The sequence below is a fragment of the Dromaius novaehollandiae genome, unplaced genomic scaffold (assembly GCF_036370855.1).
Source record: "Dromaius novaehollandiae isolate bDroNov1 unplaced genomic scaffold, bDroNov1.hap1 HAP1_SCAFFOLD_56, whole genome shotgun sequence".
In the NCBI taxonomy this organism is placed as follows: domain Eukaryota; kingdom Metazoa; phylum Chordata; class Aves; order Casuariiformes; family Dromaiidae; genus Dromaius; species Dromaius novaehollandiae.
In genome coordinates, this window is record NW_026991304.1 from 39,704 (window position 1) to 109,754 (window position 70,051).

Genomic DNA, 70,051 nt, shown 5'->3' on the forward strand with positions numbered 1-70,051 from the left:
ATTGAGCTGAAACTGTCTAGAGGCAGCTGCTTAGCACAACTTCTGTAAAACTTGCTTAGCATGAGTAGCTAAATTTGCTGAAGCCTTAGGCCGCACTCCCTAGTTCAGTGAGAAAGGGCCCCAGAGCTGGTGCAGGCTGGAATGATAAGGGAGTTACAAGCAGTTAGCATTCCTATGCTTCACACTCCGGGAGGGAGGATGTCAAGGCTTTGAAGTGAGGCCTGCTTGGGCGCCAGGACCCTGGGAAACAAAGCCTCCTCTCACTGCTGAAACAGTGTTAATTAGGGGGGTCTGGACTATCTCGGGGTCTGGATTATATCCTCTTCATCAGGACCTTGGGAGATAACACCTACTGTCACTGCTGGGGCAGCGCTAATTGTTGGAACAACACCTCTTTGTCAGGGCCTTGAGAGACAAGGGCGGGACCCGAGGAATGAAGACACATGCATCAGCAGAAACCACAAGATTAAAGATAAACAGCCTACCTAGGGACAGCGATGAGACCCAATAAGGAGCAGGAGACCCCAGACCTAAATATTACTATTGGTCCAAACTACCACATGAGGGGTGGAGAGCTTAGATTGGAAAGTATAATTGCCCAGGGATTTCTTTGTTCGGGGTCCCTCTTCAGAGACACCCAGCTCGAGCTGTAATTACTGCATGCGTGTCATTAAATTTTAATTATTTAATTTGCTTTGATTTGGCTCTGAACTTTTCTGTGGGAACCTAGGGTCAGGCCCTGTTATGGCGGCCTGCAAGCCTAATTTCCATAACAACATCTGTGTTGACAGTTGCGTTAAAATGACTCTGACTCTCATAAAAAATCAGTCCTCCAACTGAGATCCATGTTTCTTGTCCTTTGAAGCTGCATCACAAATTTCTATGTCCACTGGGCCACTATCTTCTGCCTCTACAACCTTTGATCCTATGATATACGTGTCTTGAACTATTTATGATGATCCTGGGTATTTGAGAAAGACTAAGAGAGTATTGAGATGTGACATGGAGCTTCAAGGTGATTCCCAACCTCCCCAAAAGATAGACAGAGGAAAGAGACACACAGGAGCTGAGCTATACTACCTTCCTGTTCACAAGGAAAGGCCTCCTGAACACCAGCACTCCCAAGTAGATGACGAAAGCCCATGTTGAGCTCCAATGTGCACATCTCTGTTGGCATCTATACTGATATGGCTGTGATTCTCACAGATAAACAATCTGAGCTCAGTGTCTCTTGTCCTTAGAAGCTACAGTATCCACGGGCCCATGCTCCCCTCCCCTTCCAGCCCAGTGAAGAGGGCAAGGAGATTGCTTCTCATGACATGCAATCCAACAGGGTTGAGAGGAATCAGCCCCCGATATGGCTTACATTTGTGAGCACATCTGGCACCTCCCAGAGACAAGAGATGGACCTGAATCAGTAGGACATACAGTATCTCCAGTCCCGATCCTAACATGCCAGGCCCCTGTTCCTCAGGGAGAGGTTTGGGACCTTCTCCCTTCAAGAGATAAAGCCTGGCACCTGAGGGCAAATCTCCATGGCTAGTAGGAAATGCCTGTGGCTCGGCCTCTCCCTCCCCACTAACCATCACGGAAGTGTTGGAGGGACCAGCTCAGGCATTAAGGGCTCTATAAACCTGAGAGCCAGTGAACATACAGTTGCTTGCAGGGAGGTGAAGGGAATCTGACTCATGGGAAAGGGAATCTGACTCATGGAAACTCTCCTGGCTTTGTGTCATGATTTTGGAGGAGCCTGGCAATTGCCCAGCCTCAGTTGCCTTTTCAGAAGAGCGTAACCCTGAGTTGAAATGGCACAGGGTTACGGGTAAAGGCAGGCCTTGGCAGAGGAGTTTGTACAAAGTTTCCAGCAGTTCAGAAGTTTCAGTCTTCTTTAAGAACCAGTTATGCTGGGGAGAACAAAGCTGCAACATGTACCTTCAGACTTGTTTGTGCTCTACACTCCAGGATGCTCTGGAAAGGAGAGGGCATTTGGGCAAGGATTGCAACTCACCACAAGAGTGCTGGAAATGAACAGCAAGGCAGAGCAATGCTTGAGCCCTGGGTTGTGGTTTACAGAGAGACCAGGGAGGGGAAAGATGTGGTGGGGAAGAAGCAGAAGGTGAGATACTAACCTTCATCTTCATTCCCAGGCACCATCAGCATAGAGGTCACCTGCAGGATTACAGTACATCCACATAAATCCATGGCACTGCAGAGCAGAGATCCGGGGAATTGGATCTGGTGGTGTTCAGCTACAGCTGGACTGCTGGTGTGTTCGCCTTCACGGTGCCCAACAGTGCTGAGCAGGGAGCCCGGCCAGCACAGCTGGCTGTGCTGAGGTCCAGCCGCTGGGCTGGGATGTGCAGGGAGGCAGGCTCAGAGCCCTCAGGAACCATCACTAAAGAGGGAAAGATGTGAAACAAATGATACCCATTGTGCATTTCCCTTCCTCCCTGCACAAAGTCTCTTTCATGTTTCCTAGTCAACTCAAGGTTACTTTTTTCTCTCTTTAATACTTTCCCTTCCTCACGCTGTTTCTTTCTTTCTGTACAGTTTGACACACAACATGGGTTCAAATATCCTCTGTGCATAGTCCCTTTTTCGTCTGAGCTAGTTACTATTCATATGCTCTTTACCAAAGGAATAACTTGGTATGTTCAACAGGTGAATTATCTCCTCTTAAAGCAAAGGTTTCAGAAAGTTGAGACCACTCACCTAGTGCCATACTCAACTTTCTCCTGGTTGGAGAAAGGAAATCTGTCTTGACATGTTCCAAATTATGATGCTTGTCTTCCTGACACATCTTTCCCTTGCCAAACAGCAAAAAATATCTTTCTTCAACTGCTAGTCTGGATAATTGTGAAAATCCATGGGCACAGGAAAGCAGAATATGTAAAAGTGAGCAAACAAACATGATCTTTTTCTTCCAAAGTGAGTAAGAGGCAGCTCCATGAGGCAAGTCACCCCTGTGGTCAGAAGCAGTTCACTTGTGACAAGCAGGTTTGCCCTCTGGAAGAACCTGTTTCTCTCCTTATACTACGGGGGGTGCAGGGTGAGGGGCAAAAATGGACTGTAAACAAAGGAAAAGTATATATATATTTTGTGGGGTTCTGTTTCTTTTTTCAGCAGTAAAGTCCACCACAACTCTTCTTTAATTTAACACAGAAATGCATGTCATTGCTCACAGGATCCCTTCCTGGCAAGTGGGAAAAGAAAGACCGACAACTCTGTATGGAGAAAAGGGAACAGGACAATGGGACCTCACCAAAGGAGTTTCTCTTGCTGGGACTGAAGAATGTCCCTGAACTCCAGACAGTGCTCTTCCTCCCCTTGCTCATCCCATCCCTTCACAAAGCCATCCACCAAGCCATCCACCCCTCCACAAATCCATCCATCCACTAACCCATACATCCATCTCTGCATCCATCCACACATCCTTCCACTCATCCACCCACCCACCCATCCATTAATCCATCAATCCACCAATGAGTCCATTCATCCATGCATCCACATACCCACCTCTTCCTTTCCTCCAGAATTTGCCCCACACAATTCTCATTCCCACCCAACTGTCCCCTCTCAATCTTCAATGTGTCCCTCCCAAATCATCTGTCCCATCATGCCTCTTTCCCCCTCTCTCCACCCTGGTGGGCCTCCTCTTTCTCCTCCTTTGCCTCTCCTTATTCTCTCCATCTCTGGAATCCCCCAGTCTCCCCATCTGTTCTCAGTGCCCTCCAGACTTCACAGTTGCCCACCCAGACCTCCCAAGCAACCACCCAGACTCTCCCAGTGGCCTCCAGTCCCTCCCAGTCATTCCTCCAGCCCTTCCAGGTCCTGCTCCAAACCCTCCCAGTTACACACACACCTTTCAGTGTTCCCCACCGCCCCCTCACTTCTCCCTCACACCCTTTCAGTATTTGTGGTCCCTCCCAGTCCTCTCCATCCCACTCCACAATCCCTTATCCTGGCATGTCAGAGACCCACATCTTCTCTCCCAGGGTCCCCTCTAATTGACAGGGTGCCCCCTGCACTCTCTCTCCCTGGTGGCAGCTGTAACCGCTGAGCGTTACTCCACCGCCCTGCACAGCTCCAGCAGGAAATCATTGTGCAAGAGGAAAGAGGCAGCAATACTCTATCAAGGTGGAGACTCAGGGCTGGAGGGAATGCCCACTGAGGGGCAGGGTTGAAGGACACTGTTCTCAGCCAACGTGGCCATCCAGTGTATCCTGTGTAGTCTAACCCTTAGGCCACACTGCCCTGTCCCAACACAGTGGCTGTGTCCATGGAGGAAATGGGCTTTTCCAGACACCTGTGGGAGTGAGTAATAACACACATGGCCTTGTCTCATGGACATCCTCCGACCCCTGAAACCCATTGTGTGTCACTCAAAGTGTCTGTTCATCATCACTCCCTCCCATAGGGGCCTGGGAAAGCCTTTTCGCTCCAGGGTCAGAGTCATTGTGTTCAGCCAGGGCAGTGTGACCTAGCAGTTACATCACACAGGATAATTCACTTCAGGGCCACTGTGCCTGGGGATGTCAGGGTCTTTTATCCCTGACCTTGCTGAGCACTCCCTCCAGCCCTGGGACCCCTCCCTCATGAAGTATTGCCACCTCCTTCCTCTTGTACAATGATTTCCTGTTGGGGCCATGCAGGGGGGAAGTGAAAGCCAGTGGTTACAGTCATAGCCAGAGACAGAGGGGCTGGGGGGTGCCCTGTCCAGGAAAGCAAACCCTGGAAGAGGAGACAGGAGTCCCCAGCGTGCCAGGGTGAGGAAATTTTGGGTTGGGGTGGAGGTGACTGGGAAAGGACCACAAATACTGAGAGGGTGTGCGGTGGAGCTGGGAAAGTGTGAAGGACACTGGCAGGCAGGGAGGAGAACTAAAGTGTCTGGAGGGGGAACTGAAAGAGATAGAGGAGGTCCTGGGAGGGGCTGGAAAGCACTGGGGGGAGGGGTCCTAGTGGTCACCTGGGAGATATGGGTGGGTAACTGGGAGGTATGAAGACCCTGGGAGTGGGTGGGGGGACTAGGGTATCCTAGGGCACTGGAAGATAATAGGCTGGGCAAAGAAATGAAGAGAATGAGAAGAGAGGAGTGGAGGAGGAAGAGTCCCCACAGGCTGTAGAGTGAGGGAAGGAGGGATGATGGAATAGATGAATACAGATAGGCTGTGGTGAAAGGTGAGAGGGGGATGTTTGAGTGGGAACAAGAAATGGGGGAAGGAGACTGCGGTGAGGAGGCAGTGTATGTATGGAGAGGAGAGCAAATGGTGTAGAAGAGGCAAGTGTATGTATGGGTGGGTAGATGGATGGATGGTTGGGTAGATGGATGGGTGGAAGGATTTATGTTTCAGTGGAAGGATGGGCAGTTGGATGGGTAAATGAGTGGTTACATGGATGAGTGGGTGGATCAGTTATGTGGGTGGGTGGGTAGATGGATGGATAGGTGGATGGTTGGGTGTTTAAGTTTGTCCAGAGAGAGTCTGTGTAACCCCTCTTTCCCCACCCCCAGCTCCATCTGCCTGCTCTGATGACCCTCCCTCGCTTCTCCAATACAACGGCTGCCCCTCTCCCTGGTGCCACCGCGGGGCTGGTGCTGCTGTCACTGGCCTTTGTTGTGGGCCTCCCAGGCAATGCCTTCGTCCTGTGGAGCTCCACAGTGCTGACACACCGGCGTAGCATTCCAGCATTGCTAGTGACCCATCTCGCGCTGGCCGATGTGGCTACCCTGCTTACTGCCCCTGTCTACCTCCGCTTCCTCAGCACCGGGCGCTGGGAGCTGGGCCATGCAGCCTGCCAGGGCTGCCACTATATCTGTGCCGTTGCCATGTATGCCAGCGTCTTCCTAATCGTCCTCATGAGCCTCCACCGCTGCCTGGCTGTCTCCCGGCCCACGCTGGCCCTGGCAGGCCACTCCACTCGGGCAGCCCATGGCGCTGTGGCTGCCGCATGGGCTATGGCCTTCCTTCTCGCTGTGCCCACCATTACTTTCCGGCAGGTGTCCGGTGAGGCACCGAGGGAGCGGTGTCAGCGGGCACACAACAGCACAGGCTGGCTGGTCTTCCACAACCTCCTGGAGACAGTGGCAGGGTGGGCACTGCCCATGGCCACCATCGCTGCTGGCTATGGTGTTCTGCTGTGGCGGCTCCGGCACACCAGATTTCGGAGGAAGGGCCGTACCCAGCGTCTGGTGGTGCTGGTGGTGGTTGCCTTTGCTGCTGCCTGGGGACCATACCATGCCATCAACCTGCTGGAGGTGGCTGGCGAGCTCCGTGGCACACAGAGCTTGCGTGGAGCTGCTGCAGCTGCCCGGCCCCCTCTCACAGCCCTAGCCTTCTTCAGCAGCGCAGTAAACCCCCTCCTCTATGCCTGCGCTGGACGGGGGCTGCTTCGCACTGCCGGTGCCACCTTCATGGCCCGGCTCTTCGAGGGAACGGCTTCAGAGATTGGCAGTAGACGCACAGGCACAGAGAGGGCCACCCAACGCATGGGTGAGCTGCGGACAGAGGCAGAGGGAGAGGTCGGCAAGGAGGACGACACAGCACCAAGCAGCAACGCAGAGTGACTGGGGAAGGCACAGAGCATGTGTGGATGGGCATACGCAGTGAAATGGCTTGGAATAGATGTGTGTGGACATGGCTGCCACCCACCAACTCAAACATCCACCCACACTTCCATCTACTGATTCATCCAACCACCCATCTATCTGTCCATCCATGCATCCATCCAACTATCCACCCATCCACACACCCATCCAGTCATGTCCCTCCTTACCCCTTTGCCATGTACCTGGTGACACCGGGAGGAATGGGTGCCCCCCATCCTCTCACTGCTCTGCTGGGACTCAGTTGTGCCAATAGCACCTGGTGCTACACAGACAGAGCCACCTGAGGCAGGGTGGGAGGGGCAGAGGGCATGGGGACTCTGCTCCATTAAAGGACACCCTGGGGCTCCAAGGGGCTGCTGGTGTCTGTGGGATGGGTGTAATGGATGAATGGGTGCCTAGAGGGTATTTGTATGGATGGATGAATTTTCATGTATGCATGTATGTAGGTATGGGTGGATAGATAGGTGGATGGATGAATGTGTGGGTGAGTGGATGGATGGATGGGTGTACGGGAGAAGATCTGTCCCTTGCCATGCCTGGCTGAAGTGGTTTGCTGAAAGCCCAATGGCAGATTGAAGTGGTGGGCAGACGAAATGCTATTTGAAGCTGCACACATAAGTTTTCAGGTGTTTGAGGGTGGCCATGATACAAAGCCACATGTATGTGCATCATCCCCTCTCACAGGTACCTGACAGAGCCTATTTTCTTGGGGAAATACAGTAAGCAGGGATGTAAGCGGTCATCATGTTGGGCTATGGCAGCATAGCCTGAGGTTAGATGCTAAAAGGTTATCTTCAGGGCCACTGTGGCTTGGGACACCAGGGTTCTTCATCCCTTCCTGCCACCGAGCACTCTCTCTAGCTCTGAGTCCTCTCTCTGCTGAAGTTTTCCACCTCCTTCCCCTTGTTTCCTGCTGAGGCCATGTAGGGGCAGGGGGCGGGGGTGAGAATGTGACATTGAGTGGTTATGGCCACAGCTGGACAGAGGAAGGGGGTACCAATGGGGAGATGTGAATCCCCCACATGCCAGGATGAGGGACCATGGGTTGGAGTGGAGGTGACTGGAAGGGACTACAAATCCTGGCAAGGTGTGGAGGAGGGGGAACTGGGAGGGAATGGGCACACTGGGATGGGGTGGGATAACTGAGAGAATTTGGAGGGGGAATTGGGAGGGATAGAGGAGGCACTGGAAGGGACAGAGGACAGTGAGAGGGTCTGAGTGGGCAGCTGGGAAGTTTGGGGGACCCTGGGAGCAGATGGGGAGACTGGAGGATCCTTGGTCACTGGGAGGCAACACGTTCAGAAAAAAGATGGAGGAAAGGAGGGAGAGAGACAGAGGAGGAAGAAGAAGTGGTTGTCAAGGGTGAAGAGATGGGAAAGGAGAGATGATGGGCCAGATGAGTACAGGGAGACCCTGTCAAAGTGTGAGAGGGGAAAATGGGTAGGAACAAGACATGGGGCAAGGAGGCTGTGGGGAGAAGGTTTCAGGACAAGTGCTGGAGTAGAGGAAGGAATGGCTGTATCGGGGTGTGTGTGTGGACGAATGAATGGTTGGATGGTTGGATGGATGGATAGCTGTGTAGGTGGCTGGCTGGATGGCTGGCCGGCTGGATGCAAGCAGGGATGAGTGCACTGGGTCAGTGGATGGATGTATGCATGCATGCATTACCTCATGGATGGATGAGTGGTTGTATGAGTGGATGAATGGTTGGATGGAGGGATGGATGGGTGGGTAGGTGAGTGGGTGCATTTGTGGCTGGATGAGTAGGTGGGTGGAGGGATAGATGGGTGGACAGATGGATTGGTGGGTGGATGGGTGGGTTGTTGGGTGGAATGGTTCAAAAAATGGATGCAGATAGATGGATGGAAGGGTGGATGAATGGAAGTTTGTGTGGACAGGTGGAGGGGTGTATGGCTAGATGGCTGTGTCAGTGGGTGCATAGATGCCTGGGTGGATGTGAGGGTGGATTTTTTGTGTGGGTGGCTGGGTTGGTGGATGGATGAGTGAGTATGTGGACAGGTGAGTGGCTGGCAGGATGGATAGGTGCATAGATGGATGAGTGGATGGATGAGTGTGTGGGTGGATGGTTGAATGGGTAAATGCATGTGTGGATAAGGGGACTGCTGAATTAATATGTGGGTGAGTTGGTGGACGGATGTTTGGGTGCGTGAATGGGTGGATGGATGGATGAGTGGGTGGGTGGATGGGTAGAAGAGTGGATGGATGGCCAGATGGATGTATGGGTGATGCATGAATTGACAGATGGATGTGTCGATGTTGGCTGGTTGGATAGTTGGATGGATGGGCGAGTGGGTGGGTGGATACATGCATGTGTGGGTGGATGAATGGTTGAACGGATTCATGGGTGGATGGATGGAAAGGTAGGTGGGTGAATGGGTATGTGGGTGGGAGAGTGGAAGGGTGGATAGATGGGTGGGTGAATATACAAGTGGGTAGATGAATTGGTAGGTGGTTGGATTGCTAGATGGGTGGGTTGGTGGGAGGATGGTTGAAAGGATTGGTGGGGATGGATGGATGGAGATTTGGGTGAATGTGTAGATAGATGTTTGGGTGGATGAATGGGTAAGTTAATGAGTCGGTGGATGTATGGGTCGATGGATGGATGAATGGATAGGTGGTCAATGGGTGGATGGGTGGATTGTTTTGTGGATGGATGGATAGGTGGATATATGATGTGTGGGTGGCTGGATGAATGGGTGGCTGGGTGGTTGTGTGGTTTGGTGGGTGAGTGGGTTGGGAGAATAGAAGGGGATGGATGAGGGCCTTGATGAACGCTGGTGAGTTGATGGATGTTTGGGTGGACAGGTATCTGGATGGATGGGTGGCTGCATGGATGGATGGGTGGCTGGATGGGTGTTTCAATGGATAGAAGGGTGGGTAGATGGATGGGTGGGTGGATTTGTATATGAATGGATGGATGGATTGATAAATGGATGAGTTGGTGGTGGATCAATGGATGGGCCCATGGATGGGTGAACAGATGGAAATGTACCTGGAAGGGTGGATCAATGGGTGGTTGCATGAACTGTTATGCAGGTGGATGGGTATGATAGCTAAGGAGGTGAAAGAGTCTGTGGGTGGATGAGCGGATGGATGGATGGATGTGTGTACAAAAATCACATCCTCAAAATACACTCTCCCTGTGGCTACTCCTTCTGCCAGCCCAGGGGAAACCATTCTGAAACTTCATAGGGCAGGAAGCTCCTGTCCTTTGAGTCAACTAAACCATGAAAAATCTCCTTCCACTGCCAAAGATCTTGTATGGAGTCATGGAAAACTCAACCCGCTTGAAACAGAAAGGAAAAAGTAATCACTGGGACAATCAAGAAGCTTTATCAGTCATCCCACAGTAGGTTGTAAAGGCCATTTGGGGCCTTTAGAGGATCCAGGCACCCAGGAAAGGTCCCTAAAGCCTGATGGAGGGCTGGGCCTTGACAGAACACAATACCTTATGTCATGAGAAGGCACACCCATGTCTTTTAACTTCTTTAAGTTGATTTCTCCCAAGGACACACTGGATAGTCAAGGGGGCTAGCGGGTGATTTCTACAGCCTTAGGGTATTCACCTTCCTCTTGTCAGATGTTTCACCCTCTAGACTCCATTTACTTTTAATTATTTTCATTTAATGGGACTGGCACTTTTGGTAAAGATGGCTTGAACTAGCCATCTGCTTAGAAATACCTTTGGGCACTGAAGATGCTCCAGTGTATAGTGTTATGATGATATTTAGGAGGGTTCTCATAGATGACAGGAATGCCTCAGGAGACCCCTTCTTGCAGATGATCAAAACTAGGCAGGATTTTTTTTTTTTCCCCTCAAAGTTAATATGGGATGACTATGTTCAGACAACCAAATACCTCACTGGGACTTTTGGTACCTTTGGCACTATTTTATGTATTTTGCAGTACCACTTTCTTCACAGGAATGTTTTTAGGTTGATCCACACTTCATTATTTCTCAGGCTACAGACGACAGGACTGAACATGGCCAGGGCGGGGGGTCACAATCGTGCAAAACAGAGTAAGGTTTTTTTCAGTGTCTGCACAATCCCTTGATGGGTGTTTTAAGTACACAACTGTGCCTGAGCTGTAGGGGAGAGCCATCAATGCAAGGTGTGAGGAGTAAGTGGAAAAGGCTTTGCATCTGTCCAGAACTGAAGGCATTTTTTGAATTTCCCTGATAACTATCAAGAAAAAGGGAAGGATGATGGACACCAAGATCATGGTGTACAGCATCACTTGGTCCCATAAGATGTCTGCACAGGCTTATTCCTACAGACAAGAAGCCTCACAGAAGTGATGTACATCATGGGATGCACAGAAGGGCAGAGTGAACATCTGAAGATCTACTCTACTTCTACTCTTACAATAGCCATCCAGGATCCCACTACCTGGCTGACACAGAGCTGCACCACTCATGGTGAGGGAATAATGCAGGGGGTGATAAATGGCTATGTAGCAGTCATAGCCCATGGCAGCCAGGAAAAAACAGGAAATACAGCTGATTAGCACAGCCAAGGAAGGAGATCCTGCCATCCCCCTTCAGGAAATCCACCAGCATTTTTGAGAGAGCAACTAATGTGTAGCAGATCTCTAGGAAAGACAAGATTCTCACTTGCCTAAGCTCTATATGTATGTATAGGAGGCTAACACTGGTTGCTTGTTGAGGAAAGGTTTACAAGCAGAAGACAGAAGAGAACCCTTGAGCCTGAATGACTAGGTTTTGACATATGGTAAGAAAGGTTTATTTTTCCTTTTCAGAGGAGATTTAATTGAAGACAATGTGTGGAGATAGATGAGAAAAAGGAAGAAAATGAAGAAAGAGTAACCAGCTTGAGATCAGTCTTGCTTACATTCCCTCTTCAGGTCTCATAAGATCTGTGTATAAAGTTAGAACATTAAGCAGAAGTAGGGTGAGAACAGAGAAAATGGGGCAGGGTGAGGCCAGGCAAGACTTGTTTCTTAGACATTAGTCAGAAAGACTCATCCCAGCTCTCCTCAGAAGTGGACTCATCCACTGCAGCTGTATCACAGAATCACAGAATCACAGAATGGTTGAGGTTGGAAGGGACCTCTGGAGATCATCTAGGCCAACCCCCCTGCTCAAACAGGGTCACCTAGAGCATGTTGAACAGCATCGTGTCCAGGTGGGTTTTGAATATCTCTAGAGAAGGAGACACCACTACCTCTCTGAGCAACTTGTTCCAGTGCTCCGTCACCCTCACAGGAAAGAAGTTTTTCCTCATATTCGGATGGAACTTCCTGTGTTTCAGTTTGTGCCCGCTGCCTCTTGTCCTGTCGCTGGGCACCACTGAGAAGAGTCTGGCCCCATCCTCTTGACACTTCCCCTTAAGATATTTGTATACATTGATAAGACCCCCTCTCAGCCTTCTCTTCTCCAGGCTAAACAGGCCCAGCTCTCTCAGCCTTTCCTCACAGGAGAGATGCTCCAGTGCCCTAATCATCTTCGTAGCCCTCCACTGGACTCCCTCCAGCAGTACCATGTTTCCCTTGTGATGGGGAGCCCAGAACTGGCCACAGTACTCCAGATGTGGCCTCACCAGGACTGGGTAGAGGGGGAGGATCATCTCTCTCAACCTGCTGGCAGCACTCTTCCTAATGCACCCCAGGATATCAGGGCAAGGAGAGACTGCAAGACTACCTTAGATCTGTGATATTTATTTTACATGGTTGAGCTCTATTTGTAAATAGAATACACTTCCATCTGCAAACGAATCCAAGGACCTTGAGGAATCCACAAGACATTTTAACAAGGCTGAAAACTAGCTATTTATTCAGAATCCCCATGCTTTCAGGGTCCTTTTTATTCAAGGAATCAAAATACTGTCTCAAACAGTTTTCAAGGCATCCAAGGAGGAAGATAATTAAAGATGAGCCATGCACCATGTATTTACCTACTTACTACAAAGAACATTATTGAAAATAAAAATTCCCTTGCTTAGTCTATCTGCCTCTCTGAAGGCTGCTGTCCTTCAGAGGGTTACAATAAAAACAAAACAAAAAAAACATAGAACTCCCAAAAAACAAACAAAGAAAATACCTGCCAATCCATTAGGTTACATCTTTGCAGTACTTTTCCAAAACTCATCTTGAATTGATGGAATGACTTCCCTTAAGAACATTTAAAGTTACATTCATGTGTTACTTAAGCTTAAGCAGTTTCTTTTATTCTGATGTTTTTCTTCATCATTTGAGATTTTGACCACCTTTCAGAACATTTCCAGCCCCTTCTGCTTTTGCAAAAGTTTTTGTACTTGAAGGCACTGCAGCTTTATATTTTTTTTCTTTCTTTTCTGCCTTGTAACTATGCTAGGGCTAGGGCTATACCTAGGGCTACTAGCAGCTAGTAGTTAGGGCTACTGTCTGCTTCTCAAGTGTTTTTGGATTAGCTTTTTCAGCAGGACAACCTGTGTTTGTTCACAGCTTGGAATTCTTCCACTTTAATATTCAGTTTCTCCCTCTCTTTTTGTTACTTCTTTAGCACTTCCTTCTCTTTCTGCATTCCCTTCTTGAGAACAGCCCATCTCATCTGCATCAGCTATAGCTTGCACTTCAAAGATTCAGCATTCTGTTGCTGGAGGTTTTAGTAGCCAGCTGAATAAAGGAGACTTCTACTTCCCAATCATATCTTGCATTCACTAATTTTAAAATTTAAAAATGATGAAAGTTTAATAGAATTTAAAATGGCAAATTGACTGCCATTTCTTTTCCCTTTGCCACTCCCTTTTTGCTGTTTTTACTAATTCTTTCAATTTTGCAACCTCTTGCTCAGATTTGGAGATGATTTTATCCCCAAAATGCTCCCACGACCAGCTGACACCCAGGCTCACAATCACCACCAAAAGTCCTAGGGGAATTTCAGTGGGGTGGCTGCAAGAAGAGACCCGCACCACTCAAGGACATATAATCTACACTTTATTCAGGATGGGGATAGCAGGTGGACATGTCAGGATGTGCCAGGATGTGTCCTGGCCCCTAAGCACCATGGCGTCCCGATCCAATATCAGGAAGGTTTCGTTACGATCCCAAGGACGAGATTAAGACGCTAAAACCGGTCAAATATTGTACAACCTTTTAACTTTATTTTCCACGAAGTGGGGAGAAAAGGTGTGGGGGGGAGGTGAAGGGAAGAGGGGAACAAGGGTAAGGGGAAAAGATAGAGAAAGTTGGAAAAGGAGAGAAGAAGCTAGCTACCACCACTCCGAGGCCGATGATGTTCCGCTGACTCCATTCGAATTACAGCTCAAGCTGGGTGCCTCCGACGAGGGACCCCAAACAAAGAAATCCCTGGGCAGTTATAGCTTTTTCAAATTAAGTTTCCCACCCCTCGCGTGATAGTTCAGACCAATAGTAATATTTAGGTCTGGGGTCTCCTGCTCCTTATTGGGTCTCATCACTGTCAGTAGGTAGGCCGTTTACTGTTTCTGCTGACAGGTATGTCTCCAGTCTTGGGTCCAGCCATTATCTCTCAAGGTCCTGACAAAGAGGTGGCAATTCCAGCAATTAACACTGTTTCAGCAGTGCACAGGAATGCAAACTGCTGGCAACTCCCTTATCATTCCAGCCTGCACCAGCTCTGGGGCCCTTTCTCACTGAACTAGGGAGTGCGGCCTAAGGCTTCAGCAAATTTAGCTACTACTCATGCTAAGCAAGTTTTATAAAAGTTGTGCTAAGTGGCAATAATTTACAGTCCAGGTCCCAAAGTCTCTGCCCAATCGTGATCTGGTTCAGCGCAGGCTCGGTGTGTCCTGGGTGGTCGCAGGGAGACCATTTCAGGGGTCGCAGCAGCTTAGTCCTGTTTCCGCTGGGGACAGACGGCTTGTTTGGGGTTATGGTTTGCTTGCACCTTATGTACCAAGAAATGTTTAAGGCAAAAGTTCACTCATCTGTCCGCCACACCTCTGCACACTGCAGTGGGCTGCCAGCTCATGACTGCTATTGGTATGTCGCCTGTGCATGCACGGTTTTCTCACCTGTCTCAGTTCCACTGACACTGCCATGAGCTCAGCCTGTAATTTAACTCATGCCCCATTCCTGCCCTGTGGCCCTCTGGGGAGGATCTCCCCTACTGCAAGAGCACCAGGTTGCTGACGTGTGCATCTCAAATATTCATGCCAGAACGCCACTGCAGGCAATATGGTCTGGCAGGCCCTCCTCCCACAGGAACCCTCTGATCTAGCTGGGTGTTTTCACTGATAAAAGGGGAATTGGAAGTGGAAGGATTTGGCAATCTTTACTCAGCTGAGACAGGGGTTGTGACAGCTGGGTGCTCCCCCCTGCATAGGTACATTAATCTAACTCAGCAGTGGGATTATTACAGATTGCTGGTCAAGCATCTGAGTTCAGCTGTAACCACTTGGGACTTTCTTCTGTTAACTACTGGCTCTTGCGGGATCCTGCTCCACTGCTGTCTATGTAAACACAGATTCATTTCCCCTTTTCCCATGGGTATCTTTTGTACTCTGTGCCTCACTGTTCATCCTGATTGATCTTCCTGGCTCTCCAGCAGCCATGTGCAGGTTATAAATGGCTTCTGTAATGGTGTCTGTAGGGGGAAGGAAGGGACCCCTGAGGAGTCACATTGAGCTCACACTCCCTGGTGACATGTTCTTTCTCTCCGTAGGAGAACCTGCGAAAGTGTCTCCCAGCTCACTGTTGCAGGGAAACACAACTCAATTCATATAGTTTAAGCCAAATCAACAAAAAGTGATATTTTGATTTATTAGTGACATATAAATTACTGACAATCAGTGAACTACATATTCAGGAGTAATATCAACAACAGAAGAAATAAACCACAGTGCTAGACACTTACAGGATGTCAATACACACCTAAAAATGTCTAAACTCCCTTCTATATCTAATCCGCAAAAGCTCTCATCACTCCTGCACAGAGTTACATGCACATGCTCACACTCCTTAATTCCTTTCATCACGAATAATTAAGGTCATGAAGGCATTATGACAGTGCCTCATAGGAGGAAGCTGCATTAATTCCAGAGCAGCTGGGTCATCTGTGGTGGAAGAAATATAACTTTATGCAGCAATGAAATTCAAAAGGATGCCTGAGCTGGTTACAGAGGGGACCAGAGATGTAAATTCATATGTTAAAAATGTTTCACTATTTGGGTTTTGATCATATTAGGGGGAAAAACAATCTAATGTTAAAATCTTCTCCATCACACTGCACTTCATCCATAAGGTATTTTATGTCATCTGATCCTAAAGATGTTAAGATTTATTGTAGCTGAGTGAAAATGCTTCAATTGATTCCAGCTTAAGGATTTGGTCCCTTTCGAGCAGTATTTCCGCTATGAGTTTGACATCAGGAAAATGAAAGGTGGTCTTGATGCCTGGGTTCTCTGGGAGATCAGGGACACTGTTTCAGATGGTAAAAAGACACAGGGTGAAATTCACCAGAGAGGGTGAAATTAGTTGTGCTAGTGGATAGACTGGTAAAGACTTAGATGGATGGGTTTGTGGATGAATGGATGAATGGGACGATGGATGGATGGGTGGCTGGATACGTTGTTGCGTGTATTGGTTGGTGGATGCATGCATGAGCTGATGGATGGATGGATGGGTGGGTTGGTTGGTTGGTTGATGGGTGGGTTGCTGGGTAGATGAATGGGCTGATGGATGAATAGATGGATTGGTGGATGGATAGAACAGCTGTCTGATGGATTGGTGGATGCATGGATAGGTTTGTGAATGAATGGATGGATGTGCTGATGGATGGACTGGCTGGCTGATGAGTGTGTGAGTGGTTGGATGGATGGGTTTATGGATGAACAGATGAGTTGGCGGATGGGTGGAAGGGTGGTCAGATTGGTGGCAGTAGGGATGAACTGGTGGATGGATGGGTCAGTGGGTGGATACATGATTAGATGGGTTAGTAGATAGATGAACAATCCCCCCCCACACATGGAAGGTTATAGGGGTATCTCAATAGAGGAATAAACAAGATGGTAGCTGGAAAATTGGTCAGTCAAGGGGATGGACAGATAGTGCAAGGAGCTCTACAGTGTTTGGGAAGTGGATGGCATGTATGCTGTCACCCCTATCCCCTCCACTAAACCCGAAGCTATCAATACATGGAAATGCCTGTTTCCCCTAGGAATTATTCACCAGGTAGGGATGGTGACACCCACCAGGGCACTGTGCTCTAATGTTTAGAGTGACCGCGCTTAATTCCAGGGCAGCAGGGGCAAAGCTTTCACAGTTCCCTCCTCCTTAAGCCCCCAGATGCTGCCTCTCACCCAGTTCCTCTTCTGACTGTGGTTTTGCTGACTCTTACATAAGTGTTTCCTGTTCAGTTGTGTAGAGGGGAAGTCACACCCAGTGGTTATAACAATTGCCAAAGGGACTGGTGCAGAGAGACACCCTGCAGAGGAGAGGGAACCTGGTCCTTGCAAAGACCCCAGGAGAGAAGACGTGAGTCCTAGGTGTGCAGGGGACAAGGGACCTGAGGCTGGGAGAAGGAAGAGTCCTTGTGGGGAGGGGGACGACTGGGGCATGATGGAAGGATGTGCAGGGGGAACTGGGAGGGTTGCGAGGACACTGCGAAGGGTTGCAGAAATGACTGAAAAAAAGTAGGGAGTATGGGAAGGGCCCCATGCTCTGAGCTTCCCCCAAGGCTGCCTTGACCCCGCATTCAGCGAGCTTGCCAAGAGTGCCCCAACAACCTATGGGGTTTAAGGAAAGCCCAGGGGGAGCTCCTACATCCTCCTTCCTAATTAGTTGCAATTAGCACTGGGCAATTAAGGGAGAGCCCGCGGGTGGGGGTCAGGAGAGGTCTGGGTTTACTTGGGTGTGTGGAGTGGATCAGGGTGTCTGGACACCTAGTTCCCCTGGAGGTGGGCGGTAGTGGGGTGGGGGGCAGTGGGGTGTACTGGGACACCTGGTTACCTTGGTTCCCTGGAGGGCAAGGGTGTGTGTGAGATGGAGCAGGGGAATCCTGCATGCCTGGGTCACCTAGGGGCAGTGGGGTATGTGGGAGTGTAGCAGGGGGAGCTTGGACATATATTGCCCTGGGGAGTGGTCAAGTGTGTCGTGCAGAAGGGTCACCATTATACCTCGGTCCTCTGGGAAGCAGTGAGGTGCCCCCAGAGGCCCTCAGAATCTGGGAGCCCCTTACAACTCTGTTGCCAGGTTGCCATGGCCATGAGGTCTCTGTGGTTGATGCTGACCTTAGCCCTTGCCCTGCTGGTGTCTGAGGGTGCTCAGGAGACACGCTACCAGAAGTTCTTGCGGCAGCATGTGGACTACCCCACGACATCAGGGCTTCCAGGGGCCCGTTATTGCAATGTCCTGCTGATGCGACGTGCTGTTAACATCCCTGGGAGACCCTGCAAGCTAGTCAACACTTTTGTGCATGCACCAGCTCAACAACTGCTGGCCGTCTGTGCCCGCCAGCCTGATGGGTTCCATGCCACCGTGGGGACCCTGCCTGTCACAGCCTGCCGCCTAGTGGGGAGGAATGTACATCCACCTTGCACCTACCGTGTTGCTCAGCTCAACCACCGGGTCCAGGTGGCCTGTCAGAATGGGCTCCCTGTGCATCTGCATCGCACCTTCTAGCCAGGCATGGATAGGGATGGCGGGAACCCCTTGGATGGCCCTTAGCCCCACAGGTGCCTCTTACGCCCTGTGGCTGCCACAACTGCCCCATGCTAACCTAACCCTGTGGGCCATCCTTGATCTCCCTGGGCTTGTCAGTGAAGGTCACCCCCCCCACCCGAGTTCCTCAATGCTCCTGGGCTCACCCTTAACCCCTTGACAACCCCCAAAACCTTTGGGCAGTCCCTACCCCCCTTAGGCTGACACTAATCACCCTAGCTCACCCCTAGCACCTGCAGGCTAGCCCTAACCCCTTAGCAGCCCTAAGCCTCCAGTGACAATTGCATTCAGATATGCCAACCCTCCCTTTGCAGCTTTTACTTTGTTCAAGGGAAAAACAGTGCTTCATAGATAACATTAGCAGATAACATCACACTTAAAGATCAATTAAAATTACCCCAAAATATGCATGCACAAAGCTTAAAAGACAATTAGCACATGAACCAGTTGTGCCTGATCACTGCGTGCTCCAGTCAGCCTGATTAGTGTAATTATAGTCACTGCATGGGAGGCCCCATCATGTCCATTGCTAGGTGTCCTTGGGCTGGCTGATTCCCATTGAGGTCCCCAGAGGTGCCTTCAAAGAAGCGGGCAAGGAAGTCAGCCCCAGAGGACCGAATAAGGTGGCCAGCAGCAAAGGCATAGAGGATGGGGTTGAGGCTGCTGCTGAGGAAGGCCAAGGCAGTAGCCCCAGCCCGGGCAGCCTTCCAAGCCTGGCCCAAGCTCTCAGCTGCCTGACCTGTGGCCACACTGGAGGTGGCCTGTAAGACATTGACCACGTGGTAGGGCAACCACAGAGCAGCAAAACAGAGCACCACAGCGGCAACCAACCTCCCTGTGCGGCTGCCATGGCGCCATGGCCGGCCTCGCAGCCGCACCAGAATGGCAGCATAGCTGCCAGCAATAATGATGAAGGGCAGCACAAAGGCCACAGATGTCTCCAAGGCCAGGTGGAAGACAGCCGCAGCAGGGTGGCCATGGCATGGCTCACAGAGCTGGCCTGGCGCAGATGGGTCTGGCACCACACGGCGGTAGACTAGCGCTGGTGAGGCCAAGATGGCAGCCCCCAGCCACGTGGCCACCAAGGCCTTGGTGGCCACAGCCTTCCTCCGCAGAGTGAGGGAGAGGAAGGGCTGGCAGACAGCCAAGCAGCGGTCGAGGCTGAGGAGGGTGACGATGAAGATGCTGGCATACATGGAAAGGCCACAGATGTAGTAGAGAGTCTTGCAGGCGACCTCGCCGAGGAGCCAGGACCGAGCGGCAAGGAAAAGGACAAAGAAGGGTGCGAGGATGAGGACAGCGCCATCAGCCAGGGCCAGGTTGAGTACTAGCACAGCGGTGACAGAACGGCGCCCAGGCTGTGTCCGCCGCAACAGGCTCCAGGCCACAAAGAGATTTCCTGGTAGCCCCAGGAGGGCAGCAACCCCAAGGAGGATGGCACCTGCCACACGGGAAGCTGGCAAGGATAGCAGGGTGCTGTTACCAGAGATGGAGAGGCACTGGGCAGCTGAGGGGGGCAACTGGGAGGCACTGTGGGGGGAAGCAATGGGTGAGGAGGGACCACATAGCCTCACTCCCACTTCATAGCACCACTCCCTCCCAACAGCCTCACTCCAACCCTATCACCATGCTCACAACCCTTACCTCATTTCCACCCCATTGCCCCCACTCATACCACATAGCCCCACTCACACGTTATAAACCAATCCCTGACCATAGCCTCACTCCCACTGCTTGGCCTCACTCCCACATGCATAGCCCACTCCAACACCAAAGCCAACCAACCAGGCCAATGAATAACCACTCCAACACCAAAGCCAGTACCAACACCAGGGTTCCACCCTGTAGCCTCCCTCCCACCCCACAGCCCCACTCCCACTCCACAAACTCCTCCCACATCATGGACCAATCACGCCTCATATGCACACTCTCACCCAATGCCAAATTCCCACCTCATAGCCCCATTCCTACCCCAAAGCCCACTCTCATTCCCTAGCCCTACTCCAGCCCTGTTGCCCCATGCCTTGGTCCATTCCCACCTCAAAGCCTTACTCCCACCTTCAAGGACACTCCAATCACAAAGCTCACTCTCACCCCATAGCCCACTCTAATCCCATAGCCCACTCCCACCCAACAGCACCATAGTTATCTATAGCCCCACTCCCACCTCATAGCATGGTCCCAACGTAGAGCCCGACTCCTGCCTTAGATCCTAGCTCCCACCCCATATCCCAATGCCACCATATCATCCAATTGTACCCCATATTCTGAATCCAACCCTATAGCCCCACTCCCATTGTATAGCCCACACCCTCACAATAGCCCCACTCGCACATCATATTCTCAGTGTCAAACCATAATCGAATCCCTCAGCGTGGCCCCACTGTCACCCCATCTCCTCACTTCCACACCATAGCACATTCCCATCACGTAGCCCATTCCCAACCCATATCCCAGTTTCACACTATGACCTCACTTTCACCCACAGCCTTACTTCCAACCCATAGAACCCACTCCCAGCTCATAGCCCCAGTTCCACCTTGTAGCACCACTCCTTCCTCATAGCCTCACTTCACCCCATAGCCTCACACCCACTCAGAGCCCAACTATCAAATCATAGCCCAGTCCAGCCCTATAGTCTTACTCCATCCTATGGTCTCAATCCTATCACGTAGTCCAATCTCACTCCAAACCCAATCCCACTCTATAACCCTTCTCCCACCCCATAACCCACCACCACCAAGATTCACTTCCTCCCCATAACACATCTCCTACCCCATAGACATTTCCCACCTCATATCCCTGCTTCGAACTCAGAGCCCCACTCTTACACCATAATCCCACTCCCACTCTAGAGGCCCCCTCCCACCCTATAACCCTACTCCAACCTTGTAGCCCAATCCCATCACAAAGTCCAATCCCACCACTCACTCCCACCCCACAGCCCCACTTGCCTCCTAGAACCCCATTCCAAACTCTGTAGTTACAGTCCCCCCCATATCCCCAATCCCCCTTGTACCACAAGCATACTCAAGTCTCAGTCGTATTGCATAACCTCACTCCCGCTCCATAGCCCCACCCCTACCCTAGAGTTCCACTCCCACCCCGTAGCTCCAATTCAACAACATAGCAAAATGCCAAATCCATAGCCTAACTTCCACCATATAGCCAAACTCTCAACTCATGGCCCACTCCAGCTGCATAGCCCTACTCTCACCTCATTAAAAAAAAAAAAAAAAAAAAAACCTAGCCCATAGTTCCACTGCCAATCAGTACCTGGCTCCCACACCATAGATCCCCTACCACCACATCACCCAATGCCTACCCCATAGCCCACACCAACACTATAAGTCCAATCCTATCTCATAGTCAACCCCCACTCAGACCAATGCCTAACCCGCAGCTCCTTTCTTCATACCATAGACCACCGTCTACACCACCTCATAGCCAAATGCCTAATCCATTGTCCTACAGCTGCCACAGTACCATCAAACAGGTCACTGTTAAACCACAGCCAAGTCCCACCCAATAGCCCAGTCTGACCCCATATCCCTCCTCTGGCATCATAGTCAAACACGCACTCCATAGTGCCACTTCCAACTCCTAACTCCTTCCCATCTCATAGCCCACTCCTCCATGACACAAAGTCTAAACTATATCCACACTCCAACTCATAGCTGCACTTCCACCCCATAGCACAATGCTTGCCTGATAATCCCAGTCCCTTCCCATAGACCCACTCACACCACACAGCCAAATTCTACACCATAGGCAAGAAATCACCCTATAGCCCCCCTCCTAACACCTACTCCAAAACCCCATTTTCACCTCATAGCCCAAAGAAAACCCACTCCATTACTCCATTCCTATTCCATATCCTATCACTTGCCCCCTCTCCATTCCAACACTATAGCCTGACAGCCACCCCATTTCTCCCACTACCATCCCATCACCCAGTCCCACCTTGTAGCCTAACACCTGGCCTGTTGCCTTTTCCCCATCCCATTTCCCTTCTCCCATCCCATAGGCCAAGGACAACCCTATAGAACAACATACACTGCATAGTCCCACTCCTACCACATAACCCCAATTCCACTACCAGCCCCACTCTCACCTCATAGCCCCCATGTCTGTCTTGTACTCCATTGCCTCAGATCACTGTCTCCTCTCACTTTCTTTACTCTCCTTCCTTTGTGTCTTCCAAAGATGGAGGAAGATGGAAGGCAGGACAGAAACCCCGAGAGCTGAGTAATAGGGTGGGACAAATACATTGGATTAGGAGGGACACACACACTTCCTCCCCCTTCATCAATGCCTTCTCTTTCCTCCTCCATCCCCGGCTCCCATAGGGATGAAGGCCCAGGCGGAAGAGGGTGGAGGGGAAGGAAGGATGACTGCAAGGTAGTGATAATGTGGCATAAAGTTGGAAGGAGCAGTTCTTGGGATGGAACCATTTATCTCATTCCCATATCCTGCCACACCAGACACCCCCAGTGCCTCCCCCTACCCCACCCCCACAGCCCCCATATCCCACCCCTGTAGCCTGTCATACCCCCAAAGGCCCCCATATCCTTGCTACCACCCATATCTTGAACTCTCCCCCATAGCCTCCAGGCCCATACACCTCCAGTATCCCATCGTCACAGCCCCTCATGTTGATCCCACAGCTCCCTCCTTTCCTGGTATTCCCTGCCACAGCCAACCCCTATAGCATGTAATATTCCCACAGCCTCCCCCCGACTCACAGTGCCCCACATTCACTCCTCATAACCTCACCAATATCCCCACAGTTCCGCCTATTCCATTCCCAGTGATTCAAATGCCATCTCTGTGTTTTCCGTATGCTCCCAGCCCCACACTTCTCTATGTCCCATATCCCATTCCCACAACCCCCTTATACTACCATCCCCCCATCTCATCTCGAAAGACTCCCATATCACCACATCCTCAGTATCTCCTCATCTAAGCCCACCCCATACCCTCGTACTACTCCATATTCTATTTCCACAGGCCCCCATATCACCACAAACCCATACACACAGTCCCTATATCACATTACTACAGCTTCCCATAACCTCAAAGTCCATCCATATCTCATCCCCACAGATGCCATATCCCCAGAGTGCCCAATATACTTCTATTGAGTTGCTATCTCATCACAAGTCCAATACTCCGGCCCCCATGTTTCCACAGCCCCCATATTCTATCCACACAGCTCCCCACATCTCATACATATAGCCCTCCAATATGCCATATCCTCTCTACACATGCCCTATAACCACACAGTGCCAGCCTCACAGACCTCATATCCCCATAGTGTCCCATATACTCTTCCCACAGTCCTCCATATACCTACACTGTCCCACATACTTCTGCGTTGCCCTCCATGTCCCCACTGTCACCCATTTTCCTGGCTTTTCCCATAGTGTTTCCCATCTCTAACACCTTCACTGCTGCCCTAGAGAATCCATGCATTGGGGCTCCCCTCAACAATCCTTTACCCCATCTGCCATGGCTCCCCAGAAACCTGCTGTATTCCCTAGGCAGCACTGCCCCAACACCAAAGGCAGGGGCAACCCCCAAGCAGGAAGGAGACAGAGTGACAGTGGTTTAATGATACACAGAAGGACTTGATTTTTTTTGGTGATTCTCTTTCTATCTTCTTTCTTCTCTTCCTTCCTTCCTCTCTTCCCTCACACTCCTCCATTGCCTTTCTAACTTGCTGTTCCTTTCTTCCCATCCTTGTGGCCTTCCTCAGCTCCAAGCCTGCCTTTCCTTCCCCATCACTCTTTCATTCATTCTTTCACTCAGCCATTCTTTATCCTTTGATTTTTCATTCACATCCTTGTCTTCCCCCCCTTTTTGTCTCTTTCAGTCATTCTCACTTTTTTCTCCCATTTTATTTTTCATTTCTCACTCACATCTCTTGCCACCTTTGTCTCCTTACTCCTCCCCCCCCACCTTTCCCATGTAAAATGATAATCCTTTTCTACTGTCTCTCCCACTTCCCCCAGGAAATGGTTCTTGCTTTATCCCACAGCCTGGGTCTGATATGGCTGCATATCAGCCTTTCTGGATGTGTCATACATGAGGAGTGGTCTTGAGGGGTTGGAAATGCCCAATATGTCTTCTTTCACTCATCCTGCTCATACCCATGATGCTGAGTGCTGGGCTGGGGTTGCAGGGTGGACAGGGCTCTACAGGCTGTTTGGGAGGACCCAGTGAGTCTGGCTCCAGACTGTAATGGGGAATCTGTGAGAAAGAGAGACAGAAAGTGAGGTGTGTGCCAGGAAGGAAGAATGTAGGCTGTTTCCCCTTGGCTGAGGATATACCTTCATCTTTCACCCACGTCTGGAAGAAGAGGACGATGAGGCCATTGATGGTGAAGAAGCAACCACCCACAGCCAAGAACCATAAAAGGAGGAACCAGCTGTTTCCTGAAAGGGGAAAGGATGAAAGTGTGAATGGTGTTCATGCATGCTCATGGTGGGAAGGATGTGAACATCTTTCTTTCCCCTTCTCTCTTTCTATTTCTCCATCCCTTCTTTACCCACCCTTTTTAGTTCCTGAGGGCTGAACACCCAAGGATTCTCTCCACTTGCCCTTGTGTGCAGAAGGCATTGAATGTTTTTATAGAGATGGCTTAGAAAGTCGACGAGAGGATGGAGTTGGAAGGGTGGATAGAGGAATGGTCAGATCGATTGGTGGATGGAAAGGTAGTTGGGATGATGGAGGGATTGAGTGAGAGGGAGATGGGTGGGTGGAAGACCAGGTGGGCTAGTTCATGGATGGAAGGATGGATGGTTGGACAGACAGAACAGCTGCTAGATGAAAGAATGGAGGAATCAGCTAGTTTGTAGATGGATGAATAGGTGATGGAATGGACTAATTTTAGGATAAATGGAGGGACAGAGGGAGGAATAATGGAATGGGCTAGTTAGTGGATGGATGGATAGATGGACAGATGGACAAATGAGTCTGTGGATGGATGGATGGCTAGCTCACCTCTCTTGTTGCTATTAATATTGACATTCACGGCTTGGCTTGTGAGGGAGGGGATCCACCTCCCATGCATCTTTTCCTCATACTTGCAGGTAAAGTTTCCACTGTGTTGGGGACTAGCATGCAGAAAGCGGAGGACCATGCCATTATTCAAAATGTCCTCTCTCTCAGATGCATTGTTCTCAGAGCCTGCCTTCCTGTGGGGGAACTCTCTCCCATCCCTGTAGAAGTGAAACCTTCGCTCAGTGGCATTTCCAGGGGCCTTGCAGATGATCCTTAGGAGATCTCCTCTCATCACCTCTCTGAGTGGGGACTCCACCATCAGCAGTGGTTGGGGAAGAGGATCTGAACAAGGAAGGGGAAGAAAGAATGAGGATGTAGCAATAAAGACAACAAAGATGGATCTCCAAGTGTTTGTTTTTCCACTGAATGCAGCAAAGCTTGAGATTGTAACCTTCCTACCATGATGGAAAAAGTGGTCCTAGCCAGTTTGACTAGCTGGCAGCCGCCTTCTACCTCATGCTTATCCCAGCCAGATAGATAATCCACCCAGACATCTTATAGGCTACAGGGCAACTGTATGGATTGGACTGATCTCTGGGGCCCATGAGTCTTATGGCCTACCAGTCAATGGGATTGCTCACATCACTAGCAGCTGAGTAGTCATGTTGGGTGAGTATAGCTGATAGCTATGTTTAGGCATATGAATTTAACAGGGACAAAGCAGAGAGAGATAGAGAAATAGAAATCCCATTGCTCACCCTCAATCTTGATCATCAGTTTCTCACTGGGTGGGGATCTGAATAACCTCTGGGCTTTCTGGAGGGTGTAGCTACAGAAATGTGGCCCTCCATGCTGCATTTTGGAGAGGGTGAACTTGTGGGTGTAGTTGTTCTTCTCGCTATACTCTGATAGTGCCCAGCCAGCCTCACCAAAAAGTTGGTACAAACGCTTCCCAGTGACGCTGGGGGGAGTGGTGCACACCAGCGTAACAGCATCTCCAAGGAAAAACTTCTCCTTTGCCTGCAGCACCGAGAGGGATGGAGCAGGGGCTACAGCTGGATTCACTGGTGGATAGAGAAGAAGACAGGCAGGGCTTCAGTCGGGGTGGGGGCAAAGATAAGGTGAAATGGGTAGAGGCAGCAGAAGCAAGGAGTAACTCCACAGGAAAGAAGGAAACGAGATTTTGTTTCAAGGAATAAGATAACAAAACCGTAGAGGGGATTTAATTAAGTGAAAATTTCTCTAGGTTGGGACTCATTTTGTCTCCACCTGAGTCAGCAAAAGCTGGTCACCCCCTGCCTTGGGTTGTTATCTGACAGTATAGGAAAAGAAGCTGAGAACAAACAAGGGGCAAGCGGTTGTCTGGCTCTTTCCATGCATCTCTCAGGGGTGTTAATGGCCCTTTTCAGGTACTGTAGTGATACAGATGCGAGAAGGAAGGGCAGAGCAGACTGCCAAAATCATCCCCTCCAAGGATTTCACTTGTTGCTATTGATTCTTCAACTAGGTATAGATTCCGGGGCCATTGAGCAAAACTTGCAGCTCACATCACTCCAGGTCAAGCCATCCTCTGAATTTAAAGCCCTGTGAAGATGCTAGACAAATGTCTTCATCTCTCTTTGTCCCCTGGATGCACTGGGAGCATCCCACAGTGGGACCCAAAGGGGCAAAGGAAACAATTAAACCTTCCCCCACTCCAGACAGTTTCATAATACAAACAGAAATGTCTTTTCAAGTGAGGTTTTCTAACATGAATTGGCACTTTATGAAAATATCAAATGGGAGGGTGGGGGGAAAGGCAAAGGGTGAAGGGTTACACCCATTGCTGATGCTCTTCTGCAGTAGTTGTGTGGAAACCACAGTGCTTGGTCTGTCACCCACATCTTCTGACCCTACAAAAATACCATCTTCCCATATCCAAACTGGGAGGATTCAGTGTGGGAAGGGGAGGACTGAGGATCGTTCTGATGCTCAAGGTGTTTCCAGAGGAAGCACTCATGACAGAAGTGGGTTTACTGCAGGTGGGACTTCCCTGAAGTGAGCTTTTTGGCTTACCAAGGCTTTTTGCCCTACCAATTAATTTCATTAGTGGGTTCTTCATGGGGTATTTGGAAGGGAAAAGAGGCTGAGGACTTCCCAGGTGATCACATCAGTGTGTCCCAAAGCCCTGGATCTAGATCTGGACTAGCGATCCTGGGGTCCTGTGCCCCAGGCAGTTCAGTCCCTCTATAAGGACACCCTCTCCCACCCCTCAGGAGCCCCAGAGGTGTTACCTTCCTCATGGACCATCTGGCAGGGTAGGAGCTGCACAGTGGCTGAAAGAGAATAGGAGAGAGAAGGGCTAAGTACAGCAGTGTGGAGACAGATGAGTGTGGAGAAGGGGGGGAAAAGGGGGTTGTTTGGAGAGAGGATAAAACAGAGGGGGAAGGAAGGTAAAGAAAGGCAAGGGTAAAGCAGGGGAGGGAGAGAAGGAGGGGGAGGGCAGGGCGGGGCGGGGCAGGGCAGGAGGAAGAAACAGAACAGAAAAAGACAGGAATAGAGAGGAAAATGAAAGAGAGGAAGAAAGGACTAGAAGTCAGAAGAGAGGGGAAAAAGAAGAGATGAGGGCAGAACAAGAAAGATGTAGAGAGGAACAGAATGCAGAAGGAGAAGGGATGAAGACAAAGGAAAAGGAGAGAACTGAGAAGAGAAAAGGGAAGAAAAGAGAAAACAGGAGGGACAGATGCATGAAAGAGGAAGAAGAAGAAAAGGTGCAAGGTGAGGAGATCAGTACTCACTGAGGAGCATCATGAAGGGAGAAATTAACATGCCACCGTGGCCCAGCTGGTGCTCAGTGCTCTATACTGGACTGTCCAGGAGAGTAACTTGCTGCTTGGTCACTTTGTCCTTCCCTCTCCGTCCATCTGACTCAAGTTGGGTGGTCACAAGGGACAGAGAGAGGAAGTGCTGCACAATTAAGCACACGTCACTAACCACAGCTGGAGACAAGGAAATTACAGCCTGGACACTGCATGTCTTCAGAGGCATGTGGTGGACTGAGACAATGTCTCGCCTCCTCTCCTTCCTTCCTCCATTCCAGAGGCATGCCTGGATTGTTTTGGCTTTGGCAGCCACATTGACTCGGTAGGCACTTTGCTCAGAGGCTGTCCACATGTTTTTCACATTTTCAGTGATATTTTCCTCCTCCCATGCTCTAGATCATTTTGGAGCATCATCTTTGCCTCATGAGCCACAGCCCATCTCATCCATCACTAAACCAGAGGACAGAAGGGGTCTGTCTCTACTTTCCCCTGCCTTCGATGCCTTCCTCATGACTGGTGATGATTAGAACCAATAATGACAAGGTCCTTCATTCTTGTTCTTGACTTTCCCAGCTGATCAGGCACCTTCCCCTTCCATTTTTCCCCAATTCCCAGTATACCTGAGACCAACCAAAGCGTGCCATGACTAGACATACCTATAGTCTAGTGGCCAACTGCAAAATGGGCTAAGAAGGGACATTTGCCAAGAGGCAAATTTCTTCCTTAATGCCCTTTTGTGTTATACCAGAGCCAGGATAGCATCAGCTGCTGAACAGGGGCTACTCTTGAATTATTTAGGAGCTACAAAGGGCTCACTTAAAATGCATCAACATCCAGTTAAAACAGTTAACTGGCAGAGACTGGAGGAGTATCTCCCCTAATAGTGCTTGGACAGCACTGTTTTTCTGTCTGATGCTTCTTCTGCCCTTCAGGCTCCTGGATCAAAGCAAATGTCCTCTGCATGGGGTAGTACCACAAGCCAGTATGGACAAGACCAACCCTTTTGTGTGCCCTGAGACCAATTTTACCATTTCTATCAGGCTGAGAAAGATGGCGGAAGGGAATGAGAGAAAGAAACATTGGTGGACTTGAAGAGAGATTTACTGACCAGCTGGACAGGGGCATTTACAAAGTGAACTCTGGCTTCAATGTTCAAAGCAAAGAAGAATAGAAACAATCCTTTTCTTTCCTTTTGTCTTCTTTTTTGCTCCACTGAGGTGGAGAAGAGGCTGAAAATGAGTGCATTTTTTGAGCAAAGATATGTGCCAGGCACTCCTGAGATCAAATACCAGTTTAACTGACCAGGGCCAGAGGATAAGCACTTGTGTCATCTTTGTTGTGGAGCCCCTTCCAGTGAACACGGCCTAGCAAAGAGAGAAATGAAAGAGTTTCTGGTTAAAACACCTGGTTTGCTAAAAATGGGCTGTCACCAGCTGAAAAGGCTCATAGGAGGCCCCCAAAATGTCCTATGCCAATATGGTGTTGCCCCCATCATACCCTCCAAGGATCAGGGTTAGGGTTGAGGTGATATTACCAGTTTGGGCTGCCACCATCACACTAGAGCATGCTGCACAGCATGGGTTTGTGGGAGGATGCTCCGCATGCTCAACCTTCTGGGAATAAACTGTGATCCATGCTTTGGAGGGACCCACAAACCAAAGGCATACTAGGAGTAGGGACACTTGCCCCTTGACTGCACATTTTCTTCTCATCAGTGTCACAATCTCCTTTCCTCTCAAAAGTATCCTCTGATCTTAGCCAGCCTGAATCCTCTTTCTTCCCTTTGCACTCATGACTTACCTCTCCTCCTCTGGCAGATACAGACAGCCAGCAGCAACACCAGGACTATAACAGCTGCAGCAGCTGCGCATCCAGTCACCAATGGGATGGGTAGAGATGAGGCTGTTTACCAGATGATTAGGAAAGATAAGCAACTGTGAACTATCCACAAGAGAGCCTCAGTCCATGCATCTACAAAGCCAAACTTTCAATTTTTCCATAATGGTTCCCTCTGTGAGGAAACACAGAGTTGCTGGATATGATGTCTTACTCTGGTCCCTATAGATGATGAGGATGCAGGCAGCACACAGTTTGGCTAAGTTGCCCCCCCCCCAAAAAAAAAAAAAGAAAGAAAGATCTATTACCCCTGCAGTCTCGGGGCCCAGACACAGCATCAGAAGAGTGTGCCAGCCAACATCCTCTCTCACAACCATGCTACAACACTTCAGATGTCGTGGGTTTTATTTTTCAGCCGTTGTTGCTCTCCTTTTCATGAGGCAGGTAACACTCTTCAAGGCACATTTTGGGTCTTGGCCCGTGGCTCAAATAAGCCAGGGACCATTCTGCAGTGGAACCAGATATGGCCACCCTGCCCTATAAGCATAAGACTAACAGCATTCCCTGGCCTACTTTACTTTTTGCCCTACCGTTTATTTTTCATTACTATGGTGGAACTAGACCAAGCGTAAAGCTGTTTAGGCATTTGAGTGTCTGAATATGTCTCTAATGCAACTTGAAGGTACCTATACTCTTTCTGGTTGTGATCTAGCCTGGGAAAAGCTTGGATCGGCTATAGGGACTCACCTTGCATGGTGACCATCATTGCTTGGCTCAGGGGTGATGGGATCCACTTCCCACTGACTCTCTCCTCGTACCTGCAGGTGAATTGCCCTGTCACAGTTGGTTCAGCTGCTGGGATGCTGAAGAAAGAATGGTTCCTTGTGCAAGCCTCTGAGAATTGTTCTGTCCCGTCTTTATAGAAGTAAAACTTCCATTCGCTGCTAATGCCATAGGCTACACAAGTGATAAGTAAGGGGTCCCCTTCCCTCACTTCTCCAGAGGGGGGGTTCAAGATCAGCTCTGGCTGAGCAGGGGGATCTGATAGAAGAAACACAGAAAAGGAGTTAGCAAAAAAACCCCAGTGGTCTGAGACCTCTGAGTTAAAAGGAAAAGTACCCCCAGCTCCTTTCCTTAAAGGATGAAGAAAGGTACTTTCACAGGCAGGTGAGGGGTATCATTATAGTACTGTGTTCAGTGTGTTGCAAACTGAGTGCATTTAAGGACACACTGTCTGCTGGAAGGCTGCAAAGGGTGGACAAAGGCAAACTTAGAGGAGCAGAGAAAATGTACCTGGAAGGAATGAGACCAACAGACACTTCAAGAATGAGGTAAAACACTTTTAGGCTGGTTAGGAGGACTGAGGCCTGCCTCTGTAAGATGTAATTGGCCCTGGGAGTCTGAGGAGAGTTAAAACAGCAAAGGCCTGGGAAATCATGCTATGGACTTTCGAAGGCTAATGCTGGCCACTTAAGAAGACTCTGAGGATGAGTTGGGTGATTGAAATTATCCTCAGTTAAAGAGACAGAAACAAGGATAAAAAATGATGACTATTTTTCACAATGGGAAATTCATTATGGGAGCCTACTTCCAAAACCAGTCCTGAACTGGAGGTGTAAATAATTATATCCACATAGTCTCCTAGAGGTCTGGATGTCTTCAGAACTCACAATAGACCCTGAGACAAACTTACCCTTCACAGTGACCTCCAGAACCTTGCTCTGGGGTGATGGCACCCACGTCCCGCCCACATCCTCCTCAAATCCGCAAGTGAATTTCCCACTGAACCTCCTTGGAGTCTGCGGTAACAGGAGCTCAGTGAAATTCCCAGGGTTCATGGCAGTGATCTCTGAGCCTCCCTGTCCTGGTGAAATCTCAACCCCATCCCTGTAGAAGTGAAATCTCAGCCTTGAGTCATCCCTGAAGGCAATGCAGGTGAAACGTAAGGGGTAGCCTTCAGTCACCACAGCAGAGGAAGGATCCACTCGCAGTTCAGGAGCGAAAGGAGGCTCTGGGGAGAAAAGTTGGGAAAACAAAAACAAAAACTTTGAAAGGGCAACTGTATAGCTCTGGGAAAGGGGGGGGGGGGGAATAACCAGTAGTTGCACAGGTGGAAAACACGTATTAGTGACAATAGGAGGGAAAGATGGACAAAATGTTGGTTTCAGTCTACCCTCTTGGCTGTGACAGGGCCTTTTGAGACCCAGATGACATGTTAGGGAATAGCTTTGTTCTCTCCCTCATTGTGCTATTGTGCAGATTGTCCTCATCCCTTTTGCTAAGGCATTACCTTTCACAAAGACAGTCACAACACTGCTCACAAAGGACAGGATCCACCTCTCCTCTACTTTCTCCTCGTAGGCACAAGTAAAATTCCCCGTGTGATTCTGACTGCTCTGTGGGATGCAGAGTTGAGCGCTCGTCTCTGATGATTTGACCTCAGATCCAGGGATGACCTCAGCTCCTTCTTTGTAGAAGTGAAACCTATGCTCCACTGTGTTTCCAGGAGCTGTGCAGACGAAGAGGAGGGGGTAGCCCTCACTCACAACTCCCCTGGAAGTGTTCAGAGAAAGTGTGGGAGGGGGTGGAGGGTCTAAAGGGAAAGAACAAATAGATACACTTTAGGGTTCAGTTCTTCCTCCCTGTTTTAACCATCTATTTTTCTATTACATAAATCATGGTCTTGAAATACAGCTCTAAAGAGAATTGAGAGTGGTGAGTTCAGAACAAGCTGTTGCAAAAGAGATGCATGCCACTCCCAATATCCTTCATTAAATATCGAGGAGTCATTGCAAGTCTGAGACTTGCAGGAAAGTATCCATAGACAGAGGAAGGTGTGATGAAGACATAGAACTGTCAAGGAAGGTGGAGAAAGAAATCTAGAGTGATACATAGCTTACCTTTGACACTGATGATGATTGCTTTGCTTTCCTTAGACTGGACTGATCTAAGGAGACGATTTATCACAGTATATCTGCATGTGTGTGACCCACCATCCTTTGGCCCTGTGATGTTGAAGGTGTAGGTGTAGGCTTTCCTGGAGGTCCGAATGTCCACAGCCCATCCAGCTGTCCCTGAGAACTGAAAGCTCTGTATCTTGTCCTTTGAAGTGGGAGCCACACATTGGAAGGAAACAGTGTCTCCGATGAGATATTCCATTTTCTCTGGGCTCACAGAGAGTTTGGGGGGTGCAGGGAGGTCTGGGAAGGAAGTTAGACATTCGACTTATAGAAAGATAAATTCATCCATCACGGACCAGAGCAGGCAGATATCTCTAGCCTTGTGGCCAACGGGTGCAGACATGCTGGCTCAGGTATTTGAGGAAAGGGTGAGCTCAGCTTGCAGCAGCCATCCTAAAATAAGACTCTCTTTCCTGAATGATTCATGAATTCACCAGAAGTAACCAGGCTGTATTGCTGTTACTGGCAGCACAAACTGCAGCCCTGTTACCCATCCCCTCTATGACCCGCCCCCTCCCCCCCCCCAAAAAAAAAGAAGCACACAGTGAAGACCAGAAGTTTTCTTGGAGTCTAATTTCCATTTTTCTCAGAAAGTGTGCAAGAGACCAAAAAAACAGCTCCAAACCAAGTCCAACAAGCCCATGCCATGACTTCCCCAAATAGCATGCAAAGCAATTGAACGATTTTCTTTTTTCCCCCACATTTAAAGCTTGAAACCAAATGAGATCAGTCATTCCTGGAAGACAGCTGCCTGTGACTAGTAACAACAGTCCTTTAGCTGAGGCCAGACCTTTAGGACGCAACCAAAACAGTATTGCTGCTAATGTATGGTATAGGAAAGAGTCCTTCTCGACTCATCCTCGGCCCGTGTCCTGTTCTGTCAGCACTGCAGGGGTTGGGTCAGGCTGTGTCCGCCCTAAGACATAATCAGATGCTCAGATATGCTGCCTACATCTTGATTCACACACTAGCTGGAGAAACACAGATGTGGTACTTGGTGGAGCAGAAGAAAATGCAGGTAGAAGGCAGAGTGGACTCACAATCACAGAGAAAGGCTGGACCAGATGAGGCTGAGGGGTTTCGGTCAGATCCCCTTAGGTTTCAACTCACATCCACCAAAATAAAGCACAGAGCAGCCTGATTGTCAAAGAGGAACAAAGTATTGTGGATGTGGCAGGGGAAGTAGGGTTAGCCACTGAACAGTCAACAAAAAGCTGTTCCCCTCCCTAATTGCGGCATCAGCAATTTCCTTGTAAACAGTGGGGCATCTTCATGCTCCGCATTGATAGTTTGCTGCTGCTCAGGGGCAGTTAGAATGTTGTTCCCATGTTTCTCTCTAGGACCTCATATTGTACAGGTCTAAACACTATCCTGGGTTTCCTCCCAAAGTACAACCAAGCAGGTGATGTGGGATTCTTTCTTTGGATATCTGTTCCAGTCAAACCAGCCTGTTTACTCCAGTTGGTCTGATAAGCAAAGCTTAGTCCCATGATCACTGAGGCAACAACTGGACTGAGAAGACAGACTCATTCTCCTGAAGGTCCATATTTACCCTCCCTGTTTTGGTGCATGGAATGTATTTGTATAACTCAGATTCTCACTGAGGTTCAGGCAATTCATTTTGCCCATGGTCTGTTAACTGGGATAGTGTTTTTGACACATCACCCACCAGCAGTGGTTCTTAAGTGAATCTGGGTGGGATGTGACCAGGTGGAGCACCTGAAATGCTTGAATCCTTGGGGAAACAGATGTCAAATGGGTTCTTATGTGCCCAGTTGTTCAGTTGTCCCAGCAGGATAAGGAAATGAGCTACCCCACATCCTCATCCCAAACCCAGAATTGTTACCTGCAGGTGACCCACACAGGAAAAATATCTGTAGAGATGCTGAAAGACAGAAAGGAAATGAGTGAAAGGTCTGTGGAAGGTATTAGGGATGCCACAGAAACTGGAGAGGCACTGGGAAATGGGTGCCAATGGAGGGGGCTGTAAAGGGATGATGGGGCTTATACAAGTGAAACAGTAGAACAATTGCTTTGCAGTTGTATCAGTAGGGATCAAAATTAAGTGAGAGAATAGGAGGAAAAAAGGGAAAATAATACTGATAATACACAGAGGCAAGGCAGAGAAAGAGGGAGAAAGAAAGAAGAAAGAAGGAAAGAAGGAAGGAAAGAAGGAAAGAAGGAAGGAAGGAAAGAATGAAAGGAAGAAAGAAAGAAAGAAGGAAGGGAGAGAGAAATAAAGAGGGGAAGAGAGACAGATAGAAAAAAAGAAAGAAGGGAAGGAAGTAAGACAACTGATATTTAGACAGAACAGAAAGAAGAGAGAAGGGAAGAATTTTAATAGAAACGGTGAAGAGAGAAGGAATGAAAATTTGCCATCCCTGAGAGATGAAAAAAAGAGATAGTAAGAGAAGGAAGAAGAAAAAGGAGAGACAAAAAGAAAAGGAAAGGGGAAGAGGTGAGAGATATATAGAGAAGAGACACCTATGTAGATGGAGAGAGTGTTATATAAATAAAGAGAAAGGAAAGGAAGAAGAGAGGAAGGATAGAATTTGTCTAACTGGAAAAGGAAAGAAACCTAATGGAGAAACAAAGGAATAGTGAAAGGAAAAGAGGAATGTTATTAAAATGATGGAAGAACACATTAAGTGAAGAAGGACAAGGGCCAAGACAGTCACTCACCAAGCAGAGGCAGAAAATAAGGGGACTCCATGCTGAACCAGTCCTCCTTGGTATATGAGCTGGCCTCTCTTTCCGTTACTGTCCACGAAGGGAACAGACTCTTCCTCTTGTTCAACCCCAGTTGACTGTGTTCCCTCCCCTCCATCACATGAGCAAGGAGAATTCACTCAGACAGCTCACTGCTAGGAGAAAGAGAAAGAGAGAAAGGGGGGGGGGGGAAGGAAGGAAGGAGGAAGGAAGGTGGGAAGGAGGGAGGAAGGGAGGAAGGAATAGTAATAACATCTTCCCGAAACTTTATGGTCTGCTGCATCAGCCCAATAGTTTTGCTTACATTCCCTTTGGTCACTGAGCTGGGATATTTGACCACTTTAATTTTCCTCTGCCAGTTAAGACAAGGGAACATTTTGCTTTAGTTCTTTAATTGGATATGGAGCCATGAGAAATAGTTTATGGGAGGAAAGACATGGACAACCTTAAACCTTTTGGGGACAGGAAGTACTGAACCCACACAGGTTGCCCAGATCTCAGCTAGAGATACTGAATTGCCTCTCTGGTCAATGGAAAGAAAGACATAGGGGACAGAGCCCTTCTCATGCCCTTTATGTTTATCAGTCTCTGCCAACCAGAGACCATCATGACTCCATTTTTCTCCTGAAGCTAGGTTAACTTCACCAAACTAAGACTAACTCCACATGAGCCCTTTTCAGCCAGTGAAATGAAACTGATGCCTCTGATGGACAATATGTGCCAGCTACCTTCATAACTTGTTTTATGAGGGGATATTCCTGGTCTAGGAACAGACTCAAGGGTAAAGATGGGAAGGGGCCACACTCTGGTGACACATAGGGTAAGATTCTGTTGCTTGAACATAGATGTCCAGAGTTACTTGAGTACTTCAGAGTACCCAACACATCTACAAAGAGTTGGTGGGTGTGAGGAAGGGCTCAATGGGGGACCCAGATCTTTCTTGAGCAGCTAGAATACGCTAAGGCATTTCAAATGGAGTTAGAAATCTATGTTCAGCAACTCAATTAGTGCTACATTTGGTGAGAGAAACCCCACTCTGGTGCACATTCCATGGTGATTTGCAAGTGCAGTGGAAAATTAAGAGACAGAACAGGTAATACTTCCTTCCCATTTTCCAGAATGGATCTAGCTCTGCTTTCCACTCGAAGTAGAAAATGCCTCAGTAGTGAGTCACGTGCTTTTTGGGTTTTCTTCTTTGCTGACTAAGGGCATATGAACTTCTTTTCCAAGAAGGCAGGTAGGCAAGGAGTGATCTGTAACGCTGATTCGCTTCCAGAGTCCCAGCACTCAGAGGCTCATTTAGAGCTCCCAAGCTCACCACAGTTTGGTATCACCTCTACTAACTTCAGGCGGACACAATCATAGAGGTCTCTGGCCTGGATGCAATTCATCTTGGCCTAAAGGAGATGTCCTTGCTTGGTCAGATGGATTGCACTCTAAAAGAATCATGTGGTCTCCAATAAGGAATAGCTCATAAAAGAACACCTAAAATCAGGTAAGGTGGATCTTGCACTAGGATATGGTGAGCTTGATCTCTGTTCCTCTGCTCTGGTGTCCCAGTCCCATCTGCATTGATTAGGAGCCTATCCCTAACTTCACTTGCTCTGCCAAAATTTTTTTGAAGTTTCTCTCTTTCTGTATTCAGTGAATACAGAGCAAAGTATCTCATGCTTTTTCTGCTAGTTCCCATCTCCGTCCATCTACTTACCACCTAAAGTGCTTTGAGTGTTTACATGTCTAACATATGCAACTGAGTTCAATATGTCAGTAGATGTTGGGAATAATCTCTTCCCCTTAGTGTCATCTGCTGATTGCTGAGTTTCCTGACACTGTTGGAGGAAATATGTAAAGTTTTACTTCCCAAATCCTATTCCTGGGGAACTTCATTAGTACACTGAAACTTCCCCTTTCCAGGCAACACTTTACGCTGTTCTTCCTTGGCTGTTCTCTGTTATATGATTCATCTCTTCTAATGCTAGTCTGTTCTCTGTTAGATAGTGATTCATCTCTTCTAATGCTAGTCTTCTAGAAATCAGTTGTCTAAATCCAGTCTATGCGCAAAAATCAAAATATCTGAAGGACAATTTATCCATGGCTAAAATCAAGGTCAGAGACAGGTGTGATGAATCGCTGTTGGAAAGTGTTGATTTCTATCCATATTCAACAGTGAGAATCTACATGCAAAGCATTGATTGCCTTTTTGAATTGGCTGTAAACAAGAAAGAGATCACAGCCTTCTTTAGCTTTCCAAAGTTTACGCATTGCACCAGGTCAATGCTTTATTCAAGTGTACACAGGTGAGATCAGTATTTCCCTGGTCTCCAAAGAGATCCTCACTCCCTTGGTTCATCCATCTCTAGGCAAGTCAAAGAGGTATTTTCCCTCCATTCTCACTTATATTTTGGCCTTTTGTTGTTCCTTCTTTCCAGTAATGGCCCAAAGCCTTGCAAGACATTCCAACACATTGCTGTTCGTCTCCAATTTCCCCTCCAGAGCTGGAGAATACCAGTGTCCCTGAAGCGATCACTGCCCCCAAGCCTCCCAAGATGTACAACCAAAGACACATTAGCCATAAAACCCCCAAGACCTATGGCTGTGACAGAACCCAGACCCACAGTGAACACTTCCTCTAGCAAAACCTGATACAGAAAACCTCCTTCTATCACCCTGGGGAAAAAATAAATCTGAGACAAGGAAAATATATCTTGAATAATGATATAATGAAGCTTATTTGGCTTCTAGCACAACTAGGAGACCCAGTCCTACAGGAACTCACCTCTGTGTACTGCTGTTGCATGTATTGAATTAGTCAGGGCATGAGAAACTGGAAAGCAGCTCTTACTTGCTCTTGAAACTAAATTGCAGGTCTCTAAGACCAGCATAGTCATTCTCACTGCAGAAATACAGCCCATCCTTGTCAGAGCAAAAAGGCACCTTTGAAATCCAGCAGAAAATTCCACTTGAGAAGCAAGAACAGAAGATAAGGAAGACGAGGCCACTGATGAAGGCAAAGGTTTCCCACCACCACTGATACTGGAGCCCAGCTGAGGAGGGAGGCTGCTGAGAAAGAGGATAGCTTTGTGAAGCTGTGTTGTCCTGTGTTGGTGGGTATTCATCTGCCCTTTCTCCCCACTCTTGGATGTCTGGTTGGTGAGCAAGGGCATGCAGCTGTGTCTTCCACTTTTGTTGGGATGAATGCATCCTGGTCTTTATGGTTTCCTCCTTTGTTCTTGGGGGAAGGAGACTAAATGGGGAGAGAATCTCATGTATGGGAATATGACCATCCCAAAAAACATCACATCTCTTGGTGACAATGATACTTGTGACCTGATTCTGAGAGATATGATCCATCTGCCCCTTACTTCCTCCTTCTACTAACTAGCAAATTTCACAGTATTGCTAGGACTGGTTCATGAGATGGTGAGCAAGAAGGTGGATGTAGCCTGAACTCTACTGTACAGCAGCTTGATCTTCAGCCTCATGTCCCCAAGGATAATCTGGACTCAATCTTTGCAGATGTGAAACCATTCCTTGCAGGTATCTCTGAGGACTCTGCAGACTGCAAGGATGGGTTCCTCTCCATCAAAGCCCCAGAGAGGGCATCTACCTTCACTACCACCTCAGGAAGAAGATCACAGGGCAGAAGAGACAGAGGGGGCCAGAAGGGACCTTGAAGGCTTTCTCACATAACCTAAAAACATCGGCCATGCAGAATTCATTTAAATCAACCTATCTGATATCTACCTTTGCTCCCATGAGTTATATCCACTCTTTAGGCTCCAGTCATGAGGGATAGGATTCAGCTGTCTAAAAAATAGGTGGCCAGAAAAGAATATCTATCAATTGAGGAGAGATGAGTAGTCTCCACCTTAGAAGAGAGAAAACTTGAAAGACTCCTAGACTAGGAATACCCTCAAAACAGCACCTAGGTCATTGTTTTCTTATGCCATGCAGCATTGTCATACACTTATTGCACCAGGATGCCTAGAAGTCTAAAATTAGGAAGAGACCTAATGGCTAGACCTAGCCATAGCTAAATCTTCCCAGTGTCCAGCAGGTAGCAAAGAAGGGAAGAAAGGGACCTTTCTGTGGACCTTACCGGCATCCCCTGCAGAGATAGCTTTCGACAGCAAAAGTTGTAGGAGATAAATCTCACTCCAAATATGATCACATAGAACAACTTACAGACAATCTCTTAAGGACTAACCCATCACTGATATCTGTACAAAGTTGTTGGTGCTGGAGAGTACCTCTTCTCCTGATTCATCCCTCAAGTATCAGCAAGTATATGGCTCAGCCTTGTTTTCTGAACTGTGAATTCCAGCCTGCCCAGGAAAACCCTCATGAAGATCTGTTCCCTTCTGGGGATGATGAATTGGTACCCACAGGCATTCTAACCTAGCAGTGGGGAAGAGATGAGGATGATATATTCCTATGTGATGTAGAGCATGTAGATGTTATGAGGGTTCCAAGGAGAGCACTGGAGTGGGTACAGGGCCTGACAGAAAAGTCATGGTTTCATTAGCCATTTACAAAAGATCTATAAAACCTTAGACCTTGCCCTAAATTGGACACTGATTATTGATATTTCATTAGTGTCAAAAGTTTGTCCATTAGAGTAGATTAGAGAGGAGGACTTCTGAGTCTCATTTCCCCTTCTTGTCTACCCCATCAGACCCCATGCTCCCTTCTGAGTCCTGAAATGGCAACCCTTGAGATCTGGGCCCATACCATTTACTCCAACTCAAATCCCATCTCAGATGAGGGAAAATCAGTTGGAGAGGAGAGGAGAGGGGCGGGAAGGGGAGGGGAGGTAGCCTCTTGGGCAAGCCTGATTTACACCAGCTGAGGAACAGATCCATCCAGAGCCCGAGCTCAGTGCAGCCATGACTGTGGGAATTGGTTAGGTGTTCTCTGCTTCACCACAGTTCCGCTCTGTCTTCAGGGACTATGCTGCTGCAGGCATAGTTGTGGAAGGGGCTAATGTGTGCACAAGGCTTCAAGCAAGCCTAAGCAGCTGGGCTGACACACAGCATGTGGTGCAACCTGGCGTTCAGAGGGGAAGTTAGCACTTTTGAGCTTTCTTGTTCATGCTGAGGGCAGGCTGCAGAGCTCTTCCCCATTTACCCAGGATGATTTATACCCTCTGGTGCTGAAGCAGAAAGTTTTGATCTCTACAATGATCCCATGCTGGGAGTCCCTTCTTCCATCTGCTCTTCCTTTGGGAATGAATTATGGCCTAAGGGATCTGATCCCAGGGATGTTTTCTGTGATCCAGTCCCCCCCCCCCCCCCCGCCGCCTTTTCCCTCTCCAAGAAATCGGTCCTCTACAGATGCAAGCCAGCATATCTTGGCAGTGCAGATATTTGTTATCCCTGAACACCCAGCATCTAGAGGGACAAGGAACTGATGTGCCTGTGTGCCCTCCCCCTTCTGGCAGGTCCCACGGTTCAGAGATAAATGCCCAAGGTGCAGTGGTGTACCACAAAGGAGTCTGAATTTCAGATGAAAGTAAGAACCGGATTTAATGATAACATGGTGGAGTTACATGTGTGGTGGAGCAGATGCACACACACATGCACAAACACACACGAACACATTCTCCAGGATGGAGGATATCTTTTGATGAAACCCACACCACAAAGATACAACACCCAGATTTAATCAGAGAGATGTGAGACGTTTGAAGGCACAGAGGAGAGAAGCAGGCCAAGTAATTTCAGTTCAGCATTCACCACTGTTGTCTTTTGGGGACACTGAAACAGGCAAGAGGGAATTAGGCAAGGTCCTAGGGAATGGATTGCCTTTACTAAATAGGGCAAAAAGCCTTTGGGGATGTTTCTTCTGCTTCATATTGTTATTCCATCCCGAATCCCTCCTCCAGATCTGCAAAGAAAGGAGCAACAGCATCTGAAATTGCTTTCTTTAGTCTCAGACCTCTAAAGGAGACAAGTTTGGGGGCCAAATGAGGAAGGATGGTAAAGAGAGATCCTGTTCAAATTCTCTGACCAGAACATTCCCCCCAAAACGCTTTGAACAAGTGTTTTTTGTTTTTTGTTTTTTGTTTTTTTTTCCTTTCAAAGGAATGTGAAATAACAAAAAGTGGATCATTTTTGGAAAAGAAAATAAAGTCCCAGGATTATAAGAATCAGTGTGTCCTGATGAAAATATAGCATTTACCTCTTCTCTTCATCAGGCAGTGGGAGAAGAAAAAGATGAGGCCATTGATGGTAAAGAATGAGCCACCCACAGCAATCTCTCGGATCCAGCTGATTTTCTGGCCTGCGTGGATGAGGAGAAATCAATGGTGATTTAATCATTGTGCAATATTCCCCTCCTCCCCAGTAGAGAAAGTTAATCCTACCACAACCAAAAAACATCTATAGCTTCTATTCCACCCACATATCAGAGGGAATGAGGTTATGCTCCCTCCAGATCTTCTACCGCAAATTCCCAGAACAGAAACTTTGAGAATGGGTGTGAGAGTCAGTGGAGCTCCAGATTCTGAAAACGTATCAGCCAGTAGCTGTATGGTCCTACAAATAAGAAGCTAAACTGTGTTGGCTACCCTACCATACACTTTTAATCTTCTGTACTGGTCCTTGGGAGATTGGTTAGCAAGTAATCCTCTTTGAAAGCTTCGGTGCATGTCCCCTTCGGGAAAGCTGCATCACAGCTGTGATCTTATCAGAAAAGCCTTATAAGATGATGAGAAACTCTTTTCATGGAGATTTTCCCATTATATCCCATTATTTTGGTAGATAAACACATGGAGGGGTATGGCAATGAACTCATTTAGTGATGGATAGAAACACTGAGACAAGAAGAGGTAGATGTTCATATCACAGGAGGGGATGGAGATGAGATCCATGAATGACTTCATAGACAAGTGCATGGAGATGAATTAACTGATGATAGAGCAGGAGTTATTGGACCCCCCTAGTGTGCAAGTTTTTAAGAACTCACTTTTCACATAGACATGGACCCAGTGACTCCTCTCTGAGCGAACAGGACGTGTAGACCAAAATACAAAATAGGCACAACTGTAAAACCCAGAGACCTCCTTTCCAGTGATACTGAGGTTGTAGCTGTAGTTTTTAATGTCTGATACTGGGATAGAGATTGCAAGTCCAAAGTCCCCATAGTACTGGATTTCTCTAACATAGTCTGCAGATGACGGGACAGAGCAGAGTAGCTTGACATAGTCCCCGGATATGTAGACCTCTTGCTGAGGTTCTAGGGACAAAGTTGGAGCCATGGGAGCATCTGCAAAAAAAAATTTTTTAAATAAAGAAAACAAAAAACAAAAAACCCTGCTAGCTATTGACACCAGACCCTGGGCAGATGAAGCCCCCCACAAAATCCATGTATGATGAAGGAAATAGAAAGGATATTAATTCTTAGTTCACACATTATTGGGATGAATATACATCCTTTAACCACAAAAAACCTTTTTTGGGGGGGAAGTCATTCTTGGCTCTTTTTTCTATGCCGTTCTTGAACCATGAGCCACAGAAAACAGTCCCACAAGTTTCAGAGACAGTAACTCAGATCAGCTTACCAGGCTTCACTGAGGTACAGAAAATATGTATCTTTATATAGCCTGTGTGGGAAGGCATATGATACACTTACAACCCCAATGAAAGCATTGTGGTTGATAGGTGTTAAAAGACCTCTTGGAGTGGCACAATTTCTGAAGTCACTGTTATGCAGCCTTATTCCTGCTTTCTGGAAAAAATCCAGTAGCATGTAAAGACATTATGAGAAGTCATGGACTACAGTCAGAGCAACTTCATTTTGGATTGGCAGCCAAATGATGGGGCCACTCTACAAGCTCATGGTCTAATGGGAGATGTGCAGTGAATGGGGGTGATGGTACCAAAGTCATATCCACAAGAGAAACATACCCTGCACCTTAACTGAAAGAGGAAGGCTCCTATTGGAAGAGATTTTTTGTCCGGAATCCTCCACCCAGTACATGCAAGTGTATTCTCCATTGGATGCTTTTGTAGCTGTGAGTTGGAACCAGGCAGTTGTGTGGTGATAGGGTGCTCTCCAGTAGATTTGGTCCCCACTTTGGTTGAAGAAACAAAAGCCACCTAGTGTCTTCTTTGTTGGAGCCAAGCATGTCAAAGCTACACGCTCCCCTTCATAGTATACATCATAACTGGGGTCTGTGGAGAGGGTAGGGACTGGCAAAGGGTCTGGAAAAGAAAGCAAGGATTTAGAGAATGGGAGGAAACCCTCAGAGAGGAAAAAAGATGATGAGACACGCCCCTTTTTCTCCATCTTACCAGATGCAACTCAATCCCACCTTGTTGCTGAAGGCTCACTTTCCAGTTGGACATCTTATGACAGGTAAAAATGTACTTACCTGCAGATAATGCATCAAACAGGAACACCGGGAGGAAGGCTGCAAGAGATGGACATTGAGAGCTTTGAGAAGGCAAGACAGAGGAGGCTACTAAAAGGAGAGGAAGAAAGTCACTCACACATCAGATGCAGAAGGAAAGAGAGCACCATACTGAGCAAAACTCTCCCAGAGAACAAAGCTGGGCACCAGGCCAGGCTGTATTTCAGGACCCATGAAGTCCTGCCCCCTTTGGCATTCAGTCAGGCAGGATACGCCTCCCCAGTGCCACATGTTCATACTGTTTATGGTTAATTTCTATGCAGCCATGAGATGGAAGATCAAGATAGATGACAGAGCAAAGCCAAGAAACAAAGTCCACTACACAACAGTCACACTATAGATTTTGGAGAGGGCATGACAAATTCAGGATGCGATACTGCCCTCTCATACCATGCGCCTTGTGACTATTTCTCTCTGGATGGATGTCTGCCTCATCCAGAGGTAGGTACTGTGCTTGTCCATTTATTCTCCTAGTGACCCTATCTGGCTTGGTGAAGCTTTCCTTTCTGTCAGTATGGCAATAATCACTAGCAATTTTATATATTAATGACCAGCCTTTCATTCTACAGCCACTCATCTATCCATATACATACCCATCCACCTACATCTTCGTGTCCATCTATCCCCCTGGATTACTACGCAGCTACACTTATTCATCTGTACTACTCAGTTTCTGCTGCTTTCTGCTTTTGGTTCAGTGTTTCTGAACACAGACTCACATATCCACTAGTGCAGGTACATGCAGATACTGAATTTGTGAAGACCACTAAGTCAACATGGTTCTCTAGCCAAAACCACCCAAACTATAACCTGAAATGTCCTAAAATTCCACCTATCTAGGCAATGAAAAAAGTGTTGCACCTGCAAATGTGGTCACCTTGCGGTTGATCAACCACCTGTGGATTCAACCTGTGGGTCAACCTCGGAATACATTTCTATCATATGTCTAACATCTTCTAAAGACCTTCAACCAGTGGCCAACCACTTCAGAAAATTCTGCACTGAAGGCACCTGTTCCTTCAAAACCCAGCTATTAACACTTGAGTGTCTTTATTCTATGTTCAGGCTACTAATCCTTGATGCAGTAAAGTGGGATTCATTCAGATTCAAGCTGAGAAAAGAAATTCAAGTGCCTAAATGAATGCTCAGTGCCATTTTCAGCATGCTCAGAGATGTTGAACAGAAATGGATGATACAGCAGCCTTCAGAGATGATGAACTACATTAACTACTAGAAGCAAAAATTACATTACTAGGAGGAAGCAAAAGAGCTTATTTGCAAAAATAGATCAAAAGGGCTTGTTTCAGGAAGGACAGGTGATTTCTGACTGTTGTTTTAACTGCAGAAAATTGAAAAGAATTTAGGCATCAGTTTTGATGAACCTGCAGAAATTCCATATGCTGATGAAGCCTCCCCAGTAAAACCAGATACAAAACTCAGCATGCCCCTGAATTTATCTTTCAGCTACATGTAACATGTGTTGAACAAGATTATTTCTTCTGTTAGAAGTGACTTTCTGATTGCTGGGCAATTGATTGATATCAGCACTGAGAAATTATATCTTGAGTAAAGAAATGGTGCTGACGTGCTCCTTAAGGGATTAGGAAGGAAGTGAGATCACATGGGTTTTAACAGGGGAGGAAAGGCTCATTGAGCTGGGGTATAAAATACCTTGAGGTCAGGGTCTAATTGCCAGCTCTGAGAGGTAATGGGATTGACTGGATTACAGCTGATAAGGGTCTTAGGAGCCAAGATACTGAGGTTCTCTCCCCAGGCCTGGGAGAGGAAAACCATTGCATCAACACAGCACAAGATATTTGTGTATGACTCCCCCCCCCCCCCCCCCCCGCCGCCTGAGAAGAAACAAGGCTAACTCTGATCTGATATTTACCTCCAGAATCAGTTGGATGTGTGCTCATGATCACAATTCTCTGAATTCCCTTTGGATTTGCACTCAGATTTTCTCTGGCCCTGGTTAACCCCTCCCCTCATCTCTGTTCTCTCTATTCATAAATAATGATCTGAACCCAACGTATCCCATCCCCCATCCCCCCCGAAATATATAAACAAGTGTCTCAAGTCATTCAGATGCAACTGGAGGTTTATAAGCACTGGCCTTTGATACCCTGCTTAAAAAAAAAAAGAAACAGAAAAACAAACAAACAAACTTTTGATGACTTCTTCTCAACTAAATTTCCAAGAGATCTGTTGGGGACCACAAAGCAAAATAGAAGAGAAACTCATCAGTCCTCTCTGTGTTTTTGGTTTGGTTTGGTTTGGTTTGGCTTGTTTGTTTGTTTCTCCCTACTAAGATTAAAAAACAAACAAACAAACAAACCAACAAACCTTCCAGTTACTAAACACTAACAGCCTCTTTGTTTAATCCTATGGCACTGGTGTGAGCTCCCAGAAGTCATGGAGCTGTCAGTATCTCCATCTCCATCTGTCTCTTAATGCAGAGAGGGCAGCACCTCCTGAAACTGTTGGCTTCTCCCTTTATTCTCCCTGGAAAAGCAGTTTAGACTTGAACAACTTGGGGGTGAGTGCCTTAATTTTGGCATTGACTTCCTGTTATAGATACCCTAGAGATTTATCTGGCCTGAGTTTTGGTGTGTTGATCCGGAAGCAGATATCTATATTTCATCCCCTGAATCACTTTCAGCTCCCTTCCTGGCATCTGAAATAGCCTTAGATCTATGTCTAGACATGGGAAGTGCTTCACAAAAGCAGAAATAAGGCCCCACCCTGCTTCTCCCAGCTCCTTTTATGTACATGTTGACATGTGCATGCTCTGTGCTCCTGGGGCGGGGGGAGGGGGAACCTTCTCAGGACTATCCTATGACACCATCCAAGGTTAGATGACACAAGACTACCTAGCAACTGCTGATCACATGAAAACACAGTCTAATCAAACGCTGACTTGTCATAGACCCTGGGTCTCTGTGGAAATAATTCTGGAAGTATCAGGAGTGAGGAGGTTAGGAAGAGGCAGCAGTGAGGGGACAGGTCCTGGGCTCAGCAGTATGAGCACGGCGTTCGACTATTGACATGAATGGTGCAGTTGGATGATGTGTTTTTCCTGTTGTAAGTCAGAGGCAGCAGATCTAATCATTTGCTTTCTGCTGAAAAAAAAGTCTTCTGCATGTGGCCAGGTAAATGTAGTGTCCTTTATTGAACAGGGTGAGATACATAGAGGAAGAGGATGTGTGTGTTTGCATGTATCTCCTTCCTTTTTTACCTCCACTGATGAGACTGAAAAGTTACTGCCTGAAAGGATGTGACATGGATGCTGAGCAGTTTAAGTCCTGGAGCACAGTGTTGTCCAAGGTGGGTCTTTCTCAGATAGATCGTCTCTCTGTTTCATCTGTCACAGACTAATCTGATCCTCAAACCATAAACCAGACAGGGAAAGAAAGCAGAATGACTGGTAAGATCTGATCTGATAAGTTTCTACATCAGAAATAAAATGGCAGAGCTATTATTTAACAGTCAGATCCATTTGCCACAGGTAAGATCATGTGTTGGAAGCCTTTCCAACTCCACCATAGCAAAGAGTTTTGAGCTAGCTCCTGCAGCCATTCTCCCTCTCCAGAGAACACCAGTACCCTGCTAACAGACCCTCTTGTACTAACCAACCAGATCCCACAGCAGCAAGAAATAAATTCTGGAGATTGAACGAGCACAACCTCTGCCCATTGAAACAAGGGCCTTAATGATTGCAGACATTCTCATTGCACTGCTCAAGAAGTTTCTCACCCTTTGGGACTGCAATACCCATTGTTTCTTGCAGGATCAGTTAGTCTCAGGGTGCTCCTTCCGCTTCAGGTCACCAGAATGTCAATGCAATAAAAATAATGTATTGATCATTGTACCTGTTTTTTTTTCTTTCCCCCCAAGTTAATAAACAGCTCCTTAGAAAGACATAAATGCATAGAATTATCTGCAGACAGATAGAGGACCTAGCTAAACCCAGAAAAATCAACCTTGAATGTCCATTTCACAACATCACTTCTTGGTTAAAAAGGGATAATAATATGATCTAAATTACCATCTTCTAGTGCTGAATAAGAGCTTGTCTCTCCCCAGCCAGTGTTCAACCTCAGCTACATTTATCCCTGTCCCCACTTTTATTCTGTAACAGAATTCCCTATTTAATAGGATATATATCGTGATAGAGTTAACTGTTCATGTGGTTCTTTATGTTTTTTTCAATCTCTTCCTCTCTCTCTTTGTCCCCAGACATTCTGGCTTATAAATTCCACTTGACATTGTTCCTCCCTTGCCTGTGGTTTTGTTCCCTGCCACCACTGTCTCAATGTGATTCTTTGTGGATAGGATCTCTCTCTTTTTTTGGGGGGGGGTAGGGACAGGGGAGATGCATATTCCCCTCTCCCCTCCAGTCAGTCCCCCCCTGCCAATCAAACTTCATTCCCTGGGGACAAGAGCCATTCCCTGATAGAGTTTCCTATTTATCATTAGCCATTAAGAAGTTGGATGATCAGTGAAAACTAGCCTTTCTGTTTCCTCCTGTGCTCAGCTGGGAAAGAAAAACAGCACTGGGAAAGAATATGTTCAACTCACTTGCTGTGGTTCCTTTGGAATAAGCAAATTGTAATCATGATCTACACATCTCAGAAAAGGCCTTAACTGTGCTATAATAAATCCAGTCTTCAGATTCTAACAAAGATTAATTTTATTGCCTATATCTTTTCTGCTACAGGATTTCTCGGTCTAACATTATAATATTATAATATGCTTGAGCCATTTCCATAAAGTTTCCTTCTGGGTCAGCTTGGCCAGTACTTCTCCAAGGCCTTGGAGCTGAAAAAGAAACAGAGCAGAAGTTGGGAGAAACTTTGGTGAGTTTATCAAGAGTGTGCAGATCCTGCTCTCTCCTTTCTCTGCCTTCCTATTTTCTTACAACGGTACTATCCAAAAGCAGAAAATATTTCAGCCAAAGCCATGACAAAGCTAGTTATAAGTAGTATATCATGTAACCAACAGATCGTCATCCTCAAGAAAAGATTCACTGTGGAATTCATCCTAAGAATAGGAAAATGGGTTCCCGAAACCATCACCAAGGGAGTTGAAAAGGGAAATTTTCCATAACTCAGTCTTTTTTATTTCTTTCAGTCCTTCTCTATGCATGCCCTCAGAGAGTCTGGCTGCCAGGAAGTATGTTATCTCAGAGATGTAAGATAAAATGTTGCCTTCCTTCAAATATTCCATATCATAATAATTCTATACTTTTAATATTCTTACCTAAAATACAGACAGGCACAGGCTGGTTCCAGTTTCGTGAGATACACCTCCCAGTCATTTGCTCCTCATGCTCACAGCTAAATACACCAGTTGGCTGGTATTTGCCTACGGGACTGGGAGCACAGCCAGAGCCCTCAGACTGGCTCCATTCCCCCAGTACTGATCTCAGACCCCACGTTACCAATCTTAGCTCTGTCCATGCAGAAGTGAAATGCCCTCTTTCAGACATTCCCAGGGGATGAGCAGTGGCTGGCTAGCACTGAGATCCCTGATATGGGATCCACAGTGATGGAAGGCTGAGGAGGCTTTGCTGGGAGCAGTAGTGAAGAAAGATGGGATAAAAGGTCAAAGTTGATGTTCCTACCTGAAATTTGACCCTCATTTAGCATGTGGAAGAGAAGATACAAAGGAAAGGTGGACTGCAAAAAGCTCAAAGTTCAGGGTATAGAAAGAGGGAATTATTTCCCTCACTCCATATTTCCCATTCCCCAGGAGTCACTTCAACTCCTGCTTAATTGGTGTTACCTTTGTTCATCACTAAATGAGCAGGTCAATCTCATCTTTTTCTTCTTCAGGAAGGTGTTATGGATTGGCTCAAGAGACATTTTATTTCTCCAGTGGAGCTGGAAAATCGAAAATAGAGAAGCGAGAAGAGGAATCAATGCATTTCAACAAAGTAAATCCACAGCTCCAGGATTCTCAACACTTCATGAGCCATTGGCTTAGAGGAATTTGAAATGGAGAGGTATTAATGTGACTAGCCAGTATAAGCAGTAGGTAGGTTTCTACAATGAATATCATCATACGTGAGCACTCTTTAATTAATAACCTTGTCCAGAAGCAAACAAAAGTAAAGATTAATGGGGGCATGGGGGAGTGCGGGGGGGGACAAAACAAAACAAAACATAGAGCTCCAAACTTCTAAAAAAAAAAAACCACCAAAAAAACACTGTTCTGTCTTTTCTGGCATTTCTACCCACTGAACAGCAGAAGAAAGAGCAACTTGCCACAGAGACATAGATAATGTTGCTCTTCTCAGATATGAGCTCTTAGTCAGCTTCCATAGGTGTAAACACACATCTGTATGATATTTCAAACTCCATCTGATTGTGCTCTGTAACTTTCCTCTGCCATCATCAGTGCTAATTATTGTAAAGCTCTGTTACAATGATTGTTAAAAGCTCATTATCTTGGTACCTTTCCCAGCCCAGGAGCTAAGCACCTTAGGTGACATACTCTCCTAGGAGAAGCACAGGAGCATGTGGTGGATCTAGAGCAAGAGAAAAAGGTTGGGACAGAGGGAAATGCCCCATCAGGGGAGGTGAAGAGCAACACACAGTCACCTATGATATGATTCAGAGCACTCCTAGCCCATGGGGAAGGAGTGCTCATATGCGCTTGGGGATTATCTACCCTATCATACTCTGCAGGAGATGGAAATCCTAAACCCAGTTCCAGTTGCAAGCAAATGTTTCAGATGGGCTGCAGGGCCCACATATAAATCAACGGTGGGATTTTTAGATACTTGTGGATATCCAGGAAAGGAGTATGAGGCATGACTGTGATGTTGGACTTCTAGGAAACCCACACCAAGCATCAGACAAAGCCTAGGGGGCACCAAATATCACTAGATACCCATGTTTGGATAAAAGAAACCAGAACACTGCCTTCACTGAACACCAGATGGGTAGGCGAGTATCCCCATGGGAGCTAGGAGCTGAAGGTCACTTTGTATGTCAGGGGATCTTGGATCAGCCTCCGCACCAGGAGCAGTTAGTGGGGTTGGTAAATAAAAAGCATGGGATACAGATGATCAGTTTTCATGCTGGAATGGTCCCTCGAAACCCACAGGAATATCTGCGGACATAGCAAGTGCCACTGGATCTGTAGGTTTTGGTAAGAATGTCCTGCCCTTGGTCTGGGCTCAGAGAGGGAGAGACTGTTGTTTATTAGCAGCAAAAAGAGAAATTAATGACTGCAGAAGCTATGTCTGTAACGTCAAGGCTAAAAAAACCCTTTTTTTTTGGTGTGTTGGTCCTACGCTTTTGGAAACAGAGCTGTGTTCTCCTTTGGAGAGCTATCACTAGCCCAGTATCTGACTGGCATACAGCATGAACTCCTACATAGGTGCCTTTGAAAAAGACCTGGGAGGATATCTTAAAAATCATGGCTCAACCTGCTATCCATGGAAAAACCTTTCTGCGGGATTTACCCTATTTGTACTGAAAACCTCTCTTCTTTCAGCTGTCCCTCTGCTCCACATCTCTAGTCACTCCCTTCAAATTAGACTCCTAAAGTAGTTAAATGAGATTGGAGGAAACAAGGGAGAGGAAAGGGGCCATAGGTAGTACTGAATGTCAGAGGAGTTGACAAATGTGAAACACAGGAAGAAATCTTCTCTTATTTACTCTATAACAACCATGACGGGAGAACAGGACTATTATCCAGGGTGTGGAACCTCTCCATTGATGGTTGCAAGCTGAATCCAAATTCCCAGCCCTGTTAAATGGCTTTTTTTCCCTTTTTTTTTTCACTAACACACCAGAACAGTGGCTTAGGCACCAAAGACACTTAAATGGCCAAGCTTTTCCTGTTATGACTGCCTTCAGCATCACTTCTTTGCTAAAGGAAAGGGATTGGATCAACATGCCTTGGTAACAGTACTCCTCTGACGAGACCTCATGTGGCTATAAAATAGCCTGAGCTGACTGATTCAAAGGGAAATGTCCATTTGAGTTACATAGTCCCCAACTCTTTTGTGAGATCCCAGCAGCAAAGCCAGGGAATAAACAAGAAAGGAATGAATCCTCTCATGTGACATGCCACCTTTATAGAGATAGAGACAGCTAGGAAGGAATTTACTCCACATCTTTTCTGGCAGCATCATTTATTCAGATAACTCCATACCCCACATTAATGCTGTGCACTCCTGTGCAATTATTACAGGAAAAAACTGCCCAGTATCATATGTGTACATTTATTACAGTCTTAATTAACGTGATTCATCTAATTCTCCCCAGAGCCTGTTCCTCTGTACAAGCAAGCAAGCAACAACAACAACAACAACAATCAGTATTAAAGCATTCCTGGGCATTTCCAAGTCATATTTTAGAAATTTATAAGTTAATCTTAGGGGTCTCCAGGATGATTACTGCAGTTATTAAAAATAAATAAATAAATAAACAAGTCTCTATTTTTATGGATGCTGTATGTACAAATGTCCCTCTTACAGAGAGAAAGTCATAGTCTGCTACAGCCACATTATATCTCTTTTGGACCACTGGCTTGTAAAGGACATGAATTCTCTCCTAACTCCTCCCTCTTACCTGCAGGTACTATCTCTCGTTGTTGCTGTTGTCCTGACCAGTGCTTATGTGCTGAAGATGGCTCACTTTTCTGATGGTACCATTACACACATTTCACAAGGAAAGGAGGTTTGTTTAAAGAAGCCAAATTTTCCAGGAATGCTTCAGGAGAAGATGCCATACTTTGCAGAATTACAACAAAGCAATGATTTTTGTATCCAGCTGCTGGGAAGAACAATGGGTAGGTTAGTCCAAGAAGCACAGCTGCTCCTGCTGTGAAAAATGAGCATTCATCTATAATGCTCAGGTTGCCTGCAGTCAATCCTCTTTCACAATTATCTCCCATCCACCATAGCCAGGGAGCTCCATTGAAGTAGGCATTACCTGAGAGCCTAAGGGTGCTGCAAATTCCATGGCATGGAGGAACCAGAGAGAAAGACAGCAGGGATGTCTTTGGTCTTACTCAGTTTGGAAAATGAGAGCTATGTGGGGTATTTTCAGAAGAAGAATTCTCCTCACGTATTTATTTTTTTCTGCCCAGTGTTGGTCACCACTTCACTTTACACCACCTCATCCTGTGCTATACTTCATTTTGCATGGATCTTTCTTGAACTTTGTGAAATTCACAGATGTGTAAGCTATTTCTCAGTCCTGGTGAGGGAGGGGGGAAAGAGAGAGAGAAAAGAAAAAAGGGAGCAGATAGGTGACTAACTCATCATTTCCCAGCCCTTTCCTCTGCAGAGAATTGTGAAACTCCTTTTGTAATCAGGAAATAGAATGGAGATGCAGGAAGGCTGTATTTCTATTTAAACTCCTCCTTGATTCCCAAGACATAGCCTACCTCCTGTGTAAATATATCACCAGATATAAAAAAACAGAGAGCTGTGGAGAAAAGTTTTCTTCAGAAGAGTTGGACTGGGAAATATCTATAGTGTTTGAACCTTTGGTCCCGTTATTTCCACCTGACTTTACCTGTATAACTGCATTCTGGGCTCCCTTTCTTCTTTGTGGCTATGCAGAGGGTCATCTCCAGAAACCCAGTAACATTGGATCCTCCTCACTGAACTTCGTCTCCCCTGAGTCTACGAAGAGACAAGCAGCTTGTACATGGAAAATATTTAACTCAAGAATCTCCTTATAGTCAGTGAATGAACTCAAGTTCTATATTCTAATCATGGTAGACGTTACCTCCTGTATCTGCCCCCTTCCAGGACTCCCAATATCAGTTCCAAAACTACAGTAGGTGTGATTCATTTCTGCATCACTTTCCATAGCTTTACTATGGCTGGTGTTTTCAGAAATTACCAGAGCTGAAAAAGAACAAGATGGAAACAGAGCTATAGTGGAGACATGCACAAGAATCATCTTACAGGAACAACTTTACAATTTACAGAGGTCTTCAGGGACATGATTTTTCCAAACTCATTTTCAACACCTGCCTTAGGCTGGGATGGTTCTCCATGAATATCACAGATGTCCAGTTTGTAAGCAGATTGGTCCATTTTTCCTCGGCTTGAGTTGGCCAGGAGAATTCCTCCTGCCATTCCCTTGCTATTGTGTAGGGGTGAGGGCACTTGGGGCAGCTGACTCATTTCGCAGGAGTGGAAAACCCCCACAAGACAGTGCCATACTGCCTGGATGCCTAGGACAGAGCTAATTCCCAGCTAGTGTCTGGGATAGGCATGTCCAATGGAAATCACTCCAAAGATAAGAAGAAAAAGTTGGAGGGTGGAACAACCCCTGAAAAATAAACCCCTGAAATACCAGAGACCAGAAGCATGAAAAGCCTTTAAAGCTCTTTTCAAATAAGGGGTGCATGGGGTTTAGGGCCTCTGGCAAAGCCAGGCTGTAGCACCTGAAAAGGGACAGTACATGGGAGAAGTAGCAAAATAGACTTTTTGCTCTACAAATTTTTACTGTGTGCTCCTGTTGCTCTTGGTTTTGTGAAAGGATCTCAGCTGATCATGAGACATGCAAGTATTTTTGTGTTAATCTTTTTCTGTATTGTTTTTCCTGAAAGCTGTGCATCCCATCTCCTCACTGCCATGAAGTCACAGACTAGAATTCAGGCATCAATGTATAACCTTTGGCACCTAGATAAGGATCTTAAATGTAAAAAAACAAACAAAAAACAAACAAAAAAAAACCCCATAATAACTTCCTTCTCAAGAACTAGCATAAAATTTGGACTCCACGGGGCTACTCCTGGCAGTCAGTTTGCTGGGTCTCAAATCTATCCATTTATTTGATATCTTAATAAGATTCCAGTGTCATATATTATTAACTACTCTTTCAAAGACTTGCATAGACATTTTGAAAAGAACTAAATTTCCTGTTTATCATTTAAATCCTTTAAAATATCTATTCTCTGAGGGATAAAAATGAGAGTAGTTTATAAGCAATATTATCCAGAAGTGTTAAAAGAAATTTTATAGTGAGAAGTCTCTGATTGCTTACTTTCACTGAAATATCCAGAGTTTGGAATAAGTTGATATAGTGCTAAAAAATCAGTTAAGATTTGATTCCTATATGGTATCCAACTGATGTAAGTCTTTTTTGCCAACTGTGGAGTTATACCAGTTTGTGATAGTTGAACCATCCCATGATGTTATGGCAGCACCTCAGTTTCTCAGTTGTTTCAGACATCCAAGTAATGGGAGGAAAAAGGCATAGGGTCCCAGTTCCCTGAGCAGGACACTTAAAGTTGTCCTGTGAAGAACAGAGCATTGCAACTGGGGGTTCTCTACAGCAGAGAGTAACAGGGTTACCATGCATAACTGAAAATCTGCATACCTGCCTTGTGCAACAGGATCCTCTTGAATCAGAAATGTAAATCCTTCAAGCCCTTTTTAAATCTGGGATAAGTCCAACCCTTTTGGCAAGGAGACAGATTAGATGAACTCTGCAGAATTTTTATTATAACTCATGTTACTCACCTTATTCTAACACTGACTGCAGTGGGGCCCTAGTTTCTCCACTTGTCACCTGAGGATAAAGGTATTTTGTTTGCAAAACTCATGTGGGCAGATGGATGCTGAACTATTCCAGGAGAACAGATGTTTGTCAAAAGGGCAGCCCCTCCAAGTTTAAGCAATCTTTTTTTTGTTACTTGTCATTGTATCTCTTGTAAGAACCCCCAGAAAAGGATGCTGTTGTATAGTTGAAATTCAGCCATTAGAAGCTGACATGTATTTTGGAATTCAAACCTTCTAGTAAGAACTGGGAATTAAACTCCTAAATTCAGAAAATGAGAAATGTGTCTGAAAATTTCAGAGGAATGCTTGTGAAAAGTGCCCAAGACATTTAAAAAATGGAATCTCCATGAAAATTTGCCTTTTTCATCCTTTAGATTCCTTCCAAAACTTCAGCTCTGAGGCAGGCTTTTCAAACACATATGTTTGCTAACACTTTAATCCTCATGAACCATGACTGCAGTTAACATGACTGGCATATTAACATGAAAATAAAAGTTGGAATTTTAGCCCCTGGATGTCAAAGCTTGTGGATTTTTCCTCTTAAAATAAATATAGTCTACAAATTCTGCATTACAGTTTGGACTCTCAAAGACTCTCTCTCACACACTAGAAGTGCTTGGACAGCAAAGATCCTACTTTTTGGAACATGCTTGAGACTTTTTTTTCTGAATGAAGTACCATTTCTACTATTTTTCTCAGTACTTGTAGATGGTATTGAAATGTTTTACACTGTGGGAAACATATAGTGGGGGAGATGGTGGATAAGTTTTTTAAGCATATCAGGAAATTCTGGAGAAATGGAGATAAAAATTCCAGAAACTTCATTTTGTCCTTTCTTTCCTACTTATCACATTTATGATGGGAATAAGATTCAGTCTAAAAGCAGGGATACCCTAAAGTGATTCAGCTGCTCCCAGGGCTGACAGATTTGACCCAAGACATGGAAGAGACAGCTGGCTTTCTGAAGTGGTAGCTAGAGGGCAATTAGGATACACAGGACATCTGAATTGGCATTAAAACCTTCTGACTGGGTTTTGAGATACCAAGTGTTCCAATTTTGGGAGATTGAGAAGTATGCTGCAAGATGGGCTCATTAATTAAATACCTTTCCAGAGTGCCATAATGCTATTTACTCCTTACTGAAGACCATGTTAACATGCCTGGGTCAGGCCCCACACAAAAGGATTCAGAAGACTTTCAAAGGGGGGAAAAAGACCCGCTTTTGAAGCTGAGCTTTTGTTAATAAAAGAATCAACCTTTTTCTCTACTTTAGCAGAACTGCTTTAGTTTATTTCTACAAGAAATTCCACTCATTGGGATAGTGTTGTATCCTTAAAAGTTCCTCATCTGAAGGTCCCACACTTACAAAAGAAATAATCCCCATATATGGGCATGATGTTTGGGAAAAAGAAAAAAAAAACATTTTAGGAGCCAAAGGGTTTAAAGGCTACTATGGAGCAGGAAAGAAAGACAAAATTTCCCAAGGAACAGTCATGACTGGACTGTATCAGAACTATATGTGACAGCTCTTAAGAAAGCAAGCAAAAGATCAAAATCATTCCCAAATGCTTCTTCTTTTACAGAGAGTCAAGAAGATTCTTCCCCGGAAGTCATTGAAATTAAATCAAGAAAAGCAAAACAAAATACCAACAAAGTGAATGTGACTTTTTTGTCAAGGAATTTCTATCTCATCAGCCTTCATGTGTCTGATGGTAGGGTAGTACATGAAATGAAGGCCTCTGTTGTAACACTCAGAGGATGTACAGTACTATTAAAATCGTTGAGGTGGACCCAGGTACAGATGTGATCTACAAGACAGGATACAAAGGCTAACAAAAGGCAGGATACAAGAGCCAACAAAATACCACTAAGTACAGTGTTGTGGTCCAAACACAACCTATTTCTAGGAGAAGCATTTTGCAATTTTTATCCTTGCTTCTGCTAAGAAGCACCCCCTTGGTCACCCAGAAGGAATGAGAAGACACTCTCAGAAATATATTTAAGTGCTGAAGTAGGTAAAGTCAAGGGATATTTAAAGCAATTAATGTAGATGGCATAAACTCACTGTTTAAGTGTTCTTTTTTATTATTATTGTCTAAAAAAGGACACCTTTGTGAACTTATCCTTACATAAGACAGGGAATCAGGAAGCTTAAGTATGTATTCCTGGTGGAAGACAGCCTGAAATAACTTTTATGAAAGCAAAAAGAAATAAAAGGAAAAGCAGTGCTTTTGCCCAAAATATCTGTTCATTTCTATTGGAGGACACTTTTCCATGATACAAATCATTCAAAAAGGCTGGGAAAAAAATGTCTCAGGAATTTTTTTGTTCACTACAATTTCATATGGAAAGCTTTTCTTCTCTCCTCAAATTAATCTCAAAATTAATGAGCTACCATCTGATTCTCAGACACTGCTGACACTACTCGGACACTGCTTAAAAAAATAGAATATAATTTATAGTATCTTTCTTTATCACACTACAGAAGAGAAGGTTGAAGAACTAATAACAATGAATGCTTGCAACATTACAGATTCCTCTTGAGAAGGTTAGTTAGCTAAAGAGACAGTGAAGTTACATTATTGTGCTGGGGATTCAATAAAAATGCATGAAAATGTGTTTTATCGGAGTAGTGCCAGGAAGTGTCAAATTGCAGATATTTATGGAACACTAACTGTGACACTAAACAAGCAACAGGAAGTAAAATCCTCTGTCAGAAGACATCTTCTCTGCACTTGGCTCATTTTCCTATCCCCTTTTCCTTTATCACTGCTTCCCTTCCTGCAGCTATGTCTCTCTTTTTTTTTCTTTTCTTTTTCTTTTTTTCCCCTGCCACAGTCTCTCCCATCTTTTCTTTCTTGCTAAAACAGATATTGAAATGGAGAAAGTAAACATCCTGCCCATGGCTTTGAAAGCCCTGTGGCAAAAAGCATAGCCTTTAATATGCTCATGAATATCAAGTTATTTCTTTTCTGAGGTAGTAAACACATCGCTCATTCCCTGGAAACATGGGAGGAAAGTACACAAAGTGACAACTTAGCTTTGCATACTTTGTAAGCCTACCTGTAGTGACAGCAGCTCCCCTCCCTCTTTCCTCTGAACTTGTAAATGTTACCATGGAGTAACTCACTGGAGGCTATTCCCCAGGCTGCCTGTGCACCAGCTGAGTCCAGAACACCTCAGATTTTATCAGAAGTGGCTAAGAAATCTGCCTTTGGCTGTTTTAAATGTCAGAGAACAAAACTTGGAGAAAAATCAGGATAAATAAAAATGAAAATCACAACACAATCAAATCACAGCAGCCCAAGGCCCAAATATGGGAAAAAAGGAAGGGGAGAGGAGTAGGGGGAATATTTAAGCTAAGGTACCTGAAGAAGCACAAAGAATGATTCAACTCCTCCTGAATGAAGGGAGGTAATGAGACAGAGGCTCATAGACCCAACTGTGTTAAATGCAGACAAGAATTTGAAAGAAACATTGTTCTTCTAGGTATTGAGGAAGTGAGGCAAGAGTGGGATGAAGAAAAGCAGAAGAGAACACAGGCCAGCAACAGTTTTGACTGCACAGGTCAACTTTGTCAATAACATACATCTAAAGCACCACAGAAACCCCAGGCCCTATATATCAGTCAGGGCCTTCACTTCATCACATTGCTTCTCATTTAATGATCTCTGAAAGTCGTCTTAGACATTTTGTGCTGTTGAACTGTTGTCCTGCTTAGTTATTTGCTGTAATTTTAAGAACCGTTTTTGTTATTTGTTATCCTCAGTGCACAACAGGATGCATTTTTTTCTCATCCCTCTGCTAGGCAGAAAGAGTTACATCTCCTGACTTCTCTATCCATCATTTAAAGTCATTATGCTTTAAAATCTTTCCTCATATTACATTATTCTTTGCCAAAGTGATGCTTTACTGCTTAAGCACAGCAGCAACATTTTACAGGTTTAATTTTTAATGTGGTTTTAGCAGTTGTAATTTTCTAACGTAGATGAACAGATCTCAGCTGGCCCCAAGGTGACTCAGTTCAGCCAGAGCTGTAGTAACATTCTGATTTGCATCTTTTCAGTAGAAAAATGTATCTTTTTGGTTAAGTATATGCTACCTATGTTTTTGGTTTCTGTATTAGTTACCAAAATAAAGTTTCATTATGCCAAAGGATTGTGTGGTTTGTGCTGTGCATTTTCTTCTGAAATTTGGGTGTCAACTGTGGAAATCCATCTGTCCTATACCATGAACACTGAGATCTAGAAATCCAGCTACTGCAGCTAGATTTTCCCCTTGGCTGAATTAGTACTCTTTGGCTTTGCACAAGGAACAGAAGAGTTTCTTTAGCACATATGAAAGAATTCAGGAGTGATGATTTCTGGCTCCACTCATTTGAATACATTTTAATTATTCATCTTTTGCAAATTACCCAAGCTCAAAACTGTGAACTACAGCAAAAAAAACAGATGAGTCCAGAGATAAACCAGTTAAGAGATGGGCTGATATAAGCACGAGGAAGACCACAGATCTAACAAGAGGAGAGAACATACTGTTTATTTTCCACTCACTGATACTGGGAAGGGAACAAGAGGAAATACTGTGGGGTGGTTTGAGAGGGTGATAACATAGCAACTTGGATGGTACTCAAAAACATCCAAACCTACACATTCCCCAGCTCAATTTTCTCTCACGGTTGCATGCTGCCTACCAACTTGAAGCAGGACACTGTGGTTAAGAGTTATGATTAAGTTACACTATGAAAAGCAATCCCCCCCCAGCACTTCTGACAGAACATGTTAACCACTTCCTGGGCAGAAGCATGCAAGCTTTTTCAGATACTGTCTGAGGTATGTCTGGCTCCAGAACAATACTCTGCCAAAGGGTGCACAGCAAAGGTCTCTTTAATTAGCCTCAGGCATTTTGAGCCTTTAGACCCTAAACTGTCTTTAACCGATCCAGAAGGTGAGACATTTATATGGAAAATTCGAAGACTTTAAAAATGCTTTTTTTTTTAATCATTCCTCAACCATGATGTAAATGGGGGTAGGATAGGGTTGCTCGCTTTTTGTTTTATGCTGATTTCTTGATAAACACCCATAAACTTTTTGCATTATATTCTACAGCATGTCATTTGCTCTTATTCACGTGATGCAAACTGGGACTCTGATCTATGGGTTTCAGTGTAACACAAGGGAAAAGTGTTCTCTGAGTAGTCCTTGGTTGGCCCAGAGGGCACTGGCAGAATAAAAATCCTGCACCTTGCCATGAGCAAAGAGAAGGATCTACAAATATGCAGTTAGCAAAGGGAACAACATTGGCTGTTACAGTAATACATAAACAAGATAAAGATAGCTTTATTTTGCTAAAGCCCATCAGTAGGACTACAGGACAACAAAAGCCTCATCTCAAGTGTGATGAGATTCAGGGTGTGTGTGATGCTTCAATGCTAAAGTATTTCATACCTCTCTACACCAGTGAAAACAAAACTGGTGTGGAAATGCCCACACTAAATGACTAAAATGTCAATCACTCCATCATCTAGGCCCCATTTAGTCAAATCCAGGAAACCAGGCAGCTTTTAATGGATAACTTGAACTCTTCAGTTTTGTGGAATATGCAGGGGAGATATCCTGGATCCCTTAGCCACCTACCTGGCTTGTCTCATCTGCATGACTCAGGACCAGCCTCTTTTGCTGGTCTGGTGACCATACCTATGTCTGATCTGAGACTTTATATCAGGTCAATACATGCGAAATAAAAGGCTGTGTCCTAGCTGGCCAGAGTGGTGCTTCTGTAGCATCATGCCAAGGATGGGTACCCTTGGAAACAGTGCAACTATACTTGTATGGAGGACAACCTAGTGTATTCTGCACCTGTACTGGCCAGAGCAAGCTGTTGTCAGCTCTGTCCATCCTTCCTCTGGAAAGGAAAGAGTTAGCTTACTGCAGGACAAGACTGCCAATGCTGGCATAAACTAAATGAAGCCAAGGGAGCAAATGACCTATATACTCTCCTGTGGAGAAGGAACATCTATTTAAATCCTATGAGGAAGTCTGGCACCTAGATCACTGTCTTATAAAAAAGGAAAGTATTGCTTTTTCCCCCATGACACCTATTAGATCAACTGATTTAGGTGCAGCTGGAGTACTATTCCCAGCTGGGGCTCCGAGTACAAAAAAGGTGTTGACATATTAGAGTGAATCTAGCAGAGGTCATAAAAATCATTCATGGGCTGGAGCAGAAGATGCACAACAGAAATGGGTTTTTTCAGTCTTAGGAAAAGACAATGAAGAGGAGATTTTTCTGCTGTCTTCAGCTACAAAGGGGATGATGTGGACAAGACAAACCCAAATTCTTCCCAAAGAAAACCTCAAATAGATACTAGGGAGAAAAAATGCCATGGGGCTGCTCAAACACAATAGGTGCCCAGAGAGGTTGGGAGAACTCCCTTGCAGATATTCAAAATTCAACAGAACAAAGATCTGAGCAATCTGAGCTAAGCAAGCCCTGCCTTGGGGCTTCTTATCACCGAGGAACCTTACACAAAGGAGGACAACATTATTGATCTTTGTTACATCAGTTAGCACTTTCATTTTCGTGATCCCCAAATTTAGCTAATGCACAATTTCTAGACCTTGCACTCCCTCTATTATAAAACCTAATATGAAAATGCTGTTTACTTTGTGACTAAACCGAACCCTAGGACACGTCCAGTTCCCACTGAACTGTGTAAAAGTGCAAAAAAAGCAGGTCATAAAAGCTAAAAGGCAAGTCAAAGCAAGTAACATACCTTAAAATTGAGTTTCCTGGTTACTCACTCAGTTATTTGTTTAGTTCACTGGAGAAAAAGTTTCCTATAGGAAATCCATATTTTCTGACAATTAGAGAAATATCCAAGCATTGAAGATATTGGCTGAGGAACACTAAAAACGTTGGTCTGGAAGGACTGAGACATTTTAGTAGTTTCAGTGAAAAGAATATATACTCAAGCTTTGGAAGTCTTTTTCAATTCCTGACTCTGAAACAGATTAGCTTACTGTAGGGAAAAAAATGTTGAATGCTTTTCTTGCAAAAGATTTTTGATATACTCTATCAATTTTACATCAAACATCCAATGTGAAAAGGCTGTTCTGCACATGCAGCCTTACACTTCAGTAAAAGACTCATGCAGCCGCTGATAGCTTCTAATTCAGGCCTCACACAGCAGAGGACAATGTATTTTTGCCACTATAGAAATGTACAAAGAAGACCAAAAGTTAGGGCTGGGATTTTCAAAGAAACCTAGGAGAACTAGGTATGTCTGTCCCGTTGGACCCTGATTGTTTCAAGTTCTCTTAAAAAAATACTTTAATTATATTATTCTATCAATACATAGATGCTCACAGCTTTGTTAAATTCTCAGTCATTGCCAGAGCATTTCAGAGCTCTTTGCCACCAAAGCTAGTCTTCCTAAATGATTTAGCCTGCCTTACATCAAGGGTGAAACTCAAAGTCACCTGGGATTGCCATTTTATCACCTCATAGACATGTCAAGGTTATCTTTAGCACACAGGAGAACTTTGGCACACTTCAGCTGCGCTTGAAGCCAAGTGGATATCAAGTAGTTAACGTTCCTGTGGTTAACCCAAGCAAATAGTGTCTGAGTTAATGAGGTCTGGGGGGTTATGGTTTAGGGAGGGCTTTCAGCCAGCCAGTTCAGGGTGGGCAGCTCAAGATCATACCTGTGTACAAAACATTGTAGACAAAGCCTGTGTGAGCAGAGAAGAGAAAATGCAGCCATTACCTTGCAGTGTTTGGAGGGAAAAGCTTCAGCTCCTGATTTCTTTGCACTTACCATCTATATCCCATATGCAACTCCTCTTGAAAAATAAGGACTAACATAATCCTTCTGAGAATTATTCTCCTTATGTCAGTTTTCAGGGGTAATTTAATTGCTACAATTTTTGCAGACTCAGGTCATTAACGGAGAGTTACCCAGCAATTTATTTTTTTCCTTCTTTACCCATCAGGCTTTCAGTCTCAGGCAAAATGTTTTCAAAGTGGAGGTGATATTCAAAAGCCAGGAGATTCACTCGAGATTTCCTGTAAAGCATCTGGATCTAGCTTTGGAGTCTACTGGTTGAGCTAGCTTGGACTCCCAAGACAGGGTTTTAATGGGCTGCAACCATTAGTTTTCTGGCAGGAGATGTTAAAAAGTATGCTACCTTTGCCAGATGGTGATTTACCATATCCAGAAAAAGTGCCCAGAATACACTCTATTTGCAAATGGACTTGCCGAAGCCTGAAGAGACTGGTTTTTATTACTGCACTGAACCACACAGCATTTATAAACTTTTGTGAGCTCAAACAAAACCTGGCTGCTGTTTTATTAGGTGACACATTGCCAGCATTGAGAAAGCTGCAAATACTGAGTGGGATAACTTTCAGTTATATAAAGACAAAACTATTAAGTTGATCTGTTGGAGCACCCCTTTTTGAAGCTGAGTTTTTGAAGATGAGAGCCTTACCTCCCTTTTTCTGAAGATGCTGTTGAACACAGACTCCAATTTCACCAGGTGTACGCTGGCAAAATACAACATACTCTGTGTTCCTCACAGGTCCACTAATATCCAGTAAAGCCAGATGTTCTTGAACATCTTCAAGACTATCAATTTCTAGAAGCCTCATTACATGAGTGGTTTTTCTAAAAGCCCATGCTGGTAATTAGTGGGGGTTCTTACCAGAGGAGGAAATGGGAACTGGTTCCATCTGTAAAGCCAGCCAGAAGCCCCACTTGGATCAAGTCACTGCAGAGCTCTTATGACAATTCGTAAACTGATTCAGGAAAGATGACTGTAATACTGTGGCTAAACATGATTTTCTTCATAAAGACCCTGCCTGGTAATTACATTTCACTCCATATGCCTATACTGTCTCAAGATAATGGTATTTGTCATGATTCCTAACAGGCTTATTGTATTGAAAAGGCCGGGGAGTTGCTTTGCTTCCACTATAAAAACTCTGGCTTCATGTTCAGCAAGTACTGAATGAGCTGGTATCCTGTAACAAGTTGAACATGGGCCAGAAATGTGCCCTTGCGGCAAAGGCGGCCAAAGGGCTGCATTAGGATGAGTGTTGCCAGCAGGTCAAGGGAGGTGATCTTTCCCCTCTATTCAGGAATGGTTAGGCCACATCTCAAGTACTGGGCTCCCCAGAAATAAAAAGACATGGATTTACTGGAGCAAGTCCAGTGAAGGGCTATGAAGATGATTAAGGGTCTGGAGCAGCTGTCATATGAGGAGAGGCTGAGAGAGCTGAGGGCGTTTAGCCTGGAGAAGGGGAGGCTCAAGGCAGATCTTATCAATGTGCATGGATATCTGATGGGAAGGGGTGAAGAAGGTGGGGCCAGAGTCTTCTCAGTGGTGCCCAGTGACAGGACGAGAGGCAATGGGCACAAATGGAAACACAGGAAATTCCACTCGGACACAAGAAAACACTTGTTCACTGTGAGGGTGGTTGCACATTGGAACAGGCATCCCGGAGGTGTTGTGGAGTCGCCATCCTTGTAGATACTCAAAACCCAACTTGACATGGTCCTGGGCAACCTTCTCTAGGGGACCCTGCTTGAGCAGGGGGGTTGGACTATATGAGCTCCAGAGATCTCTTCCAGCCCCAAATATTCTGTGATTCTGAGTATATCCCAGCAGGCAACTAGAATGGGTATCCAGCATAGATAGCTGATTCATCATCCCTTGGAACAATGCCAAGAACACAGTGTATTTGCAGATGAACAACTTGAAACCTGAAGACACAAGTCTCTACCATTGCATTGATGCAGTGTGCAAATGTGAACCCAAGTTAAGACTAAAACTCTTGACTTGCATCATAAAAAAAGGGAACTGATGGGTTTAGGCACCTAAGGAGATGCAAACAAGAATTTGGCCAGATTTTCAAAGTTCTTTCACCTAAAAGAACTGTGACTTCTTAAAATAGGCATTATATTACGACTAAGCAGCTTTCAATGGAACAACAGGCAATAAAAGAATTATTTTCTGTTTCTGAACTTCTTGCGCAAAATGTTGACTTTCAAAGGTTCTAATTTGGATGAACAAGTGGGAGAAAGTGGAGCATATTAACTGCTTTTTTCAAGCATCACAGTGCTCCTAGATATCTTTGTCTCCTTTGTGAGAACCTGTAAAAATGTCAGGTGTGTTTGCAAGCTGTTGGAATTCTACAATGAAAATACCTTCAAAAGAGTAAGCAACAGGCCACCTGCTTTATAGTTGCAAACATCAATGCCAGGTAAAGTCTGAAGTTGTTCTTAACAGGAGATAGATACCTTTGCTTCAAGAAACTTCCATAAAAATAGATGATTCAATAAGCAAATAAAGTTCTTTGGAAGCTTGCTGAACTCCTTCACATACCTATGGTTTCTATAAGCAGCTGCTTTTTCTCCTGCGTCCAGTTTTAACATTTTGGGGGCCAGATCCAGTCTAAGCTACCAAGAATTTCTATAAACTCTTTAATCAGGGAGGGTATGGGTTTCTCACCATGAAATAAAAACTGTAACAAAAAGAGCCAGGCAAAAACTCCAGCAGAGAAGCACAGAACTGCAAAAGGAGAAAACTCAAGCTTGGCAGAGAAATGAAACTCATTACAGCACTTTTTCTTTTTCTTTTTTTGGCTACCCTCACAACTGAAATAATTCCACAAATCTTCTATGTCTTTCCTCATTTCAAGAGCTTCATTGATCTTCAAGAGAACAATTTTTTTTCTTTCCATTTTGCATTTTTATTTATCATTTTTCAATTCCTGGCATACAATCACCATTAATTAATTAGTAATTAGTAGTTAGCCATCTCCAGCCTGCTCATACAGTCTTACTTTGAAGTCTTATGTCTACTATTCCCCAAAACTTTGTTTTGTGGAGACTAAGGTTCTGAGATTGAACTTTGCAACAGCATTTCAGAGGGACAATTCCTCAGGTGATATGCCGAGAGTGGAAATGACTGCTGAGAAAACAAGCAACTAGACAAATGCCTGAGAACCTGAACCTGTGAAGCATATGAAAAATTGTGGTTGGTTTTCAATAACAAATAAGGCTGAAATAAGCAAAGAAATCATGCATCTGAGCTGTTATAAGCAGATAAAGAGTATTTCCCCAAGATCATTTGGATGTTCATTTGTATATAAAATCAGGAATGTCTGCTCTAAACCCAACTACGTGTTTTTCTCTTCAGAGGTATTTGCATAGCCATTTAGCACTGTGGAAGTAGGAACTATCTTCAAAAGGAACTAAAGTTTCTCTAGCAGCAAGTGACTGATTCTTCATGCGCAGAAAAGGGCAGTTTATGGTTCTATTTCAAAAATGAAATTAGCTAAGATGTGAAGCTAAGACAGATGTGAACAAAATGAGCATGTGACTGTGTAGGAATTCATTTGCTGGCCTTGTAATGATGGTAGTTCTTCATAGCAGTGCATTTATTAACAGGATGCTGACAGTAAAGAAACAGCCAGGTACATTTCTAAGGCAGAAAGCTGAACTCAACTACTGTTTAGATTCAACACACCAAGCTATGCACCACATAGAACACATTGCCTGTGCTGCATCCTGAGCAGCATATACTTCACAGCAGCAGGATTAGGAGAAACTTCTAATTTAGACTCTATTTCCTTTTTGGACCTAGCTACTGCAAGCTATACATTTGCCATAAATGCATCAAATAGTACCTTAAGTTATCATAATTCTTGCACCTGTCAGGACCCAGTCCAGGCACTGGTTTTGCATAGTTGGAAGAAGGTTCTTAACTCCATTTTATTTATAACAAAGGTTTATTCAACTTTTCTTGTGTTTTATTGCTCTTTGTATTAAATTGCTCTGTCCCCTTGGTGAGTTTTACCGCTTACAGATACTTAAAGAGAAATCATCTTATCCCATTGAGTCTTCCTGTTGCTGAGATAAATAACACAAGAAAAACCTACTTAAAGAATTCTATTCCCCCTCTTTAAATCTATGACACTTGAAATAAAACTTTGGAATAAGGATACCAAAAATTTATAGATTAATCCAGGTATTTTTCTGTGGCTTTAATCTTCTCTCTCATGGAATCTCAATAGATACAACATGCAAACTTATCAGAAGTAGTTTAAGAAAAGATTTTACAGATTCTAGTTTGTGATCACCCCCCCTCTATGCTGTTGTCAGAGCACTGAGAAGCAGACATGAATTTCAAAACTCTCAGAAATTTAGTGCGATGTTTAAGTTACATGTGTATAAGATATGTATGTATTTTTGTATTATTTTTAAAAACTCACAATGTAAAATTTGGTCTGGTCCTTTCAGATGTAACATTCCCACCTTGGACAACTACTGTGGATGAGATCAGTAGCCCTTCAGATTCCCCCCTCCAAGGTTACTAACCAAAATTTTATGCTACTTTGATTATTTGTGAACAAAAAATATCTTTCAGCTAGGTTGGAACTAGAGCACACAATCTTGACCAGAAGTAAGCAGGAGTATTTTAAAACTCCCAGTGATGCCAAGAAAGAGTCACTATTTTTGAAAGTAAAAGGATCTCCTGTTTAAACAGGATCTCCTTTTTCTCCTGAAATTGGTACAAAAAACTTCCTGATGTTTTTTTCTCCGATCCAAAGAAGAATACTCACTTTGCACTTGTAAATATTTGTACCTCCTGCTGTAAATCACCACACAGCCATATGAGTCAATTATGAATATCTTCTGCAGGTTAAAATCTATCCTGTGGAGCCATTTTCATTGAAGTGGTTTCCTCATTTCTCCTCCATTAGCATGATTATGAAATTCTATTGTCTTCATTTTTACTGTGAATGCTATACTTCATCCTTACTATTGTCTTTTCTTTGTCTTTATGTCGCCTTTGAGCTAGAGAAAAATATTAATTAAATTTTTTTTCTATCCTATTTTCTTTGTTCCTCTTCATGTTATATTAAATTTAAGATCCTTTTTTCCTGAAAATATCAACTTTCACCCAAAATGTATTTCCATTTTTCATCTAGACACAAGTCAGGTGAAAACAATACATGCTATGCTCCATCTTTCTGGGTCCAAAAATCTTGCTTGCAAAGAGTAAGGTTTTTAACGGCATCCTGTTGACAAGTTGAATTTCTAAGACAAGTGATACTTTGTTATTTAGAATGGCACCTGGCATAGTTGATGGTGGTACTCATACAGGATAAGGGACAGGATATTTTTTACCAGATTATTGGAAAATTCTGGAAGTATTCAAACCTTGACTGGATGGGCCCTAAGCAGCCTGATCTGAGATGGTTCTTCTTTGAGCAGGGGTTGGACAAGAGATCCTTAGAGGTCCCTTGCAACTTATATTATTCTATGATTTTTGGGGTACAGAAGTTCAATTCTTGTCGTCAAAAAAGAATTTTCACACTGATATTTCTCTTTCAGACTTGCAAGAGTCACTGAAGGAGGAACAATGAGCAGGAACATTGTCCCAAGTTTGACTTTTAGCAAATGGCCAAGTAAGGTGTTTTTAGGAAATGCAGAAAATTAGTCCTGATAGCCATCTTTATTTCCATTTTTAATGTGCATGTGTGTAAACAGTGCTTTTTTGCAACTGTGTAAAGAACTAAAGCATTACTATGACAACTCCAAATTTTATGTTGAAAGATATTTTTAGTTTAAGATTTTCATCTCCTTCCTGGCCAAAACCATCTCAGTAGATAGATAGATAGACAGACAGACAGACAGATAGAACCCACCAAACTTTTATAGCTAACACAGAATACTTGACAGATTTATATCAGTTCCCCATAATTCTTCCAAATGCCTTTGAAAATGTTCTTACTGATATTCTTGTCTTTCCTTTTCATGTGGCAATAGGGTTTTGCATTGCAGTGAGCATTGCAGTAAAAAAAAGTTATTGAAAGAGTCTGATTTCTCTGGTATTGTTCCATTTCTCATGTACTGAGAAGAGCTCTGCAGTCTGTCACACAGTTCACCACCCCCACTAGTGCACTGCTATTCACCACTGCAAATGTGTTCATCTCTGATATCTTGGCTTGAAGTGGTGTTGGAAACATTTCTCATCAAGTTCAACCCCCCCAGTTTGAAATGCCTTTAAGCCTAATTCCATTACTGTTAGTTTAGCGCTAGGTTAGGGCAGCCCCATATTAACTTGGCTGTGTACACAGCATGCCCTGCAAGACTAAAAAGAGTATTTTTATGCATGCCTGAGAGCGCACTCTCCCAGCTAGCGTAGGCAGGTGTCATCAAGGGGGATGGACTGGTCTCTGGAAATCCTTTCTCTTTCCCTGGCTCTCCACTAACTAGAGCTTGAACCGCCAACTCTAATACAGACCTAGTTTTTCCATGACTAAGTGTAGGTAAGATGTATCCTATCCCCAGTGACATTTAGGAGGAGTTAGGAGGAAAATCTTTAAAGGGAGGTCCAAGGAAAGTCTTAACTCTGATGCCTAATTCAACAACAAGCCAGAGCTGACAGGCATCTGAACTGTCTCCTAAGCACCTTGGAAGGGGAGAAAGTCATCAAATAGAATACT

General features: G+C 45.5%; 6 protein-coding genes across 6 annotated transcripts; 2 read left to right on the forward strand and 4 right to left on the reverse strand.

Annotated features, from left to right (window-relative positions):
• The first annotated feature begins 4,706 nt into the window (after positions 1-4,706).
• Positions 4,707-6,840, forward strand: LOC112994042 (leukotriene B4 receptor 1-like). Its single transcript, XM_026118146.2, has 2 exons — positions 4,707-4,766; positions 5,510-6,840. Exon 2 carries the CDS (start codon positions 5,528-5,530, stop codon positions 6,560-6,562), a length of 1,035 nt encoding a protein of 344 aa, XP_025973931.2. The 5' UTR covers positions 4,707-4,766; positions 5,510-5,527; the 3' UTR covers positions 6,563-6,840.
• A 10,963-nt stretch (positions 6,841-17,803) lies between these two features.
• Positions 17,804-18,226, forward strand: LOC135325732 (ribonuclease CL2-like). Its single transcript, XM_064503733.1, has one exon. It carries the CDS (start codon positions 17,804-17,806, stop codon positions 18,224-18,226), a length of 423 nt encoding a protein of 140 aa, XP_064359803.1.
• A 263-nt stretch (positions 18,227-18,489) lies between these two features.
• LOC112994039 (leukotriene B4 receptor 2) lies at positions 18,490-22,643 on the reverse strand. Its single transcript, XM_064503730.1, has 2 exons — positions 22,380-22,643; positions 18,490-19,795 (listed from the first exon to the last, which is right to left on the reverse strand). Exons 1-2 carry the CDS (start codon positions 22,409-22,411, stop codon positions 18,763-18,765), a joined length of 1,065 nt encoding a protein of 354 aa, XP_064359800.1. The 5' UTR covers positions 22,412-22,643; the 3' UTR covers positions 18,490-18,762.
• A 1,500-nt stretch (positions 22,644-24,143) lies between these two features.
• LOC112994043 (Fc receptor-like protein 1) lies at positions 24,144-28,342 on the reverse strand. Its single transcript, XM_026118147.2, has 6 exons — positions 28,048-28,342; positions 27,544-27,585; positions 26,029-26,334; positions 25,271-25,612; positions 24,598-24,702; positions 24,144-24,517 (listed from the first exon to the last, which is right to left on the reverse strand). The coding sequence occupies exons 1-6, from the start codon at positions 28,076-28,078 to the stop codon at positions 24,399-24,401; spliced, it is 945 nt and encodes a 314-aa protein (XP_025973932.1). The 5' UTR covers positions 28,079-28,342; the 3' UTR covers positions 24,144-24,398.
• Positions 28,343-29,154: 812 nt separating this feature from the next.
• Positions 29,155-35,683, reverse strand: LOC112994041 (Fc receptor-like protein 4). The gene is made up of 8 exons (XM_026118145.2): positions 35,550-35,683; positions 34,714-34,752; positions 32,808-33,107; positions 32,198-32,500; positions 31,601-31,918; positions 30,655-30,948; positions 29,872-29,973; positions 29,155-29,435 (listed from the first exon to the last, which is right to left on the reverse strand). The coding sequence occupies exons 1-8, from the start codon at positions 35,578-35,580 to the stop codon at positions 29,365-29,367; spliced, it is 1,458 nt and encodes a 485-aa protein (XP_025973930.1). The 5' UTR covers positions 35,581-35,683; the 3' UTR covers positions 29,155-29,364.
• A 5,401-nt stretch (positions 35,684-41,084) lies between these two features.
• Positions 41,085-44,105, reverse strand: LOC135325730 (uncharacterized). The gene is made up of 6 exons (XM_064503731.1): positions 44,069-44,105; positions 43,951-43,989; positions 43,484-43,780; positions 42,543-42,842; positions 41,757-41,858; positions 41,085-41,462 (listed from the first exon to the last, which is right to left on the reverse strand). Exons 1-6 carry the CDS (start codon positions 44,097-44,099, stop codon positions 41,434-41,436), a joined length of 798 nt encoding a protein of 265 aa, XP_064359801.1. The 5' UTR covers positions 44,100-44,105; the 3' UTR covers positions 41,085-41,433.
• Positions 44,106-70,051: the final 25,946 nt, after the last annotated feature.

Bases quoted from the DNA above. Each gene is read 5' to 3' on its own strand.
- LOC112994042 (XM_026118146.2), top strand. From the start codon at position 5,528: ATGACCCTCCCTCGCTTCTCCAATACAACGGCTGCCCCTCTCCCTGGT.
- LOC135325732 (XM_064503733.1), top strand. From the start codon at position 17,804: ATGGCCATGAGGTCTCTGTGGTTGATGCTGACCTTAGCCCTTGCCCTG.
- LOC112994039 (XM_064503730.1), bottom strand. From the start codon at position 22,411: ATGGAGTACAAGACAGACATGGGGGCTATGAG. The intron at 19,796-22,379 runs GTGAGAGTGGGG...TTCCCCCCACAG, and splicing joins ACAGACATGGGGGCTATGAG to TGCCTCCCAGTTGCCCCCCT.
- LOC112994043 (XM_026118147.2), bottom strand. From the start codon at position 28,078: ATGTTAATTTCTCCCTTCATGATGCTCCTCA. The intron at 27,586-28,047 runs GTGAGTACTGAT...ATTCTCTTTCAG, and splicing joins TCCCTTCATGATGCTCCTCA to CCACTGTGCAGCTCCTACCC. The intron at 25,613-26,028 runs GTGAGCAATGGG...TTCCTTGTTCAG, and splicing joins ACTGATGATCAAGATTGAGG to ATCCTCTTCCCCAACCACTG.
- LOC112994041 (XM_026118145.2), bottom strand. From the start codon at position 35,580: ATGGAGTCCCCTTATTTTCTGCCTCTGCTTG. The intron at 31,919-32,197 runs GTAATGCCTTAG...TTTTCTCCCCAG, and splicing joins TGTGACTGTCTTTGTGAAAG to AGCCTCCTTTCGCTCCTGAA. The intron at 30,949-31,600 runs GTAAGTTTGTCT...TTCTTCTATCAG, and splicing joins TCTGGAGGTCACTGTGAAGG to ATCCCCCTGCTCAGCCAGAG.
- LOC135325730 (XM_064503731.1), bottom strand. From the start codon at position 44,099: ATGGTGCTCTCTTTCCTTCTGCATCTGATGT. The intron at 43,781-43,950 runs GTAAGTACATTT...TTTCTTTTCCAG, and splicing joins GTTTGATGCATTATCTGCAG to ACCCTTTGCCAGTCCCTACC. The intron at 41,463-41,756 runs GTAAATGCTATA...CTTTCTTTGCAG, and splicing joins CTGCCTGATGAAGAGAAGAG to ATCTGGAGGAGGGATTCGGG.